Consider the following 72,089-nt stretch of genomic DNA (forward strand, 5'->3'; position numbering starts at 1 on the left):
GTTGTTAGACAGGAAACCTCTTACACGTAGGTAAAAAGCCTCATAACATGACATTACTTACAAACAATTCCCTCTTGCTGCTTTATGCCTAATTCACATTGAACCAAGGCAAGGAGAGGCTATGGACAGTCCATGTTTTTGTAATCCTTGCATGCATATTAATGCATATCAAATGTGCGTGACAAATTAAATCTACCATACCTATAACTATATATATAAAGAAAACTTTTGGAGCTAATCATGTAAAGTCCGACCTAAAAGTGAAAGCCCTAAAAATAATTGTGGAAGAAAGTTCAAAAAAAGAGAAAAATCCCACAAGGCCTAGGTCATTATGAGAGATATTAAGAGGAGAGTTCCATGACTTGAGTTTTTTAGGTATTTATTTCAAAAATTTTAAGCCATGTACAAAAGCACATGTCATATTCTAGTATCTTTGGGATATACTGCTCTAGCATTCTTTAAAGATCACAATTAGTTTTTATCAAAACAAATAACAAATTAGTCTCTAAAGTCTTCTAAATTTGCATATTAATTCTTGAAATACATACTATTGCATATGTCTTTGTGATCTATTTAATTGCGGTTGAAATAAAAATCTATGGAATATTCACTAATAGGCACTAAATTGTTAATAATCAAAATATCTAGTCTATTTTTCACTTAAATAAAATAAATTTTTTGTTCATATTAGTCTATAAAATCTTCTTAGCTGGTATTAATCTCCCATTTTTAAATTTTTTTGTACTAGCCTTTATAACCAAATAATTAATTAGTTGTACATTCCTAGATTTAAGTTAACTAAGGTTGGAATAGATGTTATGATTCCATTCCTCTAGAAAGGCTATGCCCATCTCTTGAGACTTGAAGCTTTATAGTTAAAATTGTGAAGATTAGTTAGCCAAAGTCCTTGAAGCTTTCTAAATGGATGGAGAATAGAAAAAGTGTGGAGATAGATAAAGGGAGAATGAGAAAGATAAAAAAAAACTTAGGTCTACAATCCTAATTTTTTACTTAAGAAATATAATTAAAATCCTAATGGAAATACCAATACGTCTAATGGGTGTAATTTCAAAAATTGACATACAAGAGAAGCAATGGTATGTCATGGAATAATAAATCATAAAAATTTGCTCAATCCTTTTCAAATTTTTGGGGCTAGGTGGGCATAAGGTGGGGATGTTAAAATGCTTAATCTTTTAGTGCAACCTACTTATTAGTAACAAGACATGACTTAAAATTTCTTAATCAGCTTTTCTATAAATTTTTGATGCCCTCAATGTATGCTCTTCTATGATAACATGACATGACCTTTAAACATCTTAAGCTTCCCCTTTAATTACATCTATCAGTCATCCAAATAATCAAGAACTCAAGATAGCCATCATTTGACAGTTCAAAAGGTAGAAATGTTATTATGGATTATTATAACTGTCTTGCATAGGTGGACTTTCTTCTTTTATTTTCATGCCACTTGAAGTACTTGAAATGGCAGCCACTCAAAGGCAAATGAATCATACAAATTTTTTTGGATATAATATAAGTCGCACATCCCTCTTAAGGTGGCCTTTGTATTTATCTCATACAAGGTTTATGTCATAATTGAGAAAGAGTGTGGCGTATATTGCATGTAGATTGTCTTTATCTTATTGATGTATAAGTTTTATATTTTTTTTTGGAATCATGATCAATTTTTTATTAATTTATTTCAATTACATATAATGCTTTTGAACTTTAAGATATATGGAAAATTAATCTTGCAAAGCTTTTTGCATATAATCCAAGCCACACTTCCCTCTCAAGGTGGGCTTTGAATTTTTTTTCACGCAAGATCTATGTCATAGTTCAGAAAGAGTGTGGTTTACATTGCATGTAGATTATCTCTACCTTATTGATATATAAGTTTAATATTTTATTTTTGAAATGTTATCAATTCATTATTAATTTTTTTATCAATTATAAATAATGCTTTTGAATTTTAAGATATATGGCTTCATCCATATTGTTGACACTATGCTTGAGACTATGAATTGAAGAATCTTGGCTAATACAAATTTCATGTAGGTTGCTTTGCCTATATTGATGTATAAGTTTAATATCTTTTTTTTTGAATTACTATCTATTCATTGTTTGTTCTTATCGTTACAAATAATACTTTTGGACTTCAAGAAATACGCCTTCATGCCTAATTGTTGATATTAAGTTTTACTTGAGGCCTTGACTTGAACAATTGTGGTTAATATAAATTTCTAACCATAAGGCAAAACTACACCTTCCTCATTATTTCAGTCTCATAGAGTCAATCAACTAATTAAGGAAAGGTTAGTTGACCTATAACCTTGCCATTAAGGGCATATCCATAAAAAAAGCCTTAACCATGCTTAGTATATAATAGATTCCATGTAAGAATAGAAAGAACAAAAATAATTAAAGTTGTGCTCCAAGGCACCTTCATCTCCTCCAATCTCTTCATCCAATACTGATGCTAGAGAGTTGGAAATAAATTCTAAAACCACTATCGCAATTGAAGTCCTAAGCCATCATTTCTTCAACATGTCCCTTTGCAATGAAATCGAGCATGACATTGCCCTTTTGCCTCAAGCTTTGGTTTACAATATCAATTGATACATTGCTCATTTGCTCTTAGGTTGCGAGGATAATATACATGACAAAAAGGATAGGGGGATATTATGGTCAAGCGGCATGAGTAAGACTAAGAGATGTTTAAGATATGAAAGTTGGCTTAATAAGATAGTGAAAATATCCTCTATTATATAATTGTAAAGGCTCTATAGATGTGAATTGGGGTTTGTTTCAATAGTTACGCTTATTTACTTAGCAATTGTAGGTTCCTATTTTAATTCTGCGATAATGCATTTCAAAAAAATTTAGCCCTAAATCAATTGGAGACCAGAATACCCAGTATTGTTCTTGGAGCTTGTCCCTTCAAAATAATATAGAATGCAGGATCACTTGAAGAATGCAGTCCAATTTTGGTTGGTGCATTTTTTTTGTTTCTTAATTGATACATAAATCACATCTAACTTGGTGAATATTGATCTTTTTATGTTTACCAATTAAAATACCACTCATTTGTTTAGCCATTGTATGACATCTAATTGTCAACTACTCTGATTCTAAAATTCAGCATCCTCATCTCTTCTCAACCCACCCCCCCCCCCCCCCCCCCCCCCCCCCTAGATCCCACTCCCACTTTCCCAAAGATGAGTACTAAAGACTTGTTTGGTTCGCGAGGAAAAGAAGAAGGGAAAGTATGGTCAATAGAAAAATAAAAATATACCTCTTGTTTAGTTGGAGTTTTCAAAGAAGAAATATTGAAAAGTAGCATTTCCATGAGATAAGATTTCCATGTTTTATAAAAAAAGAAAAACCCATGGAGGTCATGAAAAAAGCTACTTTTCCACCGGTTGGAAATTGAGATCCTTTTTTTCCAAAAGTATCTTTAAGCTATCAAAATTCTTGGATAAGGTCTTTCTCTTTATTAAGAGTATAATGGGTATTTCATATAATTTTTCTAGAAAAGTAGATGCTTAACTAAATATAAGCCTCTCTGGAATGTACCATTTTTTCACGATCAATCAAGCATGCCAAAATCATTTTTTCAGGTATCATATTTTCAGAAGTCATCTTTTTGGGAGAAATATTATAGTGAGAAAAAATTCTTCCCGCATACCAAACGAGTCTTCATGATAGTGGTCAATTGCTGGCAAAATTGGTACTACAAATTTGTCATAAAGAAAAACGGGTATCTTTGATCCTTTCAAGGTTAACATAACAGCTATATGACTCAAAAGTCATGCTCACAACCACTGTAAAATCCTGGCCTCCGTACTCTGCTTTTTCTTTAGCAACAGAATTTTCTGATTACCAGTCTTATTCTGCTCATCTATATATAATTCTGCAATGGGCTTTATTTTTCTTTTTTTTGTAGCTAAGAAAAAAGCCATTACCAACTATGATCCTGGCAATCCAGGGTTGTAGGAGGGGCAGATTAGGAACAAATCTAATCTTTGGCATTTTTTTTTTTTTTTTGCACAAAATGGTTGCTTAAGGACTTGAATCCATGCCATTGCATTTGTTAGCCGAAGCCTTTTACCTTTTATCAAGCAATGGTCCTTTTTATTCATCTTTTAGCAAGTCATGCCAATTTCTTTTTAATCTTCACGGCGACCATTTTTATTATTTTAAGCATTACCTGGATACTGTTAATAACTGAACTCTATAAAACTTGCATGAGATAGGCTTTGGAACTTGGGAGAGGTGCTAAGCCAGTTAGCTACATGGTCGAGGAGGTTTGGCAGTTCATTCCAGAGCGCAGTACATGGAATAAGGAATATTCATCTAGCAAGCGAGCACCTAGGCTGCAGAGTTTGAGATATATATGTTTTTTTATTAGTAAGTTGCTGAGAAAGTTCCATATATTGATCTCTTTTACTCGATATATTAAAATACACAGGCATTTGCATCTGCTAAACATGACAATCCTGTATTATCTTTCAGGGAAGTATGTGAAAAAGCTCTTACAAATTATTATTTGATTGACCCATCAGAGGTGGCTTCAAAGAAAATGACCATTTGCAGCAGTTGGAATACCTCCACAAGGTGTTCAGCAAAGCTGCACAAACTGATACACCATCAGAGGTGACCCAACTCCTAATTGAGTTGATATTTGTTCCCCTTTCTCTGCTGCTGATAGCAGTTAGAATATTTGTTGATATTCAGGTGACTGACTACTTTTGTAAAAATACACTTGATATCTTTTGTGATCCTATGATTACTCCCAGTGGCATACTTATGAAAGGGCAGTGTTTCTTGATCATCTTCAGATGGTGATTCCTAGTTTCATGCTGTACTCGAGCTTATTGCCTTTTCTTTGTGGCTATGCTTTAAGTTCTGAATCTAGTTTCTCAAATTTAGGTGGGCAAGTTTTATCCTGTCACAGGAGAGCCGCTCGAACCACACCAACTGGTATCAAACCTTGCTATCAAGGAAGCTGTTCAAGCATTCCTCAGTGAGCATGGTTGGGCGTACAAGATATCCTAAATGTTCTGATCGCTGTGCCCCGTAATCAAGGAAGGTACATGAGTCCAAATCACAGCCATCAAGTTTAGAGGGATTTTTGTGTTGTATTAATGTTTTCATGTTTTCTTCAGTGTTGCTCAGTCCTTTTCACCAACCTGTGAAAACACTTTGTTGAATGTCTGTGTACAGATAGATGGTGTTATGCTTTTGATGTGCAGTCTGACAGACCTTGATGTAAAACCCATCCTTTGGATATTATATACAGAGAGATACAGAACTTTGGATTGGCAATGAACATATATGTTTTTGGGTGTCTTGCTGTTTATATTCACCATGAACTTCGCAGAGCCAATAACACTCCTTTAAAAGTTTGCACTACAATTGCATCGATTCTCCTTTGCCCTGAATTGTTCCATATTAATGGTGGATTGTGGGGGCTGTCATGCGGGTGATGTCACGCCCCAAACCCACCGCTCGGGTTGACCACGTGACACGGCCACATAATCCCTAATGTAAAACCCTAAAGATCATGTAAGGCCTAAAAGGTACAATATTCACAAAAATGCCAATAATTAACGATTAATGTATTTATATCAAACCAACTAAAATGTACCGATGGATTACATAAATTCAAATGTCCATAAGCAAAAGATAAATTAACTTCTAATTATCTAGCAGTCTGTCTCCAAATCGATCTTACTTCTCGACCCACCCGATGGATTCTAGAAATTCAGTGCCTCTGAAAAGAAAAGTAAGTATAGTATGAGCTTTTCCAGCTAAGTAAGAATCCCAACAGCCACACCAGTAATAATAAGAAAATAATCCGAGCAACAAATAAGTGTTATGTCATCATTCGAAAAGCTCAATAAACAACAAGTATATAAAAACTAGTACATATACATAAATCCTTTTTACACATTATGTTATCCACTTTCGTATTAATCTGATTCCCAAGTTTCAAAGTTTTTCACTTCTGGCTTTGGACTAACCAAGATCATGACCCAGTCCAAGACTGCACAAATCCCACACATAAGCTCGTGGCAGCTATCCCACGCGTAAGCCCGTGGAGGCTATCCCACGCGTAAGCTCGTAGAGGCTATCCCATGCGTAAGTCTGTGGAGGCTATCCTACGCATCAGCTCGTGGCAGCTATCCTACGCATAAGCTCATAGAGGCTATCTCATGACAAGGCTAGTCCAACCCATTTTACATGTCTAATTTTACATGTTTAATTAAATTTCAATCACATCACATATTTGCATGTATCTCAAAGATATGATTATTCTTTCCAATTTAAATATCTCAATATTTCCATAACAAACAAGATGCACACCTCATATGTGTCATACCAGCTTATAAAACCAATAACAACATACTGATAAAATATATCCAACGATAAATCAAATATATGCATAAATAGAGGTGCTCAGATGTAAGAATTCGTACTGCAATTTGAAGATTGACTCAAACACGGATCCAAATCACAACCTACGAGCGGGGGTGTTGAGTCCCCTGATCAAAACCTCTTGGCACCGCTGACTCTCCCCCTACAACATCAATTACAAATCACAAACTAAATTATTTAATATTTAAATATTCTAAACCATAATTCACATCTACTATAGGGTTCATTATCATGTCCCCAAACATCTCAATCCTTCCAGATCTAGGGGCAATCGGGGTGGCCCGACCCCCACCCTTTCACCACCGACCTATATCGTCGCCAGCCATGGCCGCTGCCATGCCGGCGACGATGGCCGGTCTCGATGAAAAGATCAAGAAAAGAGGTGGCCCTTCTGTTTTCACGGATGGGAGTATGGCTACCTCCCTCAAATTTCCTCTGGTCCAAGGGCAGCAGCCATGGTGGTTGTGCCCTCTCCAACTCGTCATCTCGGCCACCACTGGCTGAACCATCGCCGGCCACCACTGTTGCAGTCGTCGGCGATGGTGGCCGGCCAAGAGAGGGAGGGAAGAAGTGGTTTCTTCTTCTTCTTCCCCCAAGAACCGGAAGGATCTCCCCCCCTCCACCATCATCTACAGAAGGCCACCATGATGGTGGCTCAGCCCCCACCCAACGGCAACCACAGTGGCCCACAACTTACAATCGCCGGTGTCGGCGGCCAACCGACGAGAGGAAGGAAAGAAGAAGATGGGATCACGAGGAAGAAAACCTCGGATCCACCACTCGCCATCTTCAATTAATCCTAAATCCCTCACCAATCCTCACACAGTCCTGATTCACCCCCAAATGGCATGAATCCTGGCAAACCTGGCGGCCGGCGGCGGCAAGATCCGAAAGAGAGGAGCCAAAACAGGGATCCTTCTCCGACGATTTCACCGGCCAAAACCCAGCCAACACAACCCTTAATCTAGAAAATAAAGCACAAGGGGACAAGCCATGATCACCTCAGTCCGATGGGGTGCTCCGGCAACTTTTCCGACGAGAATCGGAGGAGAAATCCCTAAGCAACCTCGGATCAAAACCTATGGATCCAAGGCATCTTCACCAAATTTGTGGGGGAGGTCTTTGCTGAAGTGAAGAGGGGCTTTAAGGCGTCCTCCATAACCGACCGGCTCTCAGAACCGTCGCCTCCCCGGCGAGTCGTCTCCGCGATGCTCCCTCTTCCACGATCGTGCCCAGGGCACGATCTATATTTGGAGATGGGCCAGGCCTCTTCAGGCCGGCCCATCAACCCAAATGATTTATATATATATATTCCGGGTCCTCACAGGTGATGAATGGAATTGATATGCTGTTGAGAAAAATCGTGGCTGAAGGAATGCAAAGCAGCCAAGCCACTATTAAAGATCAGATGGTGAAAATTCAATGAAAGCAGGATGGCCAAATTTGAGTCACAGCCACCCAAAAGAGCCTCTTTTATTTCTGGGTGTGGAAGCCGACAACCGTCTTATGCAATGACCAACCTGCCCTCCATCGTCATAGAGGCCACTAGAATTCATTGTGGTTGGAGAGTACTCGGAGAGCTGGAGATGGCGGTTTCTCTCCTCCCTTCCACCTCCCTCTGTCCGCGACCCCCAACAATTCGTCTCTTCTCCTTCTCCACCCCTTCTCTTTTCTCTCATTCCCCTTGTTGGTCTTCTTCTTCCTCCTCTTCGTTTGGCCATTTTAGAAGTGGACGTCGTCTCAGGATCGCTTTCAGGGGTAGGATTTCTGCTGCCACTCTTGTGGACAGCAGCAGCAGCAGAGAGCTGAAGGAGATATATGACTGCTGTAGCACCTGGAGGTGGAAGGACTTCGGCATCAATTTCCTCGTCAAGGGGAAAGGCCCTCCCCTTCTTCTCGTTCATGGCTTTGGTGCCTCTGTCGCCCACTGGCGAAGGTAAGAAGGGGAAAAGATCACATCTTATTGAAGTGGTTCCTTTCTCTAGATTCATTCCACTTCTTTTTCTGCAGTATCTTCATTTGCACTTTACTTCTTGTGCCGGCTCTGATTCTACCGAAAGAGATATGACCTCAAATCTACTCATCTCTTTTGGAAATTCTGGCCGCCCATACCTGTTAACTGCCCAACTGATTTCACACTACTATGGCCGTAAAGAACCTGTCAAAATAGATTCCTGAGCTGGAGAAATTTCGGGTTTGTGCTCCATTCAGGTATTAGCTTTACCCTCCTGATTGATTGGAATTGGGTTGGATTCTGCAGAATTCATCAAGAATACATCAACTGCCAACAATTGTTAAGTAAGAGTTGTTCATCATTCCTCTTCCCATGTGAGAACTCCAGGGTTCAACCCCGTTGGTGGCAACCTTATGTTCACTGAGCACCATTAAGAAGCTTCGTTTCTCTCTGATGCTATCTGCTTGCAAGGAAGTTTCAATTTCTTTATTTGTTTGGATCTTCTCATCGACGTTACTGTTTGGTTCGGTCCTTCGATTTTTGTGGAATCGTCCTGGGAATTCATTCATTGTTCTTCTTCTTGAAATCCTTCTCTGTGTTTTTGGAGAAATAGGATGAGCGGAAGCCTGGCCAAAATCGGGTGAGGATGAGATCTGATTCCAAACCATAGATCTTAATACTCGGAGACTTTAGCAACTAAGGCAATTGACATCCTCTTTGAGATCCTTGCGCTGTCTACCAATGTTCTGAAATGTTGGAGAATATCAATCTCTTGGTACTAATGTTTCATCTTCTACAAGTTTATGTCAGAACTTACGGAAAAATATTAGCATCCTAGTTTTCCTGCTTTTCCAAAAATATTATATTGAAGAAATATCTTTGGGCTTTCTGTGCTTCAGGAATATTGGAGTATTGTCAGAGTTCTACACTGTATATGCCATCGACCTGCTTGGATTTGGTGCATCGGAGAAGCCGGCAGGATTTTCTTACAAGATGGAAGTATGGGCTCAGGTGCATGTTCTACTTCTAACTTCCTACTTTGTTAGGGGTTCTTCTTTGTTATTTACTCTTACAGGAAAATATGGTTTCACCGAACAGCTGATATTAGATTTCTTAAATGAAGTCATCAAGAAGCCCACTGTGTTGATTGGGAACTCGGTTGGAAGCCTTGCATGTGTTATCGCTGCTTCAGGTTAACCATGGTTCTATACTTCTACTAGCTTCTGATGTGCTTTCTGGCTTATGAACATTTGAGAAAGTTCTCTCAAATCCTTTAGATATCTCTGTTGCATGATAAGTTTTGTAATTTCTTTGCTCACAAGATGAGAAAGTTAATTCTCTCACTAATGATTATGGTAACAAACCAGAGTCTAATGGAGACCTAGTCCGGGGTCTTGTGCTACTAAATTGTGCGGGTGGCATGAACAATAAGGCAATAGTCGACGATTGGAGGATCAAGTTGCTGCTGCCTTTGCTTAGGCTATTTGACATCTTATTAAAGCAGACAGCGATAGCATCAGCACTTTTTGGGCGTGTCAAACAGAGGTACACTTGGCTGGTGTTCTTTATCATTTTTAAGCGCTGAAATGCAACTCCACTAGTAGTCTAATAAATAATAATTATTTGTTGAAACAGGGAGAATCTGAAGAACATCTTACTCTCCGTTTATGGAAACAAAGAATCTGTTGATGAGGATCTAATTGAGGTAGCATGAAGTCTCAGTTGACAATCTGCATTGCTATACACTTTTTTCCCTTCTATTCTCTTTCAGTCAATTGATAAATGGTTTTTTCACATACTTTGTGGTTCATTTTTGAGCTTCTACTACTTTTTTGTCCTTCCATAGTGTTTCTTAGCACTGATTATTTATCATTTGGTATTTGTCTGGATATGTGCAGATTATTAGGAGACCAGCTGATGATGTAGGAGCTCTTGATGCATTTGTTTCTGTTGTTACAGGCCCACCAGGGCCAAGTCCTATGTCCTTGATGCCAAAAATTTCTCTTCCTGTTTTGGTCTTGTGGGGTGATCAAGACCCATTTACTCCTATAGATGGACCTGTGGGAAAGTACTTCTCTTCACTCCCTTCTCAATTTTCAAATGTGAAACTCTACATCCTAGAGGGAGTTGGCCACTGTCCCCATGATGATAGACCAGATCTAGTCCATGAAAAGCTGCTTCCTTGGTTGGCTTGTCTTCCAGATATAAGCAAGATTTCAGTTGCCTACTAGAATGACATGCATTTTTAACTCATCTGTTGATTCCATAGCCTCGTCAAGAGCATGGTATTGCTGTCTTAGTTGTTTGTATGGCAGGGGTAATTTCGATGTTCCATCTGCTCCAGGGCAATAGATGAACAAACATACCTTGATTCAAATGGACTTACTTTCCATCATTTTGTTGTTAATTGGTTGCTGTTCCAAATTCTAGAAAATCATTCAAGTGATATCACGAGCTAAAGTAAAAGGTGATGAGTTATACAAGCTACTGTGTTGAATGTAAACTTCAGAGATTCTGGACCAGATATTACCCAGTGAAGCTATATTATTCCAATTATTTTGATTTTGTATTCCGATAAATGATAACTTGTATAACATGTGCACTTTTTTATCAGAAACTTACTCTTGAGGGCATATAAGTTCTATTTTAATTTTTTATGATTTTGTTGTATGTTTCGTCTCTGATAGGGCATTTATACATGTATCTGCTTAAAAGCATGAGTCTGGTGGAAGCATGGTTCGCCGTATCCACTCAAACCGGACGGTACAAGGTGTACCGTACCGGTTCGATACTGGTATATGGTACGAGTGATATACTGACACTCGGTATACCGAATATATCTTGTACCGTATCGTACCGATACTGTGCTAGTATAGCATTGGTATAGGATCTAGTACCGAGACGGTGAATCTTGGATGGAAGTCTCTATAATTATGCCTCGATTGCTACTTCATTTGGAGCTCTTCCTTGTATATGCATTTTTTAAGCAGAACTTTCTGAGGTTTAACTCCGATGTGGCTCCTAAAGATTCATGTCGAACAAAATTCTTCTAGACAATCCTTTCTTGAGTGTAGAAATTTCAATCTTGGTCTCTCTAAATCAATGTGGAACGAAATGAATGTCGCAAACAACAAGTGCAGCAGCGTGCAGTCAATGAAACTAATTTTAGATTATCAACACCAACATATGATGCTCAGCAGGTGAGAAAAAAAGAATAAGCTTTGTAATAATTCACAGAGAAGGTATTTAAATTAATTGCTTCAAATCACAGAGGTCGTCTTTTTGACTGAATTGCATGCTCATCTTATTGCAGGGATACTGCTCAAGAAATTTATTGAACTGACAATGGAATCTGCGAGCGTGGAGTAGCTTATAATTAGTCCAGCAGGACGGAACAGCCATTCATACAAGAAGGAAGCCTTGAGGCTACGGCAATCACCACCTTCTTCCAAGAGGGAGCACATGTAAGTAACGATTATTCATTTACTCATTAGAATAAGTGGTTAAGCGCTGCTTGTCTTTGAGATCTTTTACATTGTCCAAATATAGTCTCTTCTCTTTCTGCATGTGGAATGATATTTTGGCTACTCATCATATGAGAATTAATGAACTAGAAGCAGTTGAAGGTATTTCACCTTATTTTAGCCCTATATATTACCAAACCATAAAGATTAAGCTTTGTCTCAACTATTTGAGATCGGCTATTTTTGCTGTCCAACTGGAAAACCTCAGAAGGAACAATGATTTGTTTTCTCTTTTCTATTTTTTTTTCTTCTGGACCAAGGTCAGAAACAGCTTCGTTACAAACATTGCAAATCTAGTATCGAGCCAGTTGCTACTGTACTTGACTGGATCTATATTCTTATAGCACAAGAATGAAATGAACAATAACATGATAGGGCCTAAACAACACCAAATTCAAATTCTCAATATCCATATCCTTCCTTGGATGACATGTATCAAAGATACGCTGCCTGCGAGGTTTGAGCAGGCCGAGCAGGCAGCTCTCATTGTTGCTAGCACTCTGAAACATTCCCCATTACCTGCATATCTGATTGTTTGCATTTGGCCGTCAAGTCATGGGTTTCTCCAGTAGTGCAGAGAGGTACCACTCGTTCTTCTCGATCCCCCGATCCAGCTTTCGGCCGGCATTCCACCTGAGCTTGTTGAACGCGATCCGGTCGAACATGGGAGCGTACGTAGTGTTCAGCTGCGTCCCGAGACAGAAGAAGTGATCGAGCCAAAAGAGGCCACCAGGCCTGAGCACCCGGTAGATGTCGTAGAGCGCGAACTCCAGCACGACATCCGGGATCCAGTTGCTGAGGACGTGCATGGAGTGAACCATGTCGAGCGTGTTGTCGAAGAAGGGGAGCCGGTGGGCGATGCTGATGTGCACCGGGACGAGCCCCCTCGAGGCGATGAAGTTGTTGAAGGGCCCGTCGAAGTTCATGGTGCTCGTGACGATGGTCACGTTGCGCTCCCTCATCCTGGCCGCGAACGTGCCGGTGCCCCCGCCGATGTCGAGGCCGATGCGGATCGTGCCCGGCGACTTGGTTCCGAGGATCTCGTCGATCGCGTAGTCGAGCTCCCCGTAGCTTCGGAGCCAGCGGCCTTTCTCCCGCCCGTCCAGGTCGAAGCAGTCCTTGCAATCGAAGGACCCTCTCACGTGCCTTCGATGGACCAGGCAGGCGTAGTTCTTGCAGGTGTATGGATCCCAGACGACGCTGGTGTCCGGCGGGATTGTCCAGAGGCTGGCGGGGAAGGTGGTGGGCTCGGCGTAGCCGACAGGGGACTTGGGGTGGCAACGGCGACGTGGCAGGGGCTCGCACCCTTTGAGCAACAATCGCTGGGCGAGGTTGTCGTCGGAGGGGCACTCGCCGCCGACCTCGTAGCTCATGTACCGGATGAGCTCATCCTGGAAGCGGCGGCAAGCGGTGCCGAGAGTTGGGTAGAGCTCGTCGGAGCGGATGTTGGCCGATTCGCCGAGTGGGAGCTTGTGAGGCCCCACAGCGAGCTTGAGCTCCCCGGTGAGCTCCTTCAGCCATCCATCCAAGTCCTCTTGTGGGGCATTGTTGCGGTTGGCTCGGCCGAGCTCGGCGAGGAGGGTCTCCAAGAGAGCATTAGAGGTGGCGAGCCGCCTGTAAAGCTCGGTAACCTGGGCTTGGCTCATGGACAGTCTGGACTGGGTGGAGTTGAGCTCTCGGAGGAGTGCTTCCGAGTCCCAGAGGTGGATTCGGGGGGTGTGCGCTGACCAGTCGACGTTGAAGGAGGAGCCTGAGAAAAGGTAGATGGAGAACAAGCTGGTAAATACTAGTAGTAGCAGAATCTTGAGCTTCGATTTCGTCGAGCTTTGCTGTTGGATTGGTTTGCGAGGGTAGTCATCCATGCTGCCCATCTCTCCTCTCTCCGTCCAAGTCTTTGTTTGATACAATGGAAGAAGGTGAACTTGGAGCGCTAGAGTGATTTGAGGGATTTATGCTCGAGTCTTTTAGCGTGAGGAAGAGGAAAAGAAAGTTCTTTTTAGATGGAGAAGAAAGCCTCTCTTTTTATGGCCTGTGTTTTGATGGAGTTTTGGGAGAAGAGACGGAGATGGGGTTGGTCAGGAAACTGGGGAAAGGGGGGAAATTTTTATAGGGATTGTGGCCCTCTCCACGTGGTAATGCATTCATTGAGAAGCATTTGGATCTCTTTGATTTCCCTCTGCAGTCTGCACGATTTTAAAAGTCCGGTTGCTTCCAGTTTTAGAAAGGGGGGCGGAGACTTTATGTATAAACGGTTAGTTTCTTTATTTTCTCGAACTCCTCGTCCAATGAAATCCGCCGGTTGGGCCGCTCGAGAGATGCCATACTTCGTCTGAAAAATAAGTAGATCGAAAACCTGGCTCGGAACTGAACTGGGGATTAGCTCTTAGTGGTGAGTTGACTGACTGAACTAAGAAAATGGTTTTCACCAAAAAAAAAAATTAAGAAAATGGTGAGTTGACAAGAGTTGATAGACCAGATCATAGATGTATAAGAGATATCTTACTTTACAGCGTTTTTTTTTTTAAAGCACTTAGTGTTTCATATATTTAATCATTAGCTAGCTAGTAAATATATTGAGGATTCATGTAGTGCTAGCATGACTAGAATTCGTGTTTCCTTCATGAGTTTTGGTATAATACTTTTTATTATTTTTCACTCAAGCTAATCAAGCCATTTTTTTTATTATTCTGATACTCTTCCACTTTTTTTCATGGACACCACGATTGTGGTCAATCTAAATGGATCTTTGCTACAGGATCTTCTAGTCCACGTAGATCATGAGTAGGATCTACTATGATGCCATTCTAATAATCCAGGACCTCATATAAAAAAAAAAGTTAGCTAAGAAGGTAATTTTTGGTTTCCTTGGTCATGTATAAGTATTCAATATATTGCCGTCGAATCTTAACCAAGGTCAGAGTGTAGTTCGAACGATCCTAAGATCGGCTGGAGATGAGTTGAGCAGGCTGGTTGAGGTGTTAGACGCTAGTCTCCTCTGAGGACAGCTTGCAAGAAGTTTCTTTGCCAGAGAGTTTCCGGTGGAGAATTTTTCAATGTCTAAGTCAGAATAGAGAGACAATAGTGTAGAAGGAAGAAAATTTCAGCAGAGTGTGGTTCTGATATCGCGTAGTACGTGTCATTGCATAGTGCATGTCATTGCATACCTAAGGTCCCTCAAACTATCTCTATAGGAGAGTTGGATTTGTCGTTATCTAGGTCGGCGTTCCCCAATGGTCATATGGCGACCAGTAAGACGACCTTGATATGGGTGGCGTACAGTATAGACGGCGCACCGAATGCAAAATTGTTACAATGGCCAGCCGTTGTTACGACAGCCGATTGCCAGGACTGTCGGTCCTTGTCGGCACGTGTCGATTGGCTTCTTGGTTAGAGGTGAAGTTGCTCACCTTGGTCGGTTGGAGCTGAAGTTGCATACCTTGGTTTGTACCGAGGTCGTCGAGGTCGGTTTAGTTCGAGATTGAGGTTTTCAATATTTCTTCCATCACTTGCCTTCTATTTATGAAGCCGAGCTACATTCCAGATCAGGTGACGGAAGTCAAGTCGTCACCTCGATCGAGGAAAAGATTCTTATCAGAGGGCAATAAATGCATTGATTGGCCTTCTCGAAGCGTCGTTTGAGGAGTGGAAATAAAAATGATCTCCGATATCACTTGTCATCGAGGCGGATGTAGTGGGAGGCTTGTCGCTTTATCTGACGGGCCCCAGCCTAGTCTGCAGCCTAGTCCGCATTAGAGAAAGTGATGACGTCCCCTGCGCACCGTCTTTTTAGGGCAACTTCAGCCTCTTGGGGAGCTCGGCCTAAGGTGCTTGGGACCTCGGTGGGACTGCAAGTGTTGGTGTTGATGACTCTAGCAGTTGGACAGTTGTTGATAGGCTCCGGGGGCGACAAATTAGAGGCTAAGACAGGCACTTCTCGGTCACGTCGAGCATAGATGTACCGATCCAACTGTCCACGTCTAATGAGTGCCTCAATCTTGTCCTTAAGCTAGAGACACTCCTCAATGTCATAGTCATAGTTCTAGTGCAAGTGACAGTACTTCTTCTGGTCCCTTTTGAACACCGAGGTCTTCATCCGATGCGGAGAGTGCAAGTAGCCTTGGCCTTCAATCTCCATGAGGATCTAGGTCCTCGAGGCAATGAGGGGTGTACCTTTAGAACTTCCAAGGGGGGCTCTTGAGCCGCCGTGAGGTGAAGTTCGCCTCGGCTCTATTCGCTCCTCGCACCCCCTCTTACTACCTCAAGGAGATCTCTCGCCAGTAGACTCGCGATGGGAGGCTATGGCTTCCTCCGCATTGACATATTTATCTGCTCTTGCCAACATTTTGGCGATATTGGCAAAAAAATGCTTCTCAAAGGAGAAGAGAAAGCGCGACGATCGTAAGCCACTCTTTATTGCCGATATTGGAACCGTCTGATCCAGATCGTGGACTTCCAACATCGCTACGTTGAAGTGGCTAACATAGTCCCTAAGGGACTCTTTCTCCTTCTGCTTGATGTTGAGCAGTGCATCCGAACTGCGGTGCCATCTTTGGCTGAAGACAAAGTGTGCCATGAAGAGGCAGACGAGTTGCTCGAATGAGTAGATGGACTCGGCTTGAAGCCCAGAGAACCAGAACCGAGTTGCTTGAGAGGGTCGTAGGAAATGCCTTGCAAAGCACGACATTGTTGGTTCCGTGCAGCATCAAGAAAGCCTTGAAGTTCTCCAAGTGATCCAGTGGATCTAAGGTGTCATTGTATGGCTCTACTTGAGGAATCTTGAACCGCGGTGGGAATGGTTCCTTCATGATCTGTCGGGAGCAGGAGATCTGAGGAGAAACTGAGGTCATTGTTCGCCTTCGGAGCCTATCCCCTGAGGGCCTGAATCTATTGGCCCATCTCCTTGATTCCCCTTTCGAGGTTAGCATCCCGCTAGGGTGGAGGCTCCACATGGCGAGGAAGTGAGAGGCTTTGAACGGAATTCTTGTTGAAATGGGGGCTTAGAGTACGTTGTTTTCCATTTCGACTGGGACTGCTCCTCGGAGTGCGTCTACTCTAATGAGATCGCTCCGAGTCCCGGCATCGGGAGCGATGGCTAACCAAGCGCATGTGGTGCGTCGGCGACTAAAAGTGGTGGCTGGGCTGACTGGATTTTGGCCGGACCGGCTCTGGTCATGTCGTTGTCTGCTATAGGATTTAGACTACCGTAGTAAGTGCCTACACTTGTTGAATGAGCAGGTTGGACTACTCATTATCCATAAGCGCGGCGAGTTGTTTCAGCGGAGCATGTTTCATGCTTTGCGATGATCCTTGCAAGATCGAGGCACGACGTTACAAGGCATGAGACGTAGCACATGCTCCTCATGACCTCATGCTGATGATTCCTCTCTTCATTTGATACCAATGTGTCTCGGACATGATCCTTCCTCTAGCGCCAATCTATTGCTGCCGAATGCAGACCGAGGTCGGAGCGCAGCTCGGACGACCCTAAAGTTGGTTGGAGATGAGCTGAGCAGACTAGTGGAGGTGTCGGGAGCTGGTCTCCTCTAGGGACGGCTTGTAGGAAGTCCATCTATTGGAGAGTTTTCGGTGGAAGATCCTTCGATGTCTAAATTGGAATGGATAGGCAATAGTATGAAAAGAAAAAAAAATAGCAGAGTGTAGTTCTGATATCACGTAGTGCGTATCATTGCATATTTGAGGTCCCCCAGACTGCCTCTTTATATAGGAGAGTTGGATTTGTCGTTACTTGGGTCAGCATGTACTAGTGGTCAGGTGGTGGCCTATAGTATGCCTCGGCGTGGGCGGCGTAAGATACTGACTACACGTTGAATGTATAGTTGTTGCAATAGCTAGTCACTGTTACAACGGCTTGTCACTAGGACTGTCAGTTCTTGTCTGCACTTGTCAATTGGCTCCTTGGTTGGAGGTGAAGTTGCTCACCTTGGTCGGTTGGCTCCTCGGCTGGGGCCAAAGTTTTCTACCTTAGTTTGTACCGAGGTCGTCAGGATTGGTCTGGTCCGAGGTTGAGATGTCCAATATTTTTTTTATCATAATGTATAATAAGTATTATTGTGGTTTGATGAGAGCACAAAAGTGTGATCTACATACTCCTTAAATTAGTCTTATTGTTAACAGATGATGATAATATTGTTGAGTTAAATTGTATTTTGTGTTTCGTATAGTCTTATCATAAATCAGAGATAAAATACACATTTGGTACAGGTTTGGTTCAGAAAGATGCTTAACCCAAGCTGTGCGCACCCGATCTTGCCATAGCCTAGTCGAACCCATCATTTATCAAACTCACAATTATGGGCAGCAGCCAGGCCTGACCATATTAGAGCGACACTTGGTGACCATCCATATGGAATGCACCAGAAACATCCGAAGCCCATCCTTCCGCATCAGTCTGCATCCCAAAACACCCAAAGCACCGCATCCCCTTCCTCTTGATTCTCCTGCGGAACCAGCGAGCAGCACCCCACATCATCTTCTTTCTCCGTAATCCCAGCTTCCGGATCAAGCAACGCAACGCCCGTGATCACCGCCCAGCCATCCACCTCCTCCACGGCATCCGCCCGAGCCTGTAATCCCATGCTTCAGCCCGTGATCAGCCCCCAGCATCAGCGATCTTCTGGAATCTCAGATCCACAGCGTCCGAGCCTCTCCCCCGCGAGCAATCTTCCGTGATCATCCTGCGATCACCTCCCGGCCGTCCGCCTCCTCCATCGCATCCGATCTCAGCATCAGATCCGGCCGTGATCAGCTCCCGCAGGTCCCGCGTCCACTTTCCTCCTCCGTTCCAATGTTCCCAGCATCTCTACACCATCCGCATCCCAGATTCCCAGCATCCGTTTTGATTTGCTTGGGAGATTATTCGAAATTTAGGGAGGTCTTCATTGTATAAAAAGGGAAACAGGGGGATCGGAGAAGGGGCTCTCATTCGGAAAAACAGAGGAGCCGGGCTGCTGCAGTGAAAGAAAAAAAAAAAGAGAAGAGGGAAACAGGGTATGCCCTGTTTCCGAAAAGGAAAAGAAAAAAAAAATATAAAAGAGGTGATTGTTGTAATGGAAAGCTAATTTCTTTGGCAAAAGGGTGATGGATGAACCCTTGTCATGTTGCTTTCATCAAGTATATTCTAAACTTTTATTCTAATTGTTTTATATCCATTGGTATGTTTTAGATTCTTGCATATTTATTTATTAGATAGATCTTGTATGGTTTATATATATTGATGCATGGATTGTTTCAATGCTTGATTTGTCGTAGACGTAACTGGCACGATAAATACTTGGATGTTAAATTCATGTTCTCATATTGTATACTCCATGATTAGAACTACTCTATCATATTAATCCTTAGTCAAGAATCGCCGAGTTTATTTATTAAAAGTAATATTGTCAAGGAGGATTCCGGATCCCTAGTCTTCTCTATATTCTTGAACGTTGTTTAATTACCTATTATTCTCTGCTTTTAATTTTTGAAGGTCAACTAAAAATTATATCTAAAAATTACGCTAATAATCTATAGATCGTTTCCTGAGGAATTGACCTCGGACTCCCGAGTTATACTACTTGTGCGATTCTCCTGCACTTGGGAGAACAGTTTTTCGAACGCACCAAGTTTTTGGTGCCGTTGCCGGAGAACGACTGAGTTATTAGTATAATTTTAGATTTAATTTTTACCTTAGTAGTTAGTATTTTTGTTGCCCAGATAGACAACCCAAGAGGCGGGGTGAATTGGGTTTTAAAATAATTATTGCAATTAAAAGCTTTGTGAGTAACTAATTAAAACTTTTTGCTAGTGGATTAATTAGTTGCTATATGCAGTGGATGAAGGGAAAGTAAGAGACAATGGAGCAATCACAAACACAAGAAATTTTATAGTGGTTCGGAGCTAACCCTTGCTCCTACGTCCACTCCCCAAGCCTCACTTGGGAATTCACTATAATCCCTCGGATTACAGCCGGTTGTTTTACAAGTTCACAACCCAACTTGTTGTTTTACGAGATCACAACGGTCGGTTTTCACAGGCTCACCGACTAGAACCACCCGATTGTTTTTCCGGGATCACAATCAAACCCTTACACCGTTGGTTTTAACCTTGGCTCACCAACAAACCTTAACACCCTTGATTCAATCCCCTGATTGAATCAAGTAAGTAACAAATAGGTTGACACAAACAAAAAGGAAGCTTCTCAAAAGCGTATTTAAACAATTTAAGCAAGGAAGAGTAAGAAGCCCTCAAACTGATTTTGGAGATGGAGGAAGGGGCTTTTCAAACTCTTTGACTCCTCTTGAATTTGATGTAGACTTGCTGTCAGGAGGAGAGCCTTGAATGTGAGAAAGACAGTTGGAGAGTCGACTTCAATGCACTTCTTCCTTCTTTTTCGTGTAATCACTCTAGAGAGCTTTTGGTTGGTGGAAATCCCTTTTGCTTTGAATGGAGTCTCTCTTTTTTACTCTATTACTGTTTCCTCAGGCTATTTAAGCCATTCCCAAAGAAAAATAGCCGTTAGACACATCTTTCTAGCCGTTCTGCACATTCTGCAAATCCTGACAATGTTTCCGTTGGGATCGGAGTCGACTCGCGCGATCTGGAGTCGACTCGCCTGTTGCAGGAGTCGACTCATGCTTTTCAGGAGACGGCTCGGCAACTGTTCTGGATTTGAATTAAAGTGCTGTCTTGACTTGGAGTCGACTCGACTGAACCTGGAGTCGACTCCCCAATGTCTGGAGCTGACCCGACACTTTTGGAGACGACTCGTTCTAAGGAATCCAGAGATCTTTCTTTCAAGTTTGCTCACTCGAGTCGACTCGGATATTCTGGGAGTCGACTCGGCACTCAGACCCCGAAATTCCAATCTTCTGTCTGTTGACCTGTGCTGTCTCGGAGTCGACTCGAACTGTCTCGGAGTCGACTCGGCTCTCAGAGACGAAAATACAGTCTTCTGTCTTTGGGGTTGCGCTGCCTTGGAGTCGACTCGAACTGTCTCGGAGTCGACTCGGCTCTTAGAGACGAAAATACAGTCTTCTGTCTTTGGGGTTGCGCTGCCTTGGAGTCGACTCGAACTTTGCGGGAGTCGACTCGGCTCTCAGTGTCCGAAATTGGCTCTCTGACTTTTAGCCTTGCATTTCTCTGGGAGTCGACTCTTGCTTCCTTAGGAGTCGACCTGCCAACCATCGGAGTCGACTCGAGTTCTTCGGGAGTCGACTCGGCTCTCAGAGTCCAAAATTGCTTCTCTGTCTTTCTGTCTGTTACTCCCTGGAGTCGACTCGTACTACGCTGGAGTCGACTCGGCAAGCATCGGAGTCGACTCGAATTCTTCAGGAGTCGACTCGTTGACAGGTTCTGAGATGAATCTTTCTGTCCGGCTGTCTGTTCTCAGTCGGAGTCGACTCGTAATGTGTAGGAGTCGACTCGAGCTTGTGCCAGTGCTTCTGATACGCTTGGAGTCGACTCGTAATCTTCCGGAGTCGACTCGAGACTCAAACTTTGGTTCAAATTGAATTCTTTACTTATCCAAAGTGTATTGAACCAAATCTAGAGACACTTAACCATAAATTTACAAGTATTTGACTGAAACACTAGATTGAATTCATTAGTATAACATAAGATATACTCAAATGCTTTGAGCTCATCAAAATCAAATAGGGTTATAATCAATCACTTCACAATTTTTCTTTCAAAAAAAAAAATTAAATCTTTACTACTATTTTTTTTATTTCCTGCATAGTCTGCATCAAACTCTGATATCATAAAAATTAGCCGTCTGATTGGACTCAAATTTGGTCATCTGGTGCAAGACACAGTTTTCGATAATCTGAACGGTCTGATTGACATTCGGAGACTTGCAACGAACTCGGTCGGTTTTCACAGGCTCACCGACTAGAACCACCCGATTATTTTTCCGGGATCACAATCAAACCCTTACACCGTTGGTTTCAACCTTGGCTCACCAACAAATCTTAACACCCTTGATTCAATCCCCTGATTGAATCAAGTAAGTAACAAATAGGTTGACACAAACAAAAAGGAAGCTTCTCAAAAGCGTATTTAAACAATTTAAGCAAGGAAGAGTAAGAAGCCCTCAAACTGATTTTGGAGATAGAGGAAGGGGCTTTTCAAACCCTTTGACTCCTCTTGAATTTGATGTAGACTTGCTGTCAGGAGGAGAGCCTTGAATGTGAGGAAGACAGTTGGAGAGTCGACTTCAATGCACTTCTTCCTTCTTTTTCGTGTAATCACTCTAGAGAGCTTTTGGTTGGTGGAAATCCCTTTTGCTTTGAATGGAGTCTCTCTTTTTTACTCTATTACTGTTCCCTCAGGCTATTTAAGCCATTCCCAAAGAAAAATAGCCGTTAGACACATCTTTCTAGCTGTTCTGCACATTCTGCAAATCCTGACAATGTTTCCGTTGGGATCGGAGTCGACTCGCGCGATCTGGAGTCGACTCGCCTGTTGCAGGAGTCGACTCATGCTTTTCAGGAGACGGCTCGGCAACTGTTCTGGATTTGAATTAAAGTGCTGTCTTGACTTGGAGTCGACTCGACTGAACCTGGAGTCGACTCTCCAATGTCTGGAGCTGACCCGGCACTTTTGGAGATGACTCGTTCTAAGGAATCCAGAGATCTTTCTTTCAAGTTTGCTCACTCGAGTCGACTCGGATATTCTGGGAGTCGACTCGGCACTCAGACCCCGAAATCCCGATCTTCTGTCTGTTGACCTGTGCTGTCTCGGAGTCGACTCGAACTGTCTCGGAGTCGACTCGGCTCTCAGAGATGAAAATACAGTTTTCTGTCTTTGGGGTTGCACTGCCTTGGAGTCGACTCGAACTGTCTCGGAGTCGACTCGGCTCTTAGAGACGAAAATACAGTCTTCTGTCTTTGGGGTTGCGCTGCCTTGGAGTCGACTCGAACTTTGCGGGAGTCGACTCGGCTCTCAGTGTCCGAAATTGGCTCTCTGACTTTTAGCCTTGCATTTCTCTGGGAGTCGACTCTTGCTTCCTTAGGAGTCGACCTGCCAACCATCGGAGTCGACTCGAGTTCTTCGGGAGTCGACTCGGCTCTCAGAGTCCAAAATTGCTTCTCTATCTTTCTGTCTGTTACTCCCTGGAGTCGACTCGTACTACGCTAGAGTCGACTCGGCAAGCATCGGAGTCGACTCGAATTCTTCAGGAGTCGACTCGTTGACAGGTTCTGAGATGAATCTTTCTGTCCGGCTGTCTGTTCTCAGTCGGAGTCGACTCGTAATGTGTAGGAGTCGACTCGAGCTTGTGCCAGTGCTTCTAATACGCTTGGAGTCGACTCGTAATCTTCCGGAGTCGACTCGAGACTCAGACTTTGGTTCAAATTGAATTCCTTACTTATCCAAAGTGTATTGAACCAAATCTAGAGACACTTAACCATAAATTTACAAGTATTTGACTGAAACACTAGATTGAATTCATTAGTATAACATAAGATATACTCAAATGCTTTGAGCTCATCAAAATCAAATAGGGTTATAATCAATCACTCCACAATTTTTCTTTCAAAAAAAAAATTAAATCTTTACTACTATTTTTTTATTCCCTGCATAGTCTGCATCAAACTCTAATATCATAACAATTAGCCGTCTGATTGGACTCAAATTTGGTCAGCTGGTGCAAGACACAGTTTTCGATAATCTGAACGGTCTGATTGACATTCGAGACTTGCAAGACCATTAGATTAATATAAAATCTTGCTGATTTCTATTTTGAATTTTTTGTATTTAAATTTTTAGAATCAGAATTTTATTGTTATTATATCTCATTAACCCTTGTTGCTAATTAAAAATTGAAAAGAAAAAAAAAGAAAAACCTAAAATTTCAAATTTTAGAATTCAAATCTCAAACTTCAACTCATAAAATTTTTTTTAAAAAATAAATAATTTGCTTGATCACCTATTCAATGAAATTTAATGTCATGTCATAAAACATTAAAAAAATATATCTCTTGATTGTTGCATATAGTATAAGGCATCAGCATAAAATATTCTAAGGGCTGAACCCATTAAAAAGATAAGGTCGGGATCTCATCACTCGTCCTTAGCCCAAAAATTATCCCAGTGCATAAATATCCTAAGCTTAACTAAAATCAACTAGACGTTGGCCCCTAAGGACATTCGAGCTCAATAGGATGAAGACCACCGAAAGTTGCACCAATTTCACTCTATGGCCCAGTCGATGTCTAGGCAAGCTTTGTCCCTTTAAGGGAGACAGTCTCTGTTCGAGGAAAGTGGGTTTTAAGTGGAACCCTTACTAAACGCATCGTGACCCCTCCACTTACCTGGGAGCTTACCTAGTCGACTAGGTTACTAGACCGGATTGGAGGCTTAGGTGTCCTCTTCAAACCAGTTAGGAGCTGTCTAGAAATTTAAGAAAAACATTAGAAATTAAGGTGTAATGTTTTGATGCATGCTTGATTGTGAATTGATTTTTATTTTTCTGTATTAGGTTGTCCTTTTAGATATCTTTAGGTAGCACTTATATTAAAAAAAATAAAAAAAAGAGAGGGAAATATTTTGCATGCTAAAGTGGAATAGGGACGACACCGGTCGATTAAGTCGTACAACTTTAGATCATCCCTTAGGACATACCTCTGAAATTCCTTCGCAGTATCTCACACCTTGTGAGATGGCTGATTGAAATGAAGATGCGGGGAGTCACCACAATCGAGAACGAGAACCCCATGTTATGACCCTAAGACAATACCTACAACCGGCTAGGACTAGTCAGCCTTCATGCATAATTTTTTCTGATAATGTAGGACATTTTGATATCAAACCAGGGGTAATTCAATTGCTGCCCAAGTTTTACGGGTTAGAGTCCGAAAGTCCGTATCTTCATTTAAAGGATTTTGAAGAATTGAGCATTACATTTAGAGTCCCGAACATCACCGAGGATGTCCTCAAGCTGACGTTGTTCCCTTTCTCTCTAAAAGATAAGGCCAAAACATGGCTAAACTCGTTGCGACCTAGATCAATAAGAACTTGGCAAGATATGCAGAGAGAATTTTTGAAGAAGTTCTTTCCCACACAAAGTACCAACTTTTTAAAAAGACATATCATCAATTTCCAACAAAAAGATAATGAAACATTTTATGAATGTTGGGAAAGATTTAAAGACCTTCTCTCATGCCCTCATCACGGGTTCGAAACTTGGAGAACCATTAGCTTCTTTTATGAAGGTTTATCTCCACAGTTGAAATAGTTTATAGAGACCATGTGCAATGGTAGATTTTTAGAAAAACAACCTGATGAGGCATGGGAATATTTGGATTCCCTTGCTGAGACTGCCCAACTTTGGGATAACGGGGATAGAAACACCAAGTCTTTACCTAAGCCTACTAGCTCTGTACAGGGAGGCCTTTACAACCTCAGAACTGAGGATGATCTTCATGCTAAAATGGCAGCCCTCACTAGGAAGGTAGAAGAAATTGAGCTTAGGAAGGTTGAGCCTGTCAAGACTATAGAGCTTAGAAACGAGTGTTGTGGTATCTGCGATATGTCGGATCATACCACTACAGATTGCCCCACCATACTGGCATTCAAAGAAGTCTTGCACGATCAAGCAAATGCTATGAACTCCTACCAAAAGCCTTATAACGATCCATACTCGAATACCTATAACCCTGGTTGGAAGAATCATCCAAATTTTAGGTGGAGAAACGATCATCCTCAACAGTCATACCATTCAGCTCCTCCACCTGCACATCCTACTTTTGCATCACCATCCTCCCAAAAGCCGAATATCGAGGATACCTTGCAATCTATACAAACTTTTCTACAAGGTCAAGCTAATATCAATGCTCAAAATACTCGAAATTTTGAAGATATAAGGAACCAATTGTCAATGTTGACTACCGTCCTAAGTACCCAAGAGAAGGGTAAGCTTCCAGCTCAACCCCAACCTAACCCACAAGTTCACGGTAGTAATAATATGGCTCTTTCTAGTTCGCATACAAAACATGCAAAGAGCATTATGACTTTGCATAATGGAAAAGTCCTTGATCAGACCGTCCCATTGAGACCGCAGGTCACTTCTAATTCTGATGCTCCCAAAGTCGATGAAAGGGACAAAGAAGAAGTTGAGGTCCCAACTTTTACCGAGAAAGTTGAATGTTCTTTTCCTCCACCTTTTCCACAACGGTTAAAGCCGTTGCAAAAGCTCGAACCTAATTCTGAAATTCTTGAGCTTTTTAAACAAGTAAAGATCAACATACCTCTTCTTGATGCAATCAAACAAGTACCCTCATATGCCAAATTTTTGAAGGACTTGTGTACTGTTAAGCGCCGATTAAATGTTAAGAAGAAGGCATTTTTAACTGAAAATGTGAGTGCTATTTTGCAGCACAACATTCTTCCTAAATATAAAGATCCAGGTTGCCCAACCATCTCATGCATCATAGGTGACTTTAGGATAGAGCGAGCATTGTTAGATTTAGGGGCGAGTGTGAATTTGTTGCCATATTCTGTATATGAGCAACTTGGTTTAGGTGAGTTGAAGCCAACCTCCGTCACTTTGCAATTAGCTGACAGGCCAGTTAAAATTCCAAGGGGGATTATCGAGGATGTATTAGTCCAAGTAAACAAGTTCTACTTTTCTGTCGATTTTATTGTATTGGACACACATCCGGCTTCGAACTCACAGTCTCAGATTCCGGTCATTTTAGGACGTCCATTCCTTGCAACTTCTAATGCATTAATTAATTGTAGGAATGGCGTCATGAAGCTTTCTTTTGGTAACATGACCTTAGAACTGAACATTTTTAATGTGTGCAAACAACCCAATGATCACGAAGAGAATAAGGAGGTTGATTGGGTTGAAAGCATCGCAGAAGAATATTTGTTAGCTAAAATAATTAACGACCCATCCGATGATAGCTTAATTGATTGGTGTCCTAATGGAACCGATGATGATGATTTGCCAGTCACACCTATTGTGGATAATCTGGATATCAAGATGGTTAATGGGTGGAGACCAAAAGTAGGAGAATTTGAGAGGTTGTTGCCTCGAGAGGCGAAAATAGTACCATCCCATGGGCAAGCACCCAAGCTCGAATTGAAACCCTTACCAAAGGAACTTAAGTATGCTTTTCTTGGATCCGAAGACACTTTTCCTATAATCATCTCGTCTGGACTTGATCATACCCGAGAAAGAAAATTAGTTGGTATTCTAAAGAATCATAAAGGAGCCTTAGGGTGGTCTATTGCCGACTTGAAGGAGATTAGCCCCTTAATCTGCACGCACCGGATATATTTGGAGGACAATGCCAAAACCATAAGGCAAATGCAATGAAGGTTGAATCCTACGATGAGAGATGTGGTTAAGGCAGAAGTCCTCAAGTTGCTTGACGTGGGTATTATTTACCCAATTTCCGACAGCAAGTGGGTAAGCCCTACTCAAGTCGTTCCTAAGAAATCGGATTTCACGGTAGTAGAAAATGAATAAGGTGAACTAGTTCCAACTCGTATCCCGACGAGTTGGCACATGTGTGTTGACTACCGAAAGCTGAATTTGGTCACATGAAAGGATCACTTTCCTCTACCCTTCCTAGACCAAGTGTTGGAGAGAGTTGCAGGGCATGATTTCTATTGTTTTCTCGATGGTTATTCGGGATATTACCAAATTGAGATTTCACCAGAAGACCAAGAGAAGACTACCTTCACTTGTCCTTTTGGCACATTTGCTTTCCGACGGATGCCATTTGGATTGTGTAATGCACCTGCAACATTCCAAAGATGCATGCTCAGCATTTTTGAAGACATGAATGAAAATTTTTTAGAAGTGTTCATGGACGACTTTTCCGTTTTTGGCGACTCATTTGATGATTGCTTGTCACATTTACAAGCAGTCTTAGCTCAATGTATGGAGAATAATTTGATTCTAAATTGGGAGAAATGCCACTTCATAGTGCCAAAAGGAATTGTCTTAGGACATATTGTTTCATCGAAGGGCCTGGAAATAGATAGAGCTAAGATTGATGTAATTGCTAAGCTACCTGCACCCAAGATGGTTAGAGATGTTAGATCATTTTTGGGTCACGCCGGATTTTATAGGAGGTTCATCAAGGACTTTAGTGTCATAGCTTGACCATTATGCAACCTCCTATCCCTTGATACACCGTTCAATTGGACTGAAACCTGTCAAGAGGAATTCGAAAAGTTGAAGTCTATGCTTAGCACTGTACCCATCGTGCGACCACTTGATTGGTCATTACCTTTTGAGATTATGTGCGACGCTAGCGACTATGTGATAGGAGCTGTCCTAGGACAACGCAAGGATAATAAGCCATATGTTATTTACTATACAAACAAAATCTTAAACGATGCTCAAATGAATTACACCACCACCGAGAAGGAATTGCTTGCAGTAGTATTTGCCTTAGATAAATTTCGCTCTTATATTCTTGGTGCTCCTATTGTTATCTTCACGGACCATGCAGCACTAAAATATTTGTTGGATAAGAAAGAGGCCAAACCACGCTTAATACGATGGATACTTCTACTCCAAGAATTTGACATCACTATCAAAGATAAAAAGGGAGTAGAAAATGTGGTTGCTGACCATTTATCACGATTAGTTTTTAATGATTCGGTACCACAGTTTCCCATCAAGGACTCATTTTCCGAAGAGCAGTTGTTTGCACTTTCTACTATGCCATGGTATGCTGATATTGTATACTTTCTTGTCACGAACCGGATTCCGGAGCATTGGGGGTCGAGAGATAGAAATTTTTTTTTGCACGAAGTGAAGAATTATTACTACGACGAACCTTATTTATTTAAATATTGCAATGACCAAATTTTTAGACGATGCATACCAGATCATGATATACAAAGTGTACTTTCTTTCTGTCACACTGATGCTTGTGGTGGACACTTTGCTTCTAAGAAAACGGCAGCTAAGGTGTTGCAATGTGGTTTTTATTGGCCTACACTATTTAAAGATGCCCATGAATTCTATAGGACATGTGACCCATGTCAACGTGTTGGAAGTCTAACTCATAGGCAAATGATGCCTCTTCAGCCCATTCTTGCTATTGAAATTTTTGACATATGGGGCATCGATTTCATGGGTCCATTCGCACCATCTTTTGGGTATGAGTACATTTTAGTCGGTGTTGAGTATGTATCTAAATGGGTAGAAGTTGTCTTCTGTAGAACCAATGATCACAAACCTGTTTTGAAATTTTTGAAAGAAAATATTTTTTCATGATTTGGGATGCCTAAGGTCATAATTAGTGATGGTGGAAAGCACTTTTGTAATAAGCCTTTTGAGACATTATTAAAAAAGTATGGTGTCACCCACAAACTACCCCATATCATCCGTAAACTAGTGGCCAAGTAGAATTAGCCAATAGGGAGATCAAGCGTATTTTAGAAAAAACGGTAAATCCATCACGAAAAGATTGGTCCTTGAAACTATCAGATGCATTATGGGTCTATCGTACTGCATACAAAACCATTCTTGGCATGTCTCCCTACCGGCTAGTCTATGGAAAAGCGTGTCATCTGCCTGTAGAAATAGAGCATAAATCGTATTGGGCAATTAGAAAATTGAATTATGATTTACATGATGCCGGTCTAGCTAGAAAATTGCAATTGAACGAGCTTAATGAGATCCACAGAGATGCTTATGACACTACAAAAAAAACTATATTTCCCAACTTTTATCTGCCGACGCTAAGTAGAAGCGTCGGTGAAGTCTGGCTTCCGCCGACGCTTATAAGCGTCGTCGTAACCCGCAGCTTGTGCCGACGCTTTTAAGCGTCGGCGGAAGCAAAAATCCTTTTTTTTTTTCCCCTCCCAACGACGCTTTAGAAAGCGTCGTCGGAGGCCATTATCCCCCCCTCCCCTCCTCCCGATCCCTAACCCATCCAGCCGCCCCCCTCCCCTTCTCTCTCCGCCGCTCGCCCCCTCCCCCCTCCCCTCTACAAATCCCCTCCCCTCTCCCGATCCCTCAAACCCCCTCCCTTACAAATCTCTAACCCCCTCCCGATTCTTGATTAGGTTCCTTCCAAGAAGCGAGAGAGAGAGAGAGAGAGAGGCCACCCAGGCCCCCGATCCCTCTTCTCCGGCGTCGATGGAGTTCGATGGAGCTTCCTCCCTCTTCTCCGGCGTCGGCTTCATGCCTTCTCAGGCCACCCAAGCCCCCGATCCTTCTTCTCCGGCGTCGATGGAGTTCGATGGAGCTTCCTCCCTCTTCTCCGGCGTCGGCTTCATGCCTTCTCAGGCCACCCAAGCCCCCGATCCCTCTTCTCCGGCGTCGGCTTCATGCCTTCTCAGGCCACCCAAGCCCCCGATCCTTCTTCTCCGACGTCGATGGAGTTCGATGGAGCTTCCTCCATCTTCTCCGGCGTCGGCTTCATGCCTTCTCAGGCCACCCAAGCCCCCGATCCCTCCTCCTTCTCCCCCGCCAAGGTACCCATCGCCTCTCTCTCTCTCTCTCTTTCTCTGTAGGAAGTCGAAGTCGAAGTGGGAGAAGAAGCAGCAGCAGCAGCAACAGGGCTCCGCTGCTGCCTCCGACCAGCCCCCGGCCAACCCGCCGCCCAAAGAGGGCGAATGACCGTGCGATTCCCCGTCAGAAAAGGATGTTGCCCCGGTGACCTGGGCCGATCTTGCCCTGACGCCGGCGGCCACCCAGACACGTCCTCCATCCTCCGCCGAGGAGCAGGCGAAGGCCGCGGCGGATCGGGCGCAGCAGAGGAGGCGACGGCGGCCACGGCGATGGCTTCGGCGGCGGTTTTCTTGGGTATTTTTATATTTTTTTTTGTGTAAAAAAAATTTATGACGACGCTTTAAAGCGTCGCTAATTGAACTGGTTGAGGAATTTTAGCGACGCTTAAAAGCGTCGCTAAAAATAACTTTAGCGACGCTTTCCAAATGCGTCAGAAATTTTTTTTCCACTCCGACATAGCCGACGCTTTGGTGACGCTTTGAAAAGCGTCGGGAAGAAAATTACCGACGCTTATAAGCGTCGGTAAAAGCCTCAAAAAGCGTCGCCAAAGCTCCTTTTTCTTGTAGTGTGACAATGCTAAAATTTGCAAAGAACGAATGAAGATCTTGCATGATAAATCAATTTTAAAAAAATCTTTCGAACCTTTGCAAAAAGTTCTTTTATATGATTCCCGCTTACATCTGTTTCCTGGTAAGTTGTGATCGAGATGGACAGGTCCTTACATTATAAAAACTGTTTTTCCACATGGGGCGATTGAGATTGAGAATCCACGGAATGGTAGAATTTTTAAGGTAAATGGACATAGGTTAAAACCTTTTTTTGAGAATTTTGCAGATGAAGAGGACTCCTTTTCCTTGGGGGAACCTTCTTATGACTGAGCATGAAGGCAAAGGTATGTGTCTATTAGTTAGGATTATTTTTCTAGTTTTGTAGGTCTTATTTTCTGGATATCAACAGCTCAAGGTATTCCTCTTCTCTCCAATATTATTTTCTTTACTGTCTTTCATTATAGTTTTCTTGTATCCATTACATTGAGGATAATGCAATGTTTAAGTTGGGGGGAGGGAAGTATTTGATCAACAAAAAAAAAACTTGTTTTTGCATTCTTTTCTAAGCAAATGCACATGTATTTTCATATTGAGTTTGTGCGACTATTAAGGCAAGAAATACATGCGTACTATGACTGATCAGAGACCTATTATTAGATCTCCGCACATGTATTTAATGATTATAGGAAGGCCTCAGGAGTTCACATTTGTTTAATGTATTTTTATTAAGCCATATCTGTAAAAGAAGTACGAGTATCCTTGTCCGTACTAAAAGGTTCTTGATTTGGTTTTCACATAAGGATAGAGGTTGAATACCCCGGCTAGATCATCTAAGCGCCTTATGTTCCGACCTTGGTTGACCTATAGTCATGTTGCAGTCATATTATATGGTTCAGTTTATCTTCTCTTTTGATTAAAAAAAAAATGAGGAGATGACAAGTCTAACCTTGTGGCGTAGTCTGGTTCGAGTAATTAAGCCCGAGGGGTATTTCACCTAATGCCTTGAGCCAACTGGATCAGGAGTCATTGGCCGAAAACTCGCTACATGGACCTTACTAGAGCCTAAGGGGGTTGGACTATTGTAATCACCATATGTGTTTAAAAATAAAAATAAGCATGAATAGGGTTGGTCGGGCTGAACCCAATGACATGTAGTAATGGCTGGTTTGACTCCATTGTATTGGACCTTTGTGTACTTTGGATATTTAGTTGGGATTGATAGCTCCTTCTTTTTATGCGAACCATTCTTGACAAATTTAGACAACATGAGATATTCCGAAAATTTGAAGGATCAGGCTCCAATAAGCTGTAGTAAACACTTGTGAACTTGAGTAGTACACCTAAAATTCAAGCGGTACCATATTGTGGTGGAGGTATTAGTACTCTAAGAAAGTCATACTATTTTATGCACACTACACTTTCATATTTTCCTTGCTTTGAAAGTTGCCATGCTTGAAAATATATATTAATTAATTACATGTGTATTAGCTTAGGCTTTATTTCATATTTTTAGGATCTCGTGTCATATCATTCATGATGTTTGTGGATAACATCACTGCAAACCTTCACGAGACAACACTCGTCCACTAGGGTAACCTAGGGGTTTAATGGCTTGTTGCACATGCTAAGTGCAATCGTGGTTCCTACGAAATTGAGTACTTATCTTAATTTTATGCAATTAGTTCTAATAAAACATCAAAGGATCAACCAACACTCTTTGTACTCTCATGTTATTGTTTACTCCAAATTGCTAGAGACTAGCAATAAGCTAGTTAGGGGGGTATGATGAGAGCACAAAAGTGTGATCTACATACCACTTAAATTAGTCTTATTGTTAACAGATGATGATAATATCGTCGAGTTAAATTGTATTTTGTGTTTCGCATAGTCTTATCGTAAATCAAAGATAAAATGCACATTTGGTACATGTTTGGTTCAGGAAGATGCTTAACGCAAGCTGTGCGCACCCGATCTCGCCATAGCCTAGTCGAACCCATCATTTATCAAACTCACAATTATGGGCAGCAGCCAGGCCTGACCATATTAGAGCGACACTTAGCAACCATCCACATGGAATGCACCAGAAACATCCGAAGCCCATCCTTCCGCATCAGTCTGCATCCCAAAACACCCAAAGCACCGCATCCCCTTCCTCTTGATTCTCCTGCGGAACCAGCGAGCAGCACCCCACATCATCTTCTTTCCCCGTAATCCCAGCTTCCGGATCTAGCAACGCAACGCCCGTGATCACCGCCCAGCCATCCGCCTCCTCCACGGCATCCGCCCGAGCCCGTAATCCCATGCTTCAGCCCGTGATCAGCCCCCAGCATCAGCGATCTTCCGGAGTCTCAGATCCACGGCGTCCGAGCCTCTCCACTGCGAGCAATCTTCCGTGATCATCCTGCGATCACCTCCCGGCCGTCCGCGTCCTCCATCGCGTCCGATCTCAGCATCAGATCCGGCCGTGATCAGCTCCCGTAGGTCCCGCGTCCACTTTCCTCCTCCATTCCAACGTTCCCAGCATCTCTACACCATCCGCATCCCAGATTCCCAGCATCCGTTTTGATTTGCTTGGGAGATTATTCGAAATTTAGGGAGGTCTTCATTGTATAAAAAGGGAAACAGGGGGATCGGAGAAGGGGCTCTCACTCGGAAAAACAGAGGAGCCGGGCTGCTGCAGTGAAAGAAAAAAAGAAGAGAAGAGGGAAACAGGGTATGCCCTGTTTCCGAAAAGGAAAAGAAAAAAAAATATAAAAGAGGTGATTGTTGTAATGGAAAGCTAATTTCTTTGGCAAAAGGGTGATGGATGAACCCTTGTCATGTTGCTTTCAATCAAGTACATTCTTAACCTTTATTCTAATTGTTTTATATCCATTGGTATGTTTTGGATTTTTGCATATTTATTTATTAGATAGATCTTGTATGGTTTATATATATTGATGCATGGATTGTTTCAATGCTTGATTTGTCGTAGACGTAACCGGCACGATAAATACTTGGATGTTAAATTCATGTTATCATATTGTATACTCCATGATTAGAACTACTCTATCATATTAATCCTTAATCAAGAATCGCCGAGTTTATTTATTGAAAGTAATATTGTCAAGGAGGATTCCGGATCCCTAGCCTTCTCTATATTCTTGAATGTTGTTTAATTACCTATTATTCTCTACTTTTAATTTCCGAAGATCAACTAAAAATTACATCTAAAAATTACGCTAATAATCTATAGATCGTTCCCTGAGGAATTGACCTCGGACTTCCGAGTTATACTACTTGTGCGATTCTCCTGCACTTGGGAGAACAGTTTTTCGAATGCACCATGGTTGAAATCTGGCCTGAGGGTGACCACGCCGGAAGAAGCCGAGGGGATATTGGCTGGGATGGAGAAAGAGGGCCACCTCCTGCACTCTGGGGTACCTACACAAAGCTTTGGCCGGGGATTCCGGCGAAGGCCTTCTGATGGCTAAGTTAGCCTGGCTTTTGGAGAGGTTTTTGAGTGGCTTCGATGGCCTCTTGTAACTTATAATGGCTTATCGAAGGCCTTTCCTTACCCCCTTTCTATAGGGTGAGGGTCTCGGCCGTTACCTGAAATTTCGAGTTGATTCGTGATTAGCTGGCCATTAATTGGAGGCAGTGTACAGCATGGGGATCCATCTTGCGAGCGGAGAATTCAGAAGCTATCTTTCCGAATCTATTCTGAGGGTCCGCCACGTCATTCTAAACGGAAGTGGTCGAGGGAGTTCTTAAATGCGTCGTGTGCACACTTACTCCGAGATGTTACCTAATAGTATGTTAGTAGTCAGTCATCACTGCCCCGCCACCCGAGGCGGCTATCATAATGACCGGTTTTTGACACCGCGATCCAGAAAGATTTGCTGAGGGAATCTCTGACATGATCTTGCCGCTCGGCTGCCTGGGCACGGGATCCGTGGGATCATCGACGGGATCAAGATTAACAGAGCCGAGGTCAGCTCAGTCTCGGGCCGAGGTCGGCTCGGTCTTCAGTGGGGTCCGAAATCAGCTTGAATTCGGCTGAGGTCGACTCGGCCTTCGGCGGGCTGAGGCCGGCCGGGCCTCCCTCTTGAGGTCGGCTCAGCCTTTGGCGGACTACGGTCGGCCTGGGCTCCCCCTTGAGGTCGGCTCGGCCTTTGGCGGACTGCGGTCGGCTTGAGGTCGGCTCGGCCTTTGGCGGTCTGAGGTCAACCTGGTCTTTGATCGAGGTCGGCCTGGCTCTTGGCAGGACCGAGGTCTGCTCGGCTCTTAACGGGGCGTCGTCGCCTGCGATCGAGGAAGCCCTTGGGCTCGCTCGGCTCTAAGGTCTGCTTGGCTGGAATTGGGTGACTCTATGCCCGAGTAGGACGGTCCATTTTGCCTCCTATCAAGTATAGGTGTAAATATGCCTGCAAGGATTCTTACAACTTCTAAGATTGTTGTTTGCCAAGTGAGAAGATCGGATGGCATCTTGTTGAAAGGAAGGCACTATAGATTTTTCTAGAAAAGTGCTATCAAATTTATCTTTTAAAATAATACCAAATTTTCAAAGTGATCCGACGATTGAATATCTGCATCGACCATCTGGCAGACGATTGGTAGACATTTTCATTATATAATTGTATAGGTTTTCAAGGAACTTGGTTGGGTTAGGTTGCTTCCAGCATGATAATAGTTCTGGGGATAAAAAATGTGGGTTAGAAGTCGAGGGTTGTAAAAAAAAATACAATTTAATGTCAGTTGCCTTAAATTGGGAGCCCTGGAACCGGAGATTGGGATTGAGTTTAAAATGAGTTGATTGCTCGAATCTTTGACCCGAGCCCACTTTGGCTCAAAAATATCAGGTGACGCGCAAACTTGATTAGAGTTGAGATGTTGTTGGCCCAACTTTCTCTCTCTCTCTCTCTCTAGAGTGACACTTTGAGAGCCCACGAGAGGCTATGAATTGCGTTTTTTAGAGGAAAAGAGGAAGTAAATTGTGAAAAGATGTGATGCCTTCTTGCATGTGCTGTCCCAGTTTTCCCATTAAAGCACTTGGTTTGTTTTAAGCTAACCTCAACGACCAGTAAATAGTTTAGTCATTGAGACTCCTAGAATTGATGCTGAGCTCATGTGAGTTTATTCATTCTTGGTACAAGCGATGATCTGAATGCATAAACAAATATTAGGAAAACTTGAATCAAAGACGAGCACCTTCGATCCACATTCCTCGGTCACATGCAGAGAATAAGGCATTAATTCTCATGTCCCTAAGGTCAGTTCATCGCCTGCCTTGCATGCTGACTTGAATCAGGCTTCTCGCGACATGTAAGGAGCCTGGAGAAAAATTTGTGAATCATTCCTAATAACATTTATGGGTAATTGGGACTGACATCTTTGAGATCATTTTTGTGAAAACGTGGCGTGGGGTTAAAACGTTTTTCTCTAACAAAGCCGGCAATTGATGTTTAATCCCTTTTAACCAAGGTTTCGATAACTGCATTATTCCATTATAATGGAGTCCCACCAAAAAGATTATTAACTGTTATAATGGTTATAGCAGTCATGGTTTGCTTTAAAGTACTCTTTCAAATTTTTAAAATTAAAATAACCTCTATTATGATGGTTGTTATAATGACACTATAATAGAAAAATAATAACATAATTTTCCAATCAATATTCAATTGATAATAAACTATTTTTCAGATCTTACAAATTCTTCTAGATAAAACATTGATGTATAATAAACTAAACTTTTTAAAATAGTATTATAAATTGATCCGGTAGAAGAGAAGATGAATTTTATTCAATCTGTCTCACTTATATCTCTTAAATAGAATAAAAGAAGAGTAAAAAAAAATGTAAAAATTGGTTTCCAAGTTCTGTTTTCTTTCATTAAGATTATAATATCTTTGCTTATACTAGTGAGCTCTATCCTCAAAAAATCCATGTTGGATTCCTTCTCTAGGTTACAACTTTCCTAAAGAAGCCGTGACAAGTGAAAATGATCAAGAAAATGTTAGATCCTTGTGGAGCGAGATATAGACTTTTATATCAAATTTGTCTTCTATAATTTCACATAATTCTTTCTCGACTGAGAGTTATGTCCTATCAATTTCTTTCTCAAAAAAACTTTTACTTTGATAGATCTATTTAGAGGCCTAAACATTGATATAAACCCTTAAATGTTGCATGCATCGAACCTTTTAAAGGTTATTGTGTTCTTAGTACTTGTTGATAAGTATGTATTGGCTCCTACAACATTGAAAATGAATGCTAAATAAAAACATTCATAACCTCCAAAAGTTGAGGTTTGTAATTGATTTCCAGATGTGGCTGATCTTGCTCCAAAACACTGGCCAAACCTACCTAGGTTGGCTAGAGTGATCCATAATGGTTGATCGGTTCTTTCAATTTCGAAAATAAACCACGCAATAGCACGTATCCTGTAGGATAGTGATAACGGGTGTCGGTCCACAGGGATTGGAGACAAGTTATTTTTCTTTTAAAAATAAATCAAGAAGAAGAGTTTGCTAACTTAATTATACTGAATTAATCTATGAGTGCAAATTGGAGTTTATCAGAGTAGAGGGATCTAGGGTTTGGAATCCACCGCATAGCATTGCATTAGGGGTTGTGTTCTTAATTTTTATCTTTTGGAGAGGCATGCAAATTGGCTACAAGCCTTTTAAAATAAAAACATAAAGAGTTTTAGAAAGATCCATCTTCGGTATAGCATGAAGTGTCTACCTAAGTATGCTAATCTAGGGTGTAGCACATCTCATCTTCCTAGGCATGGATCATCTTAGACTACTTTAGCAAACATGAATAGTCAATGGCATGCTCAAGGTTTAAACATCATAAAATAATTTTTCATTGAGAATGAGAATTTAAACAAACTCCAAAAAGATTAAAAGAGTAAGAACTACAATGCCCTGTTACATTGCTAGGGCTTCATCCAGCCCTAGACTAGATGCTCAGCCGCGCATGGCTTCCGGACGGCCTTTCATCTTCATATAAAAATCTTCCGCTACCGCTGTTCCCAAAATACCCAAAATATTCTCTCCCCCCTCCTTTTCTTTTCTTTTCTTTTCTCCCGAACAGAGCATCTCTCCCCAAAACCGAGCGCCCCCCTGTTTTCTTTCGAACCCAGCTCCCCCCAGCCGATGGCCACCCTCCTCCTTTTATAGCTGTCCGGAGTGCTCATTTGGGAAGGGAGAAGAGATCACGGGTGGCTGATTCCGAGGCGTGATACCGGAGGGCAGATCGCGGACGAAGACGTTGAGAAATGGGAGGCTGGGTTGTGGGCTGTAGATCCGTGGAGCGGCTGGGTCTCGGCGTGATCCGTGGAGCGGTTGGGGCGCAATGCTGGGAGGAGCGGAAGAAGAAGGTGGCCGGATCCATGGCGTGATACGCTGGGAGAATGGCTGGATCTCGGGTGACGATGTGGACGGCGCTAGAGACGGATGCCGACGGCTGGGATCGCGGAGGAGTGGTCGCTGGCTGCACCGGCGGATGGCGGAATACTCGGGGATGAAGACGATGCCATGAATCTCGGCTGCTGGGAGGGGCTGATCGGAGGATCGATGGGAGGACGCCATGGACGGCCGTGATGCGCTGCGGGAGGAAGAAGATAAACAGTGGATTCCCAATTTTTTTTTTTTTATTTTTTATTTATTTATTATGTATTATTTATTTTTTTCTGTATCACTGTTCACATGAACAGTGTTTTCACGAACACTGTTCATATGAACAGTGTTTTCGGCATTTTGTTTTTTTTATTTATTTATTTATTTTTAACACTGTTCTTAGGAACAGTGTTTGAACTGGACACTGTTCATATGAACAGTGAATCGTGAATATTTAGTTATTATTATTATTATAAATTTTATATGAAGGCAGATAATGAATTGGTTGGGAATTGACTTTGGGTTTGAGGTGAGTTATGATGGTTGACTTGTCCTTGAGCCCATTGTCATTTAAATTTAATTCTTGCTAAGCTGCTTCAGATCGAACTCAACCAGACACGACTAAAAACCGGACCGTGACCTAATAAAAAGGGTTAATCAAACCTTTGCCCCATACATAATTAATTATAACTTTCGGTCGAATCAGGACCAAAACCCATTTAATTATAACCTTAGCTTGATTACAACTCCATCAGGTTACCAAATCGGGTCAACACAATCTCCTCCTTATATATTTTCATGAAAGATTATAACCAGGAGAGAGACAAGTTTAGAGTCTGTTTTGAGAAAAGAATTATTTACCTCTTACCATATTTTAAATTCATTTCCATGTTTATTTAATTTTATGGTAAAATATATATTTATCAGTTTAAAAACATTGATAAGTGCTATGGAAAGATAAGTAAATTATAGATTATTAAGCACTTATCACACCCCCAAACCTATGTTTTGCTAGTCCTCGAGCAAAATAAAACTAGAAAAGAAGAATTTTAACTCACTTTCGCAGGCATCGCGATTACATTTACCATATGTAACAAGGCTTTAAACTCCTAGGTTACCCTAGTGGACGAGTTGTAGTCTCGTGAGGATTTTCAGTGAAGATACCAACAAACTTCAGTAAATCATTTATTATTATTGTTATTCTTAATTTCTTTTTTTTTCTTTTTTTTTCACATAAATTGATCTATGAAGTGAAAATCGAATTCCAAATGCATACTAGTAAAGAATTTCAAAAACTCTCTTTTTTTTTATTAAAATCTAATTTAAGATACATAAATGATGAAAATTTCAAAGCACACACGGTTTTATTTACTAAATCAGCCCAAATCCTAGGTCAAGATGCAATTCAAGTTGAAGTCATTAAGTTTCCGTTAGGAAGTTGTAAGACTTATTTATACTGGAGTGTTCGGTGAAATCTGGACCGTACACAAGCTAAGGATTCGGATCAACAAAATATTGTTAAGACTAGTAGTTTCCAAGGATTGGTCGAAAGGACCTGTTCACTGATTCAAAATCATTTTATCTGCAGGATTTCGAGAGTTGTGGATGTTTACTTTAGTACCTCACGGGCTTTATCTGTAATATTCCAGTTTACTCGAATTTTTACAACGACGGCTTTCACACTATTGTCTTTTCGGTCAATACAGTATTTTTTTTTCTTTTTTTTTTTCTTTTTTTTTTAAAGAAAGATATATAAATTGTGCACTTTTACTCTTATGGTGATTTCTCCGTGTAACGAGCAATCAGTCGACAACTCTCATACCAGTTGGCATAAGGTGTCGGGCATCAAGACTCCCCTACGGACTTATGCTCGGAGTCCTCATCACAAGCCCACTTGACCTTTGACAATAGGTAGCCCTTTTCGATGTTCCTGACTAAATCCATTATTATTGATGTTTTTTTTTTTTTTGGATTAGATAAGTATGATTCATCAGGGTCCAAGGTTGCTACCATACTCTCAACATAATGTCGAGCCTAGACCTTAGAAGAGTTGGCCAGTGTGTAGTGAAATTTCAAAGTATTAATTAGCTTACAACTCCCTAAGAGAGACTTAATAAAAAGAACTTAAATTTGTATTACTTCCCACTAGTCATTGGGCTTTTTAGATTTTATATACCTTGTGTGTTTATCATTCTCGCATAAATGTATATAAACAATTTTTTTTATTATTATTTTATATAAAAAATGGAAATAAACACATTTTTTTAAAAAAATATTTTTATTTTCATTTTTTTCTTTTTAAAAAAAATGATTTTTTTTTATTATTACTATTATTTTATTTTAATTTTTTTTTATTTTTTATTTTTGAAAATCAAGATGAATACCCCCAAACCTAAATCTAACATTGTCCTCAATGTTAAGAAATAATCTAAGAGAATTGGGTTGCCTCCCATTAAGCGCTAAGTTTATTGTCTTCAGCCAGACACAGTGAGATAGTTTTTGCATCTCCTTTTATGAGGTCATCTATTTTGTCTATCATAAAACACTCAACTTTCCTCGCGGGTTGGTCGGCCGCATTGAACACATTTAATTTTACCTTCATGTTCCCAAATGATATGTTCATTACCCCTGTTCTACAATTGATGCACGCATTGGCTGTTGCTAAAAAAGGGCGCCCAAGGATCACGGGGATTTGTTTCTTAGGATTAGGTTCATGTTCCATATCAAGGACGATGAAATCTACTGGAAAATAGAATTTATCTACCTTGACAAGAACATCTTCAATTATCCCACGTGGTGTTTTTACAGATCGATCAGCCAATTGAAGGGATACTGAGGTTGGTTTTAACTCACCTAACCCAAGCTTCTCATAAACTGAATAAGGTAAAAGGTTGACACTTGCCCCTAGATCTAAGAGTGCTCGATCAATGAAATTATTTTCTAAGACACAGGAGATGGTGGGAGCACCAGGATCTTTGAATTTCGGAGGGGTGTTGTGTTGGAGAATAGAACTCACTTGATCAGTTAGGAAGACCTTTTTAGGCACATGTGTCCTAGATTTTCGCTTTTGTGTACAAAGGTCTTTGAGGAATTTGGCATAGGAGGGAACTTGTCTAATAGCATCAAGAAGCGGAAGGTTGATTTTCACTTGTTTGAAAACCTCCATTATTTCCTCTAGTGAAGTTCCCTTTTTGCCAAAGGGAGAGGGTGAATTAAGAGCTTCAGGATATGGGGCCTTTGGGATATGAGTTTTGGCAGAAGGTGGACTAGGTGAAGAAGAAGAAGAAGGTTTTTCATTTGACACATTTCTATCCTCTTCTTCATCTTCCTTATTGTTGTCCTCCCCAATCTTATTGTCTACTACACGTCCACTCCTTAGGGTAGTCAAAGCATTGGCTTGTTCATGATGAATTGCATTTAGTTGATTTTCTTGAGCCATGTATTGTCCCCTAGGATTACTTAGTGGTTGGCTTGGAAGCTTTCCTTCCTCTCGCTTGTTTAGTGCATTAGCTAGTTGACCCATTTGGGATTCTAGCTTGGCGATTGATTGCGTATGAGAGTGCACTAATTGTGTAATGGTTTCCAAACCTTGAAGGGCGTTCAACACTTTCTCCTCAAAGGCTGTGTTTCTTTGGGGTGGAGGAGGAGTGTGTTGAAATTGAGTCGAGGGACGGTAGGGATGAATATTTTGTGGGGTTTGAAAATTCTGAGGGTTTGGAAAGTTTTGGGAATAAGGTTGGGCAGTATTCGAAGCTTGCTGCTTCCAAGAAAAGTTTGGATGATTTCGCCATCCCGAATTATATGTATTGGAAAATGGGTCATTACCCGGTCTAGGCAATGTTTGAGCAGCATTGATGTGTTCTTGCACGAGTTCGGGGAATTGGGGCGCTGAAGGGCACTCATGAATAGGGTGGGATGGGCTAGAACAAATAGTACACACTTGTGCTTGGGAAGAGTTCATGTAATGCCCACCTATCATCAGTTGGTCAATCTTATGGGACAATGCATCTACCTTGCTAGACAGGTCCATAGAATGACTTATTTCACAAATGGTCCCTTTTCTTTGAGAACTCGGGGGTGCTTGACGAGAACATGAAGCATGGTGGAGGGAGTTTTCATTTAGATTTTCAAATAATTTCCATGCTTCATGCTCATTTTGAAGCATGAATGTCCCCCCACATGCGGCATCAATCATCTGACGGTTTCGTTCAGGCAATCCGTCATAGAAGCATTGCACTAGCTGCCACTTAGGTATTTGATGATGTGGGCATTTACGGATTAGGTCCCGAAATCTCTCCCAAGTTTCATGAAATTCTTCTCCCTCAGTTTGAGAGAAGCTTGTGATAGCACGTCTAAACTGGTTCGTTCTTCCTATGGGAAAGTATTTTTTTAAGAATTCTTGTTGCATTTGACCCCAGGAATGAATCGAGTTGGCTTCTAAAGAATTCAACCATTGCTTGGCTCTATCTTTAAAGGAGAAGGAGAATAATCTAAGTTTCAGAGCATCATCAGTGAAATTCTGAATCTTGACAGTGGTGCAAATCTCAAGAAATTCATCTAGGTGTTTATATGGATCTTCATTGGTGAGCCCATAAAAAGATGGAAGCATTTGGATCACACTAGACTTTATTTCATATTGTACAGCTGCTACCTCAGGTAATCGAATGCAAGATGGGGAAGTGTAAATAGTGGGAGTAAAGTATTCCCTCAGGAGTTTGGATTGTTCTTCAGCCATCTTAAGAGGTGGGGATGATCCTAATGTTTTGATCTTAGCTCGAATGTTCCTAAGGGTTTGTTCTATTTCAGGGTCAAAAGGTAATAGGTTTTGTACTCTAGAACGACTATCGTGCATACACTAGTACTCGATTAATCAAGCATGCAATAAAAGAGAAAAGCATATCAATCCTAGTCTTTGTCCTAAAATCACTAGACAGCTCCTAACTGGTTTGAAGATGGCACCTAAGCCTCCAATCCGGTCTAATGAACCGAGTTGACCAGGTAAGCTCCCAGGTAAGTGGAGGGGTCACGATGCGTTCGTAAAGGTCCCACTTAAAACCCACTTGCCTCGAACAGATGAACTGTCTCCCTTATAAGGACAAAGCTTGCCTAGACATCAACTAAGCCACAGAGCGAAATTGGTGCAACCTTCGGTGATCTTCGTCCTATTGAGCTCGAATGTCCCTAGGGGCCAACGTCTAATTGATTTTAATTAAAGATGACACTATGTGAGATTGAGTTCACCTAAGTTGGGCAAGAGTCCGGTGATGAAATCCGGCTCTTATCTTGTTGGGATGATTGCCCTTACTATGTGCAAATTGATTTGTGTATGTGTATCAAGCATGCATTCACAATTTTGCTATAATTAAAATCAAACAATCACCACAAAATTTTAAGCCAATAATTAATTTAAATAAGAAAAGTTTAGAGGTTACCAAAGGGAATTTTCCCAGCAATTTAATTTTTTTTTTAAACCTCTACAGCATTTCTTTTCCAGCAGTTCTCCTTTTGATCATCCCAAATTTTTTTTTTCCTCGATTCCTGATAAAAAAATATAAATAAATAAATAAAAATTAGTAAGAGAGAAAAAGAAGATAAGAAAAGTAACAATAATAGAATTTTTTTTTACAATTTTTTTTAATTTTTAAATAATTTTTTTTAATAAGAAAAATAACTATGCTAGCAATCCCCGGCAACGGCGCCAAAAATTGATCGGTTCTTTCAATTTCGAAAATAAACCACGCAATAGCACGTATCCTGTAGGATAGTGATTACGGGTGTCGGTCCACAGGGATTGGAGACAAGTTATTTTTCTTTTAAAAATAAATCAAGAAGAAGAGTTTGCTAACTTAATTATACTGAATTAATCTATGAGTGCAAATTGGAGTTTATCAGAGTAGAGGGATCTAGGGTTTGGAATCCACCGCATAGCATTGCATTAGGGGTTGTGTTCTTAATTTTTATCTTTTGGAGAGGCATGCAAATTGGCTACAAGCCTTTTAAAATAAAAACATAAAGAGTTTTAGAAAGATCCATCTTCGGTATAGCATGAAGTGTCTACCTAAGTATGCTAATCTAGGGTGTAGCACATCTCATCTTCCTAGGCATGGATCATCTTAGACTACTTTAGCAAACATGAATAGTCAATGGCATGCTCAAGGTTTAAACATCATAAAATAATTTTTCATTGAGAATGAGAATTTAAACAAACTCCAAAAAGATTAAAAGAGTAAGAACTACAATGCCCTGTTACATTGCTAGGGCTTCATCCAGCCCTAGACTAGATGCTCAGCCGCGCATGGCTTCCGGACGGCCTTTCATCTTCATATAAAAATCTTCCGCTACCGCTGTTCCCAAAATACCCAAAATATTCTCTCCCCCCTCCTTTTCTTTTCTTTTCTTTTCTCCCGAACAGAGCATCTCTCCCCAAAACCGAGCGCCCCCCTGTTTTCTTTCGAACCCAGCTCCCCCCAGCCGATGGCCACCCTCCTCCTTTTATAGCTGTCCGGAGTGCTCATTTGGGAAGGGAGAAGAGATCACGGGTGGCTGATTCCGAGGCGTGATACCGGAGGGCAGATCGCGGACGAAGACGTTGAGAAATGGGAGGCTGGGTTGTGGGCTGTAGATCCGTGGAGCGGCTGGGTCTCGGCGTGATCCGTGGAGCGGTTGGGGCGCAATGCTGGGAGGAGCGGAAGAAGAAGGTGGCCGGATCCATGGCGTGATACGCTGGGAGAATGGCTGGATCTCGGGTGACGACGTGGACGGCGCTAGAGACGGATGCCGACGGCTGGGATCGCGGAGGAGTGGTCGCTGGCTGCACCGGCGGATGGCGGAATACTCGGGGATGAAGACGATGCCATGAATCTCGGCTGCTGGGAGGGGCTGATCGGAGGATCGATGGGAGGACGCCATGGACGGCCGTGATGCGCTGCGGGAGGAAGAAGATAAACAGTGGATTCCCCATTTTTTTTATTTTTTTATTTTTTATTTATTTATTATGTATTATTTATTTTTTTCTCTATCACTGTTCACATGAACAGTGTTTTCACGAACACTGTTCATATGAACAGTGTTTTCGGCATTTTGTTTTTATTTATTTATTTATTTATTTTTAACACTGTTCTTATGAACAGTGTTTGAACTGGACACTGTTCATATGAACAGTGAATCGTGAATATTTAGTTATTATTATTATTATAAATTTTATATAAAGGCAGATAACGAATTGGTTGGAAATTGACTTTGGGTTTGAGGTGGGTTATGATGGTTGACTTGTCCTTGAGCCCATTGTCATTTAAATTTAATTCTTGCTAAGCTGCTTCAGATCGAACTCGACCAGACACGACTAAAAACCGGACCGTGACCTAATAAAAAGGGTTAATCAAACCTTTGCCCCATACATAATTAATTATAACTTTCGGTCGAATCAGGACCAAAACCCATTTAATTATAACCTTAGCTTGATTACAACTCCATCAGGTTACCAAATCGGGTCAATACAATCTCCTCCTTATATGTTTTCATGAAAGATTATAACCAGGAGAGAGACAAGTTTAGAGTCTGTTTTGAGAAAAGAATTATTTACCTCTTACCATATTTTAAATTCATTTCCATGTTTATTTAATTTTATGGTAAAATATATATTTATCAGTTTAAAAACATTGATAAGTGCTATGGAAAGATAAGTAAATTATAGATTATTAAGCACTTATCAATGGTCCACTTTAGCCAATCTGAAAATGACATTTGATATTAAAATCAGAATTTCTCTGAATTCATATTTTAATCTCTACAAGAACATTCTAGAAAATGTTTGAGAGGATAGATTTGTGGTTTCTAGAATCTTGGACACCATATGCCTACTTAGGGTGAGCATTCTCTAGGCTCCTTCCACCTAAGAAAGTAACAACTCAAGTTTTCGTATTTGTCTAGGACTAGAGGGGATGCCTTAACTTTCAACCTTCCTTGACAGTGCTCTTAAGCTTTACTTTGGCATTTGAGCACCATTAGGAGAATCCAAGGCTACTCTACACATCTATCTTGATCATTAACTTCACCATTGGAGCAAATCTTCCATCGATCTAGTTTGGAAAAGACTAAGCCTCTTCGATCATCACAAACATATCATTTCATCGGGGAATTTTGTACATAGAGGCATGGAATCCATCGAGAGAGTGGATGGTCTGCCAAATAATCTACAATCACTTGACTCTTTATGGACTCAAGTAGTGACAAATTTTAGATATTACCAAGAGCCATTTCACCACATTATCAAGCAACATGATCATTGTTGTCGCCGAATCCGAACAGACATGGGAGTGTAACTTGGACGACTCTGAGGTTAGCTAGAGGTGAGCTAGCAGGCTAGTTGAGGCATCGGGCACTAGTCTCCTTTGCTAAGTAGCCTGCAAGAAGTTTACTTGCTAGAAAGTTTCTAACGGAGAATCCTTCGATGCCTAAGTGATAAGCGCTAAATAATGCATAAATTAATATCTTATTCATAGTACTTATCATTATTTTAATTCACATATTTTGTAAATTCAATTAAAAAATTGTGTTACCTTCATCATTGCATTTTAATAAATTATTAAAGGTAATTCGAGTTTTACTTATTTACTGATTGAGCTTAATGTATACAGGTCAAGTCACGCTTAATTAGGTAAAGCCTAAACTACACTGCATTATTTCACAATTTTACATCCTCCAGAGTCGACTCCAAGAACTCTTCTCCAAAACCCAATACTTCCCTTTAATTTCTGACTCTTCACACGTTCACCTAAATTTCTTTCCACTCGTTCCAACTCTTTTTCCACATGATCCAATTCTCCTATTTTAATAAAATCCCTTCAATTATTTGTTTCTCAGATCTCAAAGCATACCATCTAGTTGCACGGATCCCAAAGCCTCATCCCATCTCAGCCATTCATCTTGCATCCACATCATCCAACTCCACGCCTCTCAAATCTATTATTTTTTCCATGTGTTGGAACAAAGAAGAGAGCATCCACGGATCATTCCCCTCCACGTTGATTCTCCCACTTCCAGCATCCCATGGATAAAGATCAATCCCCTGTTCCAAATCCCAGCTGAATCTAGCCTTCATCGCCCATGGATAAAGCCAGGCTTCCGCTCATCTCACGCATGCCCTCCTCCCCTTCATCCACATCGAGTTCATCTTTATCCCATCTCCCAACCAACTCCAGCTCTCATCCACGAATTCCTCCCGGCTGTAAACATCACTCCTTGATTTTTATCCAACGCCCGAGCTGCCGAATCCTATGGATCATCTCCCCTGTTCCCAACCAAATCGAGTTCATCCTCCCGTGATCCACTCATCTCCCAGCTTCATCTCTTCCTAATTCCTTTGCGTTCGTCCCAGCTACATCCATTCGCATCAGCCGTATCCATTGATCCCAGCTCCTCCCAGCTGAGATCCCAACGTCTCACCCATTGCATCCACGCTTCATCATCTTCAGTGTCCCATGAACAGAACCAAGCCGGCAACCACCCAAATCCCATGCTCTCCACATTCCTCCCGTGTCTTCATCTCCAAAGCTTCCGGAACAGCTCCATCCTTCCACGTTATTCTCCCGAGCTTCACGGCATCCCCTGCATCCAATAGATTCATCTTCATCTCATTCTTCATCCGCATGAAGCCATATTCAACCACCTACGGATAGCTTCCAGCTCATCTTTACTTCATCCCATTGTGATCCATCCTTATCCACGGATTTGATCAATGGCATCATCACCAAACTCCCAGCCGGATGAGCATCCCATCTTTCTCCGCTAGATTCCACGCTCATCCCGTTCGTGATCATCAACATCCTTATCCTCTTCCGCATCTCCTGCTCCCAATCTTCTTCACGGATTAGCTGCCCATCCGGGTATCCCGTAGCCAGCCGGGAGGAGCATCCACAAACTTCCCAGCAAATTTCATTATCCACGAACGGCTTCACGCGTCTTCTCCTTTGATCCGCATCCCAGCAGCCGGATCCAAGATCCGAACCACAGCAGTCCAGCGAATCAGGCCAAACTTCATCCCAATAGCAAAGGGTTCATCCTTATCCATGATTCAAAATAAGGAAGAGGAAAGAGAGATTGGAGCCTATAAAAGGCCAGGCGTGAAACAGGGGAGGAAACTTTGGGTGGGGGGATACACTTCTCTTCGGCAACTCCTTGGAAGATATTACTTGAAGAGGGAGAATGGTTTGGGTATTCTGGGAATGATTTCCCAGAAGAGCTGAGAGGGAGCCGTTTTCAGTAGAGGCTCCACCGGAAGGAGATGTCGAAGAGATGGAGGTAGCCGTGATGGAAGTTCACTACAGTGCTGCTGCCGTCCACCACTGCATGGAAGCCTAATCTCTTCATTAGGGCTGGATGCAGCCCTAACAAAGGAAAACGGATTTTGTTTATTTAATTTCATGTTCTTGGAATTGTATAGACATTCTTGTTCTTAATAAATATCCTTTTACCTCATGCTTAAATTCTATGATTTCAAGTATGAAGTCTAAACAAAAGTTTTTCATTATCATTGAAGTAAAAATAAGATAGTTCATGCTTAAGGAAGATGCGATGTGCTGCCACCTTAGATTAGGATAGACATTTCATGCTAACTAAAGATGGACTATGCCTAAATTACTTTTTTAAAATTTTATTCAAATGCTTATTAGGCTTGTAGCCGACTTGCATAATAATCCAAGAATGAAATAAATTACAAATAACCCTTATACCTGAGTTAGTGGTGAATTCCTTGCCCTAGGTTTCTTCCAACTGATATCATTATCAATTGCATTTTTATTAAATTTCTTAGTTTAATTTTCTTCACAAACTCTCCTTTTTAAATATTTTTAAGAAAACAATTGTACCCTAATTCCTGTGGATCGATACCCGTAATCACTATCCTACTAGATACGTGCTATTGCGTGGTCTTTAAAGTTGACTATCACTAAGTTAGAATAAGGAGAAAATAGTGTAGAAGAAAAAGATCTCAGCAAAGGGTGGTCTCTGTGAGTGATAGTGAGTGCTTATTATGCACGTATCTCAAGTCTCCTGACTTTCTTCCTTTATATAGGGGAGCTAGTCTTGTCGTTACTTAGGCCGACGTGATGTACAATGATGCCAGGCAGCGATTGGTGGTACGACCATGGCGCGGGGGTCAATCTACATGGTCAGAGTGTGGCGCAGGTGTAATGCAGGACGTGGGGTTACCGCGACTGTGGATTGCCAGGGCAGTTGGTTATTTGGGCTGTCAACCCTGGTCGACGTGTGCTGATAATTCTCCTTGGTTAGTGACCCCTTGGTTGGATCTAAAGTTGTTCACCTTGGTTCATATTCGAGGTTAGGGAGGTCGGTCTAGCCTGAGGTCGAGGTGTCCTATATTTCTCCTATCACTTGTGCCCCACTTTCGAGGTCAGACTATATTCCAATTTAGGCGATGAAAGTCGAGTAGTTACCTGTATTGAGGGCGAAACCTTCGTCAGGGGCGTTAAGCGCGCCGATCAGTTTTCTCTAAGCATTGCCAGATCCAGGCCATTCTGAGACGTCATCATTGCGGGCCACTTTTCTTCGTCTCAACAATCGTTACCTCTAGTCGAGCCCAAGGTTCAACTGGGCCCCGATAGCGAGATGTCTATCCTCACACAAGAGAAGATGGACCCGGCTTGAGCCTAGCACTTTATTCCCCCCGAGTTTGTCTTCGAGCTCGTTGGTTCAAATGGCTGGGTTACCCAACCTCCTCCTGATCAGGTCGGCCTATATGAGAAGACTCTGAGGGCCGAACTGAGATTACCTCTTTATCCTTTTTTTGTTTAGCTGATGAGGACTTACAGCCTTATCTCGACCTAATTGCTGCCAAACTCCTAGCAAGTTCTTGTTAGTTTTCTATCTCTTTGTTTCCTCTAGGCTTACAGGCCTCGATTTTCCTCTTTTAAGGGTGCTTTACTCTGAAGAAGCGCCCTCAAGACAGTGGCTAGTGGTACTTTTTTTTTTCAATCGCCAGTTGATCTGAGATGCTCCCTTTTCCATGCGGTGGAAAGGGAGGTTCTTTTTTGTCCACTCTGAGTAGCCGTGGAGGTTCAAGACTACATGGAGGGCGCACCTGACTGACCTGAGTCAGGCCCTAAGGTTGACTGGTGACGATCAAAGGGCTTTGGACATGCTTGTGGAATCTCGATCCAAGATGCCTACCTTGCAGGAGCTGCTATTCGAGGAGACTGAAATTAACGTCAGTCTGAGCTCAGCCAACCCCTTGGGTAAGCTCCGCTTGAACTCTTCCTTTATCATTTTGTCGTATTCCTTTTTGACTTTACCCTCAGTTTTGCAGTTCTCGCTACCATGAAGTTCGATCCCTTGTAGATTCGCAAGAGGAGGAGGGTAAAGAAGATGTCGGCCATAACCGAAGGAGATGTGGCTCCTCAGAAGGAAAGGCAGAAGGAGGAGTATTCTTCGGCTGCCGCCATCGAAGCCACTGTAGAGATTGGGGCCCCTCAAAAGAAAAGATCAAGGGGGAAATCTTCCTCGGCCGCCGTCAACAAAGCCACCGTTGAGGTTCCCCCTAAGGTTCCAATTCTTGAGGTCCATAGTTTGGCTCATTTTGGTTCGAGCTCGTTTGCCCGCTAGGAGTGCCCTTCTGCCTCCGGCCGCATTCCTAGGTTTTACCCTTCACGGTGGTCTATCCGAGAGTCAGACTTGGCTTTGGCGAGCCCTAGAATGGTGATGGAGTTGGTCGAGGCAATGCAGCTCCCGGCCTACATGAAGACCATATGCTCTGCTGGCCTTGATGGGTTCTCAACGATGCCTATACCATGGTCATTTGGGTTCATTTGGGTAGGTCTCTAACCCACAAACTTTTGTGTGGTCATTCACTATGGTTATTGATTCTCATTCCCCTTTCTAGCATGTCCATGTGGTCAGCAAGATGCAGCGGCTGAACGAGAAGTTCTCGAAGTATATTTTGACGCTCGAGGGGCAATGAAAAACTGCCATAGAGTGGGCCGAGTTGGCCGAGGCGAAGGCCAAGTCGGCCGAGGATGAGTCTATGTTGGCGGAAGCCCATGCCTTAGCCTTTTGGACCCAGGCGGAGTTGAATGAGGCCTAGTTGTCTGCAACCTGGAAGGCCCTCTGATGGGGACATCAGAGCTGACCACCTTGTCGTTTAGTCCCCAATTTTATTTGCATTTTATATTTTCTTTTATTTCTGGGTTTGCTTGCAATTTTATTATTGTTGGACTTTATTTGTGTAGTTTGGGCTTATTGAAAATTATTTTGTGTAAGTGGTTTTATTTTAATTGTTCTTATTGGGCCCTATTTATAGGAAACTTTTATGTTGATTAGGGTTAATGAAGAATTAAGAATTTCTTTCCCCCACGTTTTCCAATCCTTTCTTCCTCCTCCCTTCTCCTTCTTCTCTTCTTCTTCCTCCTTCTCTTCTCCTTCTTCATTTCCTCTTTCATCTCACCAAAAGTACATCATCACCACCGCAGTCATCCTTCCTGGATCTGGTTCGGCATCAACTTGGTATCAGAGCTTCGGCTTTGCCTCTGTCGCCAAAGCTCGGAGATCCTATTTCTGAACGGATCACCTCCGCCACCCCCACTTTCGGCCTGCTGCGCCGCCTCACCTCACCACTCTCCTCCCTCAACTGCCCACGTTCCCTCCCTCTCGGTTCTCACTAGATTAAAAAAAAAAAAACAGAGAAGAAAACCCTTCATCTGTTTTCCAGAGGAGAAAAGCCCGACACCCCTAGCAGGCCCGCCTTTCCACTGCTCCCGTTGTTTCCTTGCCCGCTCGTGGCCGCCCCACCCGGAAGAGGGCACGCTCGCCGCCGATTCACCACCGGAGACCGCCGCGACCCACGGAGACCCGCCGCCCCTGGTCCGACGGAAAGCCCTTTCGGCCGCAACCTGCCGCCACCGTCTGTCTCACCGCCGACCGCTGCTTCTCCTTCCACCGAGCACCCTGCTTCCCCTTCCACTGAGCACCACCAGGATGTGCCCTTCCCCCGTTAGCAATGCCGCCAAGGATTCCAACCACGCAATCCACAGTCGGCCGGAGAACATCCCTTGCGCCACCGGCCGCCGCCCGTCGCCGCGGAACACGGAGCCGCAGCCGAGATCACCGCCCTCCGCCACGGCCATCAGAGCCCCGCACCGCAGCTGCCGCCGCAAGGGTCGGAGAACCCTCCCGAACCGTCGGGAGGTTTAAAGTTGCTTAACGGGTAAGCTTCTTTAGCCCACAACCCGGTAGCCTGGATCCAAAAAAAAAATAAGAAGAAAAAAATAAAAAAGAAGAGAGAGAGAGAGAGAGACGCACGTGATCTGCGCGTGCTTCCCTTGCATGTGAGTCTCACGTGCTTGCCAAAAAAAAAAAACCTTACCTGTTCATCTTCCCCGATCGGCTGCCCCTCACCGCGTCTCTGTCGAGCTGCGCCACCATGCCCACCGCCGTGCGACACCTCTTTCGGGCGCCTCCATCCCGCGGTCGACCGCAGACGATCGACGCTGACCGCCACCAAACGCCGCCGACGCCCTCCCCGCCGATCCGCGCCGCCTGCGCACGACTCGCCTCGCCGTCACCGAAGCCGAGCTCCGCCTCCTCTTTCGAGTCGCCACCGCTACTGCTGCTCCACGTTTTGCGCCGCCTCCACCGAGCCTCGTCCGCCGACGCCGCCATGTCCGCTTTCACTGCGACCCGCCGACGACTCCTGTGAACAACACCGGAGCCCACATCATCCTCACCACCGCCACCCCGAGCACCACCGCAGCACCTCCCTGACTTTGACCGCCATTCCCCAACGTCTCACACTTCTCTCCCACTCTGATTTTCCCCTTGGCCCCCAATCCTTCCCACCGCAGCCATTTTTTTTTTCTTTCCTCCCGGTTCGTCCCACACAAACCACGGGCCCGCAGGTACCACCCACGGAAGCAGCGCGTCGCCCACCCCAGCCGCTCTTGCTCCTGTATTGACCCAGGCCCGCCATCATTTGAGTGCGGCCCAAGCCCAAGCAGTTGCAGGTCCTGTCTCACGGCCGGAGTTCGTTCACTCCGGGAATCCAAAAATGTGATCTTGATCTTCCTCGTTACTGGTCCCGCTTTGTGTCGCCCTTGAATCTGAAAAGATTTGAAATTTCAGCCATGTTAAAAATAAAGAAAGATTGAAGAACTAGAAATTAAAAATTGAAATTTGCAGCCTTGTTCTTGTTCGCACGTTGCAAATCCCCGGCAACGGCGCCAAAAACTTGCTGCGTTTTTGATCTTGCTCTTTTTAAAAGGAAAATTAAATGTAGAATACCCCAAGTATAGGGTGTAGCAAAGTAATATTCTCGATGAGTCCGAGATCGAATCCACATGGATTTGACAGTGAACAAAAACTAAAATCTAAATAATATTCGGATTGACAAAAATATAATTAAGGCATTAGGATTCAGCCTAGCACTTAATCATGCTTTTCTTTTCTTTTCCACGCTCCCCATCTCCACCGGATGGCTTCTTTCCTTCGTGGACTCCCAGGGAGATGTAGTGGCCTCCAAAAAGAAATGAAAGGTGTCCTCCTGGATAAAAAGCTTGGAGTTGAATGGGGTGGGGGGTTCCCTTCCGAATGGTTCTCTCCTTCGTGGACTCTCTAGGAGATGTAGTTGGTTCCCAAAAAAATGGAAGGCCTCCCCCTGGTTCCTCCTCCTTCTTTGCTCCGTCCTCCCTTCCAGATCCGTGGCCTCCCTCCTTCCTTTCCGGATGCAAGCTCCATCCCCTTGTATAGACACCTTCAGCGTGTTGAAGGTGTGGCTGGGAATACGGATCGGGGTCGCAGCTGAAACGCATGGATTTTGAATGCAGAACCTGTGGTTTGGGGATGATCCGTTTGCTTGAGATGCGGGATGAATGAAGTTGAATCGACTTTGGGAGATCGCAGAAGCTGGAACGCTGCTGAACCGAACGGATGGGGAGCTGCTGAGGCGGGATGCGGACGGATTGGCTTTGGATTTCCCTCGCTGCCGTTGGGATGTTGAAACACAGATGAAACCGTTGGGGAAGAAGAACGAGGGAGCTTCGGAAGACATTGACGTTGGGAAATTGAGAAGACTCCTCAGATAGTTGATGGGGAGAATGGAATGCGGCTGAAACGCGGACTGTTTGGCTTCGGATTCCCTCGCTGGACGCGGATGAGATGCCCCGAAGACTTGGGATGCTTCATGGACTGTTGGGAAGAGAAACCACAGACGTTGGGAATTCTTGGCTGGGACGGTTTGATGCTGAAAGCTCTGTTCCGAAACAGAGGAAGTGGGATGGATGAACCGATTGCATGTGCTGGGAGGTCACGGACGGTTGGATTTGTGGATGGCTTTTGTGAAGTTAGATGTACGGGGCGAGCGAACGAGATCGTGTCTGGACTTTCCATATAGGCGTGGAATACGCGGAGGCGACGTGGATGAGCTGGGATCTTCATGACGCGGGCACTAATGCTGGCTGAATCAGCTGGACGCAGTGATATGGATTGCTAGGGATTTGTTGAGCACGGGCTGCCAGGCATTGAGCTCAAATCCAGCATTATTGGGTCTTTTGAATTACTTGTACTCAGACACAAATAAAATATTAATTAATTAATTTTATTAATAAAGATTAGCTATAATACTTATTAAGATAATATGAAAATTTTACTTTTGTACTCTCATCAGTAATCGAAGAGAAGACTGTTAGTCTCTCTAGGTTTCGGGCAGGACTCCGCGAGGAGATCCAGAAAGAACTAATCCTCCAAGAGATTACTACTCTTGGCCAAGCATACCAGTTGGCTCAAGATGTAGATAGTTTCTTACAAGCCCCTGTAGTTAGGCGTACCGACCCTCGACCTATGGCCCCAGGAGCCCGACCTAATCAAAACTATCTCCCACAACCCAGGCAGCTTCCCAATCCTTCTAACCAGCCCGGCCCTAGCCAAGCACCGATTAGGACATCCCCGATACCTGTCCAGAACCATTCAAATGATAAAGAAAAGGGCATACTAGGTCACAATCCTCCTTCTAAAAGCCAAACCCAATGTTTTAGGTGCCAAAAATTTGGCCATATAGCATCCCAGTGTAATGCCAGGACCTATCTCATGACTGAACTAGAAGTTGGGACTCAAGCGAATGAATGTGTTGAAGAAGTCTATGAGCCAAACATTGAGAATTTTGTAGAAAACTTTGGAGACGAACAGACCGAATTAGAGTTTCTCCAGGCTGAACCCTAAAAGGAGCCCACTAATCCAAATAACCAAAATTCTAGGCTTCATGTGGTTAGGTACACTCTAACTCAGACTAAGACCGAACAAGATTGGCGTAGGACCTCCCTATTTTACCCACTCATTAAGATCAATGATAAAACATGCAAAATCCTATTTGATAGCGGAAGTTGTATTAATACCATTGCTTCCAGAGTTGTCTTCCGCCTCAGCCTGAAATCTACCCCTCATCCCAATCCATATAAAGTAGCTTGGGTAGATAAGACATCTCTTTCGGTGTCGGAAAGATGCCTCGTCCCGATTCAATTCCTATCCTATAAAGACAAAATCTGGTGCGGCTGCATTCCGATGGATGTAGGTCAAGTCATCCTAGGGAGGCCTTGGCTATACGATATGGACGTCATACTTCATGGGCCTTCGAATTTGTGTAGCTTTATGTTCCAGGGTCGGAAAATTATACTGAACTCATTGCCTCCTAGAGAGTCCGTCCCTAAAAAGAAGAGTGCCACTCTACGAAAAGATGAACCATTTCACATCATTACTTCAAAAGAGGTAATGAAAGATATCGAAAGCCAATCATCTGTGTTTGCCCTTGTGGCTAGAGCCATCAGTATGGAGTCGAACCTTGAGCACTCACCAGCAGTAGTTCCCCTGTTGGAGGAGTTCCACTCTGTTTTTCCTAAGGATCTTCCAGATACACTTCTTCCAACGCGTGACATCCAGCACGCGACTGACCTCGTTCCCGGAGCATCCTTGCCAAATCTTCCCCATCATAGGCTCAACCCAAACGAGCACACCGAACTGCAACGTCAAGTTGACGAACTCCAGACCCGAGGGTATATTTGTGAGAGTTTGAGCCCCTGTGTTGTACCTGCAGTCCTCACTCGCAAGAAAGATGACTCTTGGAGGATGTGCATTGATAGCCGTGCCATTGATAAAATCACGGTTAAGTATTATTTTTCCATTCCTAGGCTGGACGATCTCTTAGATTTTATGTCTAGTGCCACGATCCCATGGCAAGATGCCAGTATGGACTTCGTGTTAGGACTTCCTAGTACCTATATCAAGCACGATTCCATATTTATGGTTGTGGACTATTTTTCAAATATGGCTCCCTTTCTCCTATGTCCTAGGACTTCTAACGCTTCTAGATTTGCCAAACTTTATTTCAATGAAGTCGTTAGACCTCCCTGTTGCCCAAGGTGACAAGCCAAGAGGGGGGGGTGAATTGGTTTCTCTTAATTTTTACTATATTACTTATGTCAATTGATGAGTTAGTGGAATTTAACAAAGCACAATACAAACACATAAGAAATATAGTGGTTTGGTGCTCTCCTAAGCACCTACGTCCACTCCCCAAGCGACCCCTTGGGAATTCACTATAATCCCGCGGATTACAGTTGGATTGTTTTCCGGGCTCACAATCCAAAAACCTTTACACTTTGGTTTTTCGGGTTCACTAAAAACCTATGTTAGTTTTTTGGGCTCACCAACGAACCTATGTTGGTTTTCCGGGCTCACCAACGAACCTTTACAATTGGTTTTACGGATTCACCAATCAACCTACACCGTTGGTTTTGCGGGCTTACCAACAAACCTTTACAAGGTGATTAATAAAAGAAGTAAGAAGATTTAAGCTCCTAGATGAGCAAATATAACAATATAATCTACAAAGAAGAGTTTAGAGAATAGTTATCGCTTGATGAGACTTCTCTCTTCTTTGTCAAGGATGCTTCACTCTTCAAGGGTGGATGGAGCTCTTAATGACTCTTGGAATCTGCTCAACCACTTTCTTTTTACTCTTGAATGAAGCACTTGGATGAAGAAGATTAGGGCACTTGTCTTTCTTGTGTACTCTTTGATATTTTGCAAAAGGATATTTTCTCTGATAAATAGTGCCACTTTAAATAGTTTCCTTCATCCATTGGACAAGCCCCAATGGTTAGAATTCAAAAACTAGCCGTTACTCACTGTTGGAAGGACAAAAAGTACTTCTGCAGAACTAGCCGTTATGCTTCTGCCCGTGCTTGGGTCGACTCAACTTTTACTGGGGTCGACCCAACTTTCACTTGGGTCGACTCAACCTTTCCTTGGGTCGACCCTCTCAGAACCACAAAACCTTGCAATTCAGCCTTCCTTCACTTGGGTCGACTCAACATCTTTTTGGGTCGACTCAAGGTTCAGTTGGGTCGACTCAACTTTCACTTGGGTCGACCCTCTCAGGGTTTCCAGAGAACCTATTTTGAATGTCATTGCCTTTGGGTCGACCCTCTCAGTGTTTCCAGAGAACTGCTTTCTTGAGGCTTGAGAGGCTTGAGGTTTGGGTCGACTCATGCTTTCCTTGGGTCGACCCAACTACTGTTCATCCGTGCCATTTTTGCAGAAGTGTGCCAGATGCTTTCTTGATGTGCCGGGGTCGACCCAATCAACCTTGGGGTCAACTCAATCCATACTTTACTGCAACTCAAGGTTAGATTCATCCATATAAACAATGAAATGCATCTTTATCTTATTATACGAATATACTGAGAGTAACAGACTTATAAATGAAGTATCGAATTAACTTGTAACATACTCTTGATTATTGTATTAATCATCAAAATACCACTATCATCCTCAATCTCCCCCTTTTTGATGATTACAAACTATAGAGTATGAGCCTATTGATACTTATCTTAAAATTAGTTTTAAAAGGGCTCAAGTTGCTGAATTTCAGCTTTTCAAATTTGAGAGTGAAGTCTCCCCCTATTTTATCCAAATGTTTCCAATTTGACTTTTTGAATTACTCCCCCTTTCTTTTATATTTCATTAAAGATGAAACTTCAAAAATTTGAGATAAAGCATGAGTTTCAGATTATGTATCGAGGTGTGAAAGGTATGTGCCAAACTCTGAAATTCTATGTGCCAAATTCTGAAATTCAATATAAATTTTAGATTTGATCATTTTCATTGTTACAAATTGCTCCCCCTTAAATGTATATGCTTTCCTATTATAATTTTCAACTTGTTTGACAACTTATTTCTCTTTCCTTACTCAACTTATTTCTCTTTCCTTACTTCTCTCCCTTTTTGTTATCATCAAATAGGTGCATGGGAATAGACACAATAATTAACAAACATTTAAACTTCATTGATCAAAAAGGAACATTTTAGTACAATAATGCCAAAACAAAAATAAATACAATGTTCCTCAATCAACGTTCAAAATACATGACCAACACAAAATATATACGAGAACTAGATACATATCCTAGGCTCTAATCAGAAATGCTAATATCAGCCTAAGGGGTATCTAATGGCTGTGATCTAGTCCTCATCCTCCTAGCATAAGTGGCGAGGGGAGGTCGAGCCTGATGAGACTGAGTCTGGCGTGGAGCACGGTGAGCTGGATGACTCTGTGCCGAAATCTCTGACTCAGCTGCCTGTGGCACAGATGGTCCATGAACCTCTCTCTCTCTCTCCGTAGAGCTCCTATCTGCTCTCTAAGATCACTGATCTCAGCAGTCATGATATCGAGTCTGGTCGTCAGCCCATCAGTGATAGTCCTCGTCTGAGCTGACATAAGCTCAGTCATCCTACTCCAAAACTCATCTGTGTCTCCCGCAGGAACAGATGACGAAGGTCCAGCCTCTGAAGGTGCAGTAGGATGATCCGTATGCTCCTCATCCTCAGGGATAGGGTCTCCAAAATCTGGTGCATCACCCTCTGGTGCATCACCCTGAATCCCTGCTCCAGCACGTACCCACTGCCCGTTCACCTTCTCATAGCCCATGCGAATAAGGGTTCGTGCAGTGTATGTGTCAGTGAAAAGTAGATGCCTGGAGATCTCTCCCTCTACAGATATATCGTGCTGTCGGAAGATCAAGGTGAGTATCATACCATAAGGCAGCGAGACTCTGGAGTTGCATATTACCTTCCTCATCTGCCTCAGTATCATAGCCGGGAGATTCAGGGGAATGCCCTGAATGATATGCTCCATAACAACCAGATCTCGCTCTGAAATGAGATCAAATCTCCCGCTCTTCGGAAACAAAATCCGACCAATGAAGTTGTGCAACAACCTCATTTCCGCTGAAAGAGAGCTTGCTATTACATTTTCCGAGTAGTCGAAGTCTTCATTCTCAAGAATCAACTGCAAGGCTCTCAATTTGTTTTCTGGCTTTTCTGGAGTTGCTCCTTCGCAGGGGAGATGAAGCAACTCACTCAAACTCTCTTCGAAAACTCGAACCCTAACTCCTCGAACTTCCGATATAAGCCCTCCCATCCCAGTTTTGAGGAAGGCATAGAACTCACGGACTAATCCCGGGTAGATCACCACATCTAGGGAGCAAAGATACTCCCATCCTTGCCTTCGGATCCATTCCCCCAAACGGAACCCTTCTTGATCCAAGAACTCGGAATGGATCCTTCTCCCCGTTGTAACCGGTCTCCCCGCAAATTTTGGAAGTTGTACTGAAGGGGAGGGAGGAGGAGGTGGCTCTACACGTGTCTCACCTTGCGAAGACACTGTATATGGCTCTGTAGCTTCCCTATCCGCACGTGTGATCCGTGAAACTCTCCCGGATCGCTTGGCTACGGCTCTCTTGGGTCCCATTTCTCCAAGATCTTGATGTAATCTATTGTTTGGAGATGATTGGAGGAGATTTGAGAGTGGGAAATAGGGTTTTCGGAAGAGGACAAAGTGAAAACAGTGCCCTAGATAGCTCACGGGTCCCCCTTTTAACAGTGGGGTCCCGACGTTGGGTCGACTCAAGAATTTTCTTGGGTCGACTCAACGTTGGGTCGACCCTATTCTGGGTTGGGTCGACCCAAGTCCAGAAATTTTTCCTTTCTCTTCCTTTTCCCTTCTAAAAATTTTCATTGCTTCCAATCCTTACAAATTCTTTCTGGGATAATGATACATGAGTAAGGAATCTATAGATGACAAGTTTGACTTATGTTTCATGGGTTTTTAGAAATGGGAGGAGTGTATCATAAGACTGCTTGCTTCCTTTTATATCTCTTTAATAAAAAGGATCACATATTCCTAATTTCCTTCTAAGCTGCAGAATCTATCTTCACTCAAGGGTTTTGTGAATATGTCAGCTAATTGTTTCTCAGTACATACATGCTCAATACATATGTTTCCATTTTGCACATGATCTCTAATAAAATGATATCTTATTTCAATGTGTTTGGCTTTAGAATGCTGAACCGGATTTTTAGTAAGGTTGATGGCACTAGTATTATCACACTTTATAGGAATGTTATCTAGCTTAACTCCATAGTCCTCTAGTTGTTGCTTAAGCCATAGTACTTGAGCACAACAACTGCCGGCAGCTATATATTCAGCTTCAGCTGTCGACAGTGCCACTGAATTCTGTTTTTTGCTAAACCATGATACTAAGTTATTTCCTAAAAATTGACATGTTCCACTAGTGCTCTTCCTATCTAATTTGCATCCAGCAAAATCAGCATCTGAGTATGCAAGCAAATCTAGACAGGAGTCTCTCGAGTACCATAATCCTATGTTTGTAGTTCCTCTTAAATATCTAAGGATTCTTTTAACAGCACTTAAATGTGACTCCTTAGGATCTGATTGGTATCTAGCACATATTCCTACACTAAACACGATGTCTGGTCTACTAGCAGTAAGGTAGAGCAAGGATCCAATTAATCCTCTATAAAGCTTAATATCAATATTCTTTCCTTTCTCATCTTTGTCTAGCTTACTAGTAGGATTCATTGGAGTGCCTACTCTCTTGTGATTTTCATTCCCAAACTTCTTTAGTATTTTCTTTGTATACTTAGTTTGATGGATGAAGATACCTTCCTTAGTTTGTTTGATTTGTAATCCTAGAAAGAAACTTAGTTCTCCCATCAAACTCATCTCGAATTCTCCGTGCATTAAATCAGCAAACTCTTTGCAAAGATTATCATTTGTGGCACCAAAGATTATGTCATCTACATATATTTGTACCACTAGCAGATTTTTGTCCTTTCTTTTGAGAAAAAGTGTTTTATCTACATTTCCTCTACTGAAGTCATTATTTAGTAGAAATTTGCTTAATCGATCATACCAAGCCCTAGGTGCTTGCTTCAATCCATATAATGCCTTATGTAGTCTAAACACATAATTTGGCAATTCATGATTCTCAAAACCAGGAGGTTGCTCTACATATACTTCTTCTTCTATAAAACCGTTTAAGAATGCACTTTTTACATCCATTTGATACAATTTGAAAACCATGAAACATGCAAAGGCTAGAAGTAATCTAATAGCCTCTAATCTAGCTACAGGAGCAAATGTTTCATCAAAATCTATCCCTTCTTCTTGATTGTATCCCTTAGCTACAAGTCTAGCTTTATTTCTTATAACTAACCCATTTTCATCTAATTTATTTCTAAAGATCCATTTTGTTCTAATTACAGAGTTATGCTTTGATCTTTCAGTTAATGTCCATACATTACTTCTTTTGAATTGATTTAATTCTTCTTGCATGGCATTTATCCAATTGGTATCTTTTTCAGCTTCTTCATAAGTCTTAGGTTCTAACTGTGAAACAAAAGCAAGATAATCATTTAAATTTCTAAGAGAGGATCGAGTTCTTACCCCTTGAGATGGATCACCAATGATTAAGTCTTTAGGGTGTCCATATGCATACCTCCATTCCTTTGGCAAGTTTTGAGATTGTGGTGGCACGCAGTCATTTTCCTTATCTTGAATTGGCACGTCATCAAGATTCAACTTTTCAAAGTTAATAATTCCTGCATCATCATCAAGAATATTTTCTTTCCTAGCAGACTCACTATCAGACTCATCAAATATGATATTAATTGACTCTTCGACTACAAGAGTTCTTTTATTGAACACTCTGTATGCCCTGCTAGATGTGGAGTATCCTAAGAAGATACATTCATCTGACTTGGCATCAAATTTACTTAGATCCTCCTTGCCATTGTTTAAAATGAAACATCTACATCCAAATACTCTAAGATATTTAGCGGTTGGTTTCTTATTCTTCCAAAGTTCATAAGGAGTTTTCTTGGTTATTGGTCGTATTAAAATCCGATTTAGAATATGGCAAGCAGTGCTTATAGCTTCAGCCCAAAAGTACTTTGGAAGATTTGACTCGCACAACATCGTGCGTGCCATTTCTCCCAAGGTCCTGTTTTTCCTTTCAACAACCCCATTTTGTTGAGGCGTTTTAGGTGCTGAAAATTGATGTGAGATACCGTTTTTATTACAAAATTCTTCAAAGTGTTGATTTTCAAATTCAGTTCCATGATCACTTCGAATTGCTACTAAGGTGAGCTTCTTTTCATTTATGATATAATTATAATGTTTCAAGAATTCTGAAAATGCTTCATTCTTATGTGCCAAAAATAAAACCCATGTATATCTTGAAAAATCATCTACTATAACTAGTCCATACTTCTTCCCTCCTAGACTTGCAGTTCTAGTGGGTCCAAATAGATCCATGTGTATGAGTTCAAAAGGCCTAGTTGTTGATACTATATTCTTTGATTTGAAGGATGATTTAGTTTGTTTTCCTAATGAGCATGGTCCACAAATTTTGTCCTTTTCAAAAATCAATTTTGGCACATCTTTTATTAATTTCTTCTTGACTAGTTTTGATATTAATTCCATACTAGCATGTCCTAGTCTACGATGCCAAAGCCAACTTGTTTCATTTTTCTTTTCTTCATTAGTAATTAAATATAATCCATTTTTCTTGCCTAAATTATTAAGATCTACCATGTAAATATTTCTTTGCCTTTGTCCTACAAGTACAATGCTATTATCTTTAGGATTTGTGATTATGCATACTGATGCTTCAAATGTGACTTTAAACCCTTTATCACAAAATTGACTTATGCTAAGTAGGTTATGTTTCAAACCATTAACTAATAAGATATTTTCTATGAAGGTTGATGGAGTAATGAAAATTTTACCCTTTCCAATGATATACCCTTTTCCATTGTCTCCATAGGTTACTACTCCACCCTTCTTAGATTCCAAGGTGACAAATTGGTCTACGTCACCGGTCATGTGTCTTGAACAGCCGCTATCTAGATACCATCGTTTTTCCACTTTGTTAGCTGCAAGACACCCCTGCAATCAAGATCAAGAATGAGTTTTAGGTACCCAAACTATGTTGGGTCCTTTAGGGTTAGTACTTGATGTTTCTTTTGGAACCCAAACTTTCTTGAATTTAAGCTTATGATTATTACTCAATTTGTTTTGACTGGACTTTCTATAGTTACATTCATATGCTTTATGTCCTAATTTATTGCAGCAATGACAAGTAATATTTTCATTTTTAGCTTTTACAAAAATGTTCTTTAAGTATTTTTGTTTCCTATTTGTTTTATATCCTAATCGAGCCTTATCATATACAGCTTTTTGACTATCAAGAATCATATTTAATTTGGTTGAACTAAGTGTAAACTTATCTACTAAAAATTTATATTTTTCAGCATCTTCTTTTAACTTGACATTTTCAGCAATTAGATTCTTGGTTTCATTTGGGAGTTTCCTACTTAATGTTTCATAGTTATGAGATAGTTTTAATTTATCTTTGATAAGAGATTGATTTTCTTCTTTTAGAACTTTATTTTTATTGATTAGTTTTTTATGTTCTTCCATGAGTTCTAAAAATGCATCATGTAGTTCATCAACAGTAAAATCACATTCAAGTTCAGAATCTACCTCATCGTCATTGGCCATATGGCATATTTGGGCCGTCTCTTGATGATCTTCCTCTTCCGAACTTGACTCCTCACTTTCACTCCATTCAGCCATGAAGTTCTTCTTTTTAAGTTTTCTTGCCATCCACTTTAATTCCGGGCAATCTATCTTATAATGCCCGGGTTTGTTACACTCATAACAAATAGGTGTTTCTTTTTTCTTTTCTTTGTCCTTACCCTTTTCTTTGCTTGAGCTACCTTTGAAGAAGGGTTTCTTTTTATGAAATCTATTCTTACCTCTCATAAATTTTCTGAATTTTCTTCCAAGCATAGCCATTCCTTCTTCATCAAATTCATCATCATCATCAGAATCTTCCGACTCAGTTTGTTGTTTTGGAGTGGTAGACTTTAGGGCAATGGTCTTTCTTCTCTTGACCTCATCTTCTGAATTTTGTCTCATGGTCAACTCATGGATCATGAGTGATCCTAGAAGTTCCTCAAATTGCAGTGTATTGAGATCCTTTGCTTTCTGAATTACAGTTATCTTGGCCTCCCAAACTCTTGGTAGAGACCTGAGAATTTTTCGCACCAATTCAGAATTAGTATAAGACTTTCCTAAACTCTTTAGCCCATTTATAATTTCAGTAAAACGAGTAAACATATCAGTTATGGACTCAGTGGATTCCATTTTAAACAATTCATACTTATGTACTAATATGTTTATTTTTGACTCCTTAACTTGATTAGTTCCTTCATGTGTGACCTCAAGTTTGTCCCAAATTTCTTTTGCAGAGATGCATGTAGATATTCTATTAAATTCACTTACATCTAATGAACAGTAAAGTACAGTAATCGCTTTAGCATTTAATTGTGCTAATCTTCTATCACTTTCATTCCAATCCATTACTGGTTTGGGGTATGATAGTGCCCTCTATACTAATTGTGGGTGTGTGAGGTCCTCTAGTTATAATATACCACAATTCATAGTCTAGAGCTTGAATGAATATCCTCATCCTAGCTTTTCAATATGTGTAATTTGTGCCATTAAATAGAGGAGGTCTATTTGTGGATTGCCCCTCACTCATAGAACATCCCACTTGGGTTGTCATGATCTTTAACTCTTGATTGTGAGATCAATAAATACTATTGGAACACCTTGCTCTGATACCACTTGTTGCCCAAGGTGACAAGCCAAGAGGGGGGGGATGAATTGGTTTCTCTTAATTTTTACTATATTACTTATGTCAATTGATGAGTTAGTGGAATTTAACAAAGCACAATACAAACGCACAAGAAGTATAGTGGTTCGGTGCTCTCCTAAGCACCTACGTCCACTCCCCAAGCGACCCCTTGGAAATTCACTGCAATCCCGCGGATTATAGTTGGATTATTTTCCGGGTTCACAATCCAAAAACCTTTACACTTTGGTTTTTCGGGTTCACCAAAGACCTATGTTGGTTTTACGGGCTCACCAACGAACCTATGTTGGTTTTCCGGGCTCACCAACGAACCTTTACAATTGGTTTTACGGGTTCACCAATCAACCTACACCGTTGGTTTTGCGGGCTTACCAACAAACCTTTATAAGGTGATTAATAAAAGAAGTAAGAAGATTTAAGCTCCTAGATGAGCAAATATAACAATATAATCTACAAAGAAGAGTTTAGAGAATAGTTATCGCTTGATAAGACTTCTCTCTTCTTTGTCAAGGATGCTTCACTCTTTAAGGGTGGATGGAGCTCTTAATGACTCTTGGAATCTGCTCAACCACTTTCTTTTTACTCTTGAATGAAGCACTTGGATGAAGAAGATTAGGGCACTTGTCTTTCTTGTGTACTCTTTGATATTTTGCAAAAGGATATTTTCTCTGATAAATAGTGCCACTTTAAATAGTTTCCTTCATCCATTGGACAAGCCCCAATGGTTAGAATTCAAAAACTAGCCGTTACTCACTGTTGGAAGGACAAAAAGTACTTCTGCAGAACTAGCCGTTATGCTTCTGCCCGTGCTTGGGTCGACTCAACTTTTACTGGGGTCGACCCAACTTTCACTTGGGTCGACTCAACCTTTCCTTGGGTCGACCCTCTCAGAACCACAGAACCTTGCAATTCAGCCTTCCTTCACTTGGGTCGACTCAACATCTTTTTGGGTCGACTCAAGGTTCAGTTGGGTCGACTCAACTTTCACTTGGGTCGACCCTCTCAGGGTTTCCAGAGAACCTATTTTGAATGTCATTGCCTTTGGGTCGACCCTCTCAGTGTTTGGGTCGACTCAAATTTGGGTCGACTCAACTTCCTTTTGGGTCGACCCTCTCAGTGTTTCCAGAGAACTGCTTTCTTGAGGCTTGAGAGGCTTGAGGTTTGGGTCGACTCATGCTTTCCTTGGGTCGACCCAACTACTGTTCATCCGTGCCATTTTTGCAGAAGTGTGCCAGATGCTTTCTTGATGTGCCGGGGTCGACCCAATCAACCTTGGGGTCAACTCAATGCATACTTTGCTGCAACTCAAGGTTAGATTCATCCATATAAACAATGAAATGCATCTTTATCTTATTATACGAATATACTGAGAGTGACAGACTTATAAATGAAGTATCGAATTAACTTGTAACATACTCTTGATTATTGTATTAATCATCAAAATACCACTATCATCCTCACTCCCCCTTCCAAAATCTATTATATATGATAGAAATGTTAGATTCGTGAGCTCCTTTAGGAAAATTCTTAGGCACATGATTGGCACTAAATTAAAATTTTCGTCGGCCTATCCTAGGACTTTGGATTTAGTGTTACTGACCGCCGAGTTTGCATATAATAGTTCGGTCAATAGGTCCTTAGGCATGAGTTCCTTCGAAGTGGTAAATGGATATAAACCTAGGCAGCCCATAGACTTGATTCCCATGTCTCATCAACATAAAGTCTCTGAGTCTGCACAATCGTTTGCATCACACCTGCATTCATTGCATCAGGAAATTAGCAAACGTATTCACTCTAATAACTTAAAATATAAATCCCTTGCTGATTTGCACAGACGTTATAAAGAGTTGAATGTAGGAGATTCTGTCATGGTGAGAATTAGACCTGAACGACTTTCTTCGGAAACGTTCAAAAAGTTGCAATCCTGTAGTGCGAGACCGTTCAAAATTCTAAAGAAAATCAGTTCGAATGCTTATGTTGTAGATTTTTCTGAAGCCTATGGGATTAGTGCGACATTTAATATTGAAGATTTAGTCCCATACAAAATATACACATTCATTCCTTCTGACCCTTTTGTTGCTACACCCAACTCTGTTGATCACCTTGACCCATCACTTGCTATTGAGCCTCCACCTCCAAAGTTTCATGCACGCAGAGAACACATAGAACATATATTAGATGAGCAGGTTACATCTACCAGGATAGGAAGCTACCAACGTTACCTTGTTTGATGGAAAGGTCGATCCGAATCGGATGTGACGTGGATTTCGCGAGCCGAGTTGCAGCGCCTTGACCTTGACCTTTCGGAGCAGTACGACAGCCGGCCAGACCTGCACTCGACAGGATCGAGGTTCTCCCACCCGGGAGGAGTTGATGGGGACATCAGAGCTGACCACCCTGTCGTTTAGTCCCCAATTTTATTTGTATTTTATATTTTTTTTTATTTCTGGGTTTGCTTGCAATTTTATTATTGTTGGACTTTATTTGTGTAGTTTGGGCTTATTGGGAATTATTTTGTGTAAGGGGTTTTATTTTAGTTGTTCTTATTGGGCCCTATTTAGAGGAAACTTTTATGTTGATTAGGGTTAATGAAGAATTAAGAATTTCTTTCCCCCACGTTTTCCTCTCCTTTCTTCCTCCTCCCTTCTCCTTCTTCTCTTCTTCTTCCTCCTTTTCTTCTCCTTCTTCATTTCCTCTTTTATCTCACCAAAAGTACATCATCACCACCGCAGTCATCCTTCCCGAATCTGGTTCGGCATCTCCCTCAAAGCTACCAATTAGAGAGCGGAGGATCTTTCTATGAAGCTGGTCCAGGCCGAGCAGAGGGCCCAAGAGGCTAAGCAGCATGCCCATTAGGTAGACCGACAAGTTGCCGAGGCCAAGAAGCGAGCCCTTCGTGCTGAAGCAAGGGTCGTGGAAGCAATCGAAGAGTACTGCGCTTTGGAGGAGTTTCTAGAGAAGGCCTTGGAGACTACGACTGATGTCTTTGGGAAGGGCTTTGAGGCATGCCGAGCCCAAGTTCAACAGCTTTTCATGGGGATGGACTTCTTCATCCTTGATAATGATAATGGCGATGTCGGTGAAGATAGTGACAACCCCGAAGTCCACAGAGATATTGAGGGTGATGGTGGTGGTGGCAACGACAAAAACATTGAGGGGAAGGGGCAACGGAGCAGATCCAAGGGATGCCCTCCTTGTCCTGGATCTTGGCCTTGATGTTGTAGATTGTGTCCGAGGACCAACCCCTCGGGCAACAGCCTGACTAGTGGGGCTCTCCATGAAGGGCTGCATCTTTTCAACCAAAGAAAATTGGATACCTCGGTAGCAGCATGGGCGATGAAGGCGAGGAATAAAGCCCTTTACCTCATCACTTTTGCTTTTTCTTTTCGCTCGAATGTATAGAGTTTAATGTACTCTTCTTTTTGTTTATTCTCTACTGAGGTCAGTGTAAAGATTCACAATTTTATTAAAAATAAAGAATTTTCTAAGTATCTAACTCCAGTCCTAGTTTGCGTCGTGTTGTTGTTGGCTCTTTGTTTGAGTTTGCGCCAGGCCTCAACATTTCAATGTAGCTCTTTTTGCTCAGTTTCTACCAAGATTAATGCACGTACATGAAGATAACATGAATAAAGAACTTTTTGAAGTACCTCGCTTCGGTTACTTGATGTCGTTTATATCTTTATTCGAGTTCAGGTTATCTCACTGAACCCTCCTACTCGTGGAGCTTTAGCTTGTCTTTGGCTCTTTGATTGATTTTCCTGAAGTTCGTCTCTCAAGGAATTCCACATGGGCTCGATCTTCTACTTGGGTCATTCATGACCTGAAGAGGTCAGTTGGCATACCAAGCCTTCTGCGCAGCAACCGGTTTTCCAACTTGGGCCATTCTCGACCTAAGGGGGTCGGTTGGTATGCCAATAATTTTGCACAAAGGTCGGCTCTTCTGCTTGGGCCATTCTCAACCTAAAGAGGTCAGTCGACATGCCAAGCCTTCAGCATGACGGTTGGCTCTTTTGTTCGGGCCATTCTTGACCTAAAGAGGTCGTCGGTAAGCCTTCAGTGCAGTGGCCGGTTCTCCTACTCGGGCCATTTTTGACCTAAAGAGGTTGGTTGGCATGCCAACCCTTTAGCGCAGCAGCCGATTCTCCTACTTGGGCCATTCTTGACTTGAAGAGGTCCGTTGGCACACCAAGCCTTTGATACGGTGACTGGTTTTCCTACTCGAGCCATTCTCGGCCTGAAGTAGTCGGTTGGCATGCCAAGTCTTCGGCACGATGGCCGGTTCTCTTGCTCAGACTATTCTCAGCCTGAAGAGGTCGGTTGGCACGCCAAGCCCTCGGTGCGGCAGCCGATTCTCCTGCTTGGGCCATTCTTGACCTAAAGAGGTCGGTTGGCACACCAAGCCTTAGGTGTGCCGGCCGGTTCTCCTGCTCAGCCCATTATCAACTTGAAGAGGTCGGTTGATTCATCGAGCCTTCGGCGTGGCGGTGGTTCTTCTACTTGGGCCATTGTCGACCTCAAGAATTTGATTGACTCGCCAAGCCTTCGGCGCGACAGCCGATTCTCATGCTTAGGCTATTATCGACCTAAAGAGATCGGTTGAGTTACCGAGCCTTTGGCACGATAGCCAGTCTTCTCATCTCAGGCATATTCTCCCTGAGGCATCCCTAGGGTTGGCTTTCAAAGAAAATCCGAGCGGGCTTAGTCTTCAAAGGTTGATGCCTTCTTTTATCTCCAGAGTATTCTCCTAGAAGTATCTCTTGGGGTTAGCTCCTAGAAAAGATCCAAGTGGGCTCAGTCTTGAGGAGGCCGATGCCTCCTTTCATCTCTGGAGTATGCTCTCGGAGGTATCTCTTGGGGTTGGCTCCAAAAAAAAATCCGAGTGAGCTCGTTCTTGAGCAGGCCTCGGGCATCCCCAGAGTGTCTCATTTGTTGGGGCCCAGGCATCCTCGGAGTGTCTCAAGTTGAACTCAATTGTCATGGTTGTCTGATCTAAAAGACAAATAGAATGATAGAATTTTTATTGGCAATGAGTTTGGACTATAGTGAACCTTACTAACGACAAGTACGAAGGTTGCCTATGACGTCAAGGTCCCTATCTTGTATGCTAAAGGCCTCCGGTTGCTGGATTTTGAGATCCGGTAAAGAGACTGTCGGGTTACCCCCGCACGTGTTGCAACGATCGCAGTGGAAAGACATGCGCGGGGTTCGTTCATCTCATGAATGTTGTAGAAAATATAGATTTCAAAAATTTTCTAGAGTTCTCTAACTCAGATTTATAAAATCTAAAGGAAAGATTAAAATTAAAGACTAGATTAATTTTCAAATCTACTATAATTCTTAATTATAAAGGATTTTTAAAGATCTAATCTTTACCTTTGAGCGGGTAGAACTTTACCGCTATCTGATGATCGTTAGATTTGATTCGCTTAAAGCAGCACAAGCGTCCGGCCTCTACAGGTATCCACAAGAGGTATAGATTGCTCCAAAATCTCACCGAGGTGTTAGTTCCCTTGCAGAGATCATCTTTAATGGCTGATTTTCTCTCTCTTCAATCAACCCTTTGATTGCTTTGAGAGGAAGAAGGAGAAAGAGGAGGAAGAGGAAGAAGAGGACACAGCTCTTCTTTTTTGCTCATACCTGGAAGAAGAAGGAGGAAGGGGGTGGGCGGCTGATTCTAGGGACTCCAATACTCTCCTATGCCTCATGCCTGGTCCTCTTTTATAGGCATCTCATGCCCCATACAAATCAGGAATAATCTCAATGATAAATCACTCCTTGATTCATCCAAATTCTACCACACCCCTTACTTAATTCTATCACACCCCTTATTAAAGAGATTGGAGAGAATCTAAGGGATGTGCTTGCGCCATGTGGAAATCTGCGTAAACAAGGAGGAGGAGGAGGGTCATCCACCCCTTCTCTTGGCATGTGGACCAATAAGGAAAGGAGGGGCGCTTCCTTTGTGCGTGTGAGAAGGAGGAGGGGCGGACGCCCCTTCCTTTTTCCTTCTTTGCCTCACACGCATGGAGGAAGGGATCTTTCCCTTCCTTCCATGCATGAGTATCCTAATCCAATTAAGAATTACATGGTCCCACTTGATCAATTGAATCCTAATCCAATTAGAACTCAATGTGTCCTCCAAATTGATTCATGTGAATCCTAATTCAATTAGGATCCAAAATGGACTTCATGAATTAAGTTCCTCATCTAATAAGGAGTTCTAATTAATTAGCCCTTCCCATCCTTATCCAATAAGGTTAAGTCTAATTTAATTAGGTCCAATTGAATCAATTAAATTGTAATCCTATTGCAAATCCTTCTTCTTTAACTCACTAACTCTTAGTGGGTTAAACCAATTGTCAATCAAATTGACAATCAAGATCTATTATGATTCTAAATCGCAATCCAATCGTCGGAACAATCAAAACTTCTAATGTGTATGATCCCGTAGGTTTTATTCTGTTTGATAGTGAGATATATTATAATATTATTGAAACTCCTTTCAATGGGTTGAAATAATTTTAACTCTTCTCTTAAGATTCACTGATCACCAAGTGAATACCTTCGAGTCTCACAATCCACTAGTGACACCTAGCAGCATATAGTAGCAACCCAGTAGAATGGAATGGATGAACCTCTAAGTGTAGTTAGCATATGATACAAACTTCTA

At 42.2% G+C, this 72,089-nt stretch overlaps 3 protein-coding genes, 1 non-coding gene and 1 pseudogene across 4 annotated transcripts; 4 read left to right on the top strand and 1 right to left on the bottom strand.

The window, feature by feature from the left end:
- Positions 1 to 3,602: 3,602 nt before the first annotated feature.
- LOC103706741 (E3 ubiquitin-protein ligase CHIP-like) lies at positions 3,603 to 5,061 on the top strand (annotated as a pseudogene).
- Positions 5,062 to 7,986: 2,925 nt separating this feature from the next.
- On the top strand, positions 7,987 to 11,036 carry LOC103697982 (alpha/beta-Hydrolases superfamily protein). The gene is made up of 6 exons (XM_008779928.4): positions 7,987 to 8,380; positions 9,298 to 9,409; positions 9,497 to 9,590; positions 9,766 to 9,943; positions 10,034 to 10,103; positions 10,297 to 11,036. The coding sequence occupies exons 1-6, from the start codon at positions 8,031 to 8,033 to the stop codon at positions 10,627 to 10,629; spliced, it is 1,137 nt and encodes a 378-aa protein (XP_008778150.1). The 5' UTR covers positions 7,987 to 8,030; the 3' UTR covers positions 10,630 to 11,036.
- Positions 11,037 to 11,164: 128 nt separating this feature from the next.
- Positions 11,165 to 27,244, top strand: LOC148700673 (uncharacterized). Its single transcript, XM_088706885.1, has 2 exons — positions 11,165 to 11,862; positions 18,145 to 27,244. The coding sequence occupies exon 2, from the start codon at positions 25,169 to 25,171 to the stop codon at positions 27,242 to 27,244; it is 2,076 nt and encodes a 691-aa protein (XP_088563011.1). The 5' UTR covers positions 11,165 to 11,862; positions 18,145 to 25,168.
- LOC103706698 (putative methyltransferase At1g29790) lies at positions 12,235 to 14,429 on the bottom strand. Its single transcript, XM_008790903.6, has one exon. It carries the CDS (start codon positions 13,791 to 13,793, stop codon positions 12,471 to 12,473), a length of 1,323 nt encoding a protein of 440 aa, XP_008789125.2. The 5' UTR covers positions 13,794 to 14,429; the 3' UTR covers positions 12,235 to 12,470.
- A 15,348-nt stretch (positions 27,245 to 42,592) lies between the features above and the next one.
- Positions 42,593 to 42,698, top strand: LOC120110040 (small nucleolar RNA R71). Its single transcript, XR_016397928.1, has one exon. It is a non-coding gene; the product is annotated as a small nucleolar RNA R71 (small nucleolar RNA).
- The last annotated feature ends 29,391 nt before the right edge of the window (positions 42,699 to 72,089 follow it).

The sequence above is a fragment of the Phoenix dactylifera genome, chromosome 11, assembly GCF_051530095.1.
Source record: "Phoenix dactylifera cultivar Ajwa chromosome 11, Ajwa_hap1_PhDact_Kaust_v1.1, whole genome shotgun sequence".
NCBI lineage: Eukaryota > Viridiplantae > Streptophyta > Magnoliopsida > Arecales > Arecaceae > Phoenix > Phoenix dactylifera.

Bases quoted from the DNA above. Each gene is read 5' to 3' on its own strand.
- LOC103706698 (XM_008790903.6), bottom strand. From the start codon at position 13,793: ATGGGCAGCATGGATGACTACCCTCGCAAACCAATCCAACAGCAAAGC.
- LOC103697982 (XM_008779928.4), top strand. From the start codon at position 8,031: ATGGCGGTTTCTCTCCTCCCTTCCACCTCCCTCTGTCCGCGACCCCCA. The intron at 8,381-9,297 runs GTAAGAAGGGGA...TCTGTGCTTCAG, and splicing joins TCTGTCGCCCACTGGCGAAG to GAATATTGGAGTATTGTCAG. The intron at 10,104-10,296 runs GTAGCATGAAGT...GGATATGTGCAG, and splicing joins TTGATGAGGATCTAATTGAG to ATTATTAGGAGACCAGCTGA.
- LOC148700673 (XM_088706885.1), top strand. From the start codon at position 25,169: ATGTGCAATGGTAGATTTTTAGAAAAACAACCTGATGAGGCATGGGAA.